The sequence below is a fragment of the Pseudonaja textilis genome, chromosome 5 (genome assembly GCF_049901715.1).
Source record: "Pseudonaja textilis isolate UNSWEBS1 chromosome 5, rPseTex1.2, whole genome shotgun sequence".
Lineage (NCBI taxonomy): Eukaryota > Metazoa > Chordata > Lepidosauria > Squamata > Elapidae > Pseudonaja > Pseudonaja textilis.
In genome coordinates, this window is record NC_141994.1 from 38,467,257 (window position 1) to 38,539,345 (window position 72,089).

At 36.9% G+C, this 72,089-nt stretch overlaps 2 protein-coding genes across 4 annotated transcripts in view; one reads left to right on the forward strand and one right to left on the reverse strand.

Moving 5' to 3' along the window:
- Positions 1-5,111: 5,111 nt before the first annotated feature.
- RASSF9 (Ras association domain family member 9) lies at positions 5,112-40,457 on the reverse strand. The gene is made up of 2 exons (XM_026699042.2): positions 40,191-40,457; positions 5,112-10,025 (listed from the first exon to the last, which is right to left on the reverse strand). Exons 1-2 carry the CDS (start codon positions 40,235-40,237, stop codon positions 8,756-8,758), a joined length of 1,317 nt encoding a protein of 438 aa, XP_026554827.1. The 5' UTR covers positions 40,238-40,457; the 3' UTR covers positions 5,112-8,755.
- A 16,042-nt stretch (positions 40,458-56,499) lies between these two features.
- NTS (neurotensin) overlaps positions 56,500-72,089 on the forward strand; it is a 22,479-nt gene continuing 6,889 nt past the window's right edge. For 2 of the 3 annotated variants that reach the window (XM_026699067.2, XM_026699074.2), the window contains exons 1-3: positions 56,500-56,573; positions 58,142-58,522; positions 64,982-65,043. In XM_026699067.2, coding sequence (XP_026554852.1) covers positions 58,450-58,522; positions 64,982-65,043 — 135 coding nt within the window. In that variant the 5' untranslated portion in view covers positions 56,500-56,573; positions 58,142-58,449. Of the gene's footprint in view, positions 56,574-58,141; positions 58,523-59,297; positions 59,372-64,981; positions 65,044-72,089 lie in introns of those variants that run through there. The other variant, XM_087934522.1, reaches the window with a different exon arrangement.

The window sequence follows — 72,089 nt, forward strand, 5'->3', positions numbered from 1 at the left end:
GTTACTTTGGTGGAGCCTATGCAAAAATGATATGCAGGAATGTCACCCTGCTAATTCTCCTGGGCTCTTTACATCTTTCAGAACCATTGATCATGGTATCTGTCATCTGGTGCTGTTTGCACACTTACACAGTGATAACTAATTGATACAGCTAAGGCATGCGTGAACCTTCCCAAACTGATCAGACTTGAAAACAGTTATCCATGCCTTGTCCAATTCATCTTAATTACTGTAGTACACTTACATAGCTTAACTGTCCCAGAATTGCAATTCAAGCAAACAGGCCATGTCTGGTATAAACTATAGAAATCACTTGTTGCCTGAACTGATATATCTGCAATTCCTACAGACACAATTAAAATATAACTATTAAATTTTTAAAGTCCTAAATGACTTGTCTACCTAACAGAAGGCTTTCAAAATTCATGAATTATAGTGACTAATTTTATTTCAGTCATTTGAATTGTGCTCTAAGCAGATAGCAAAAGATACTCTTATTGCAGGATACTGGAGATCCTGTGGTATTCCTAGTACTCTCTGAGCTTGGTTACTGCTAGCAGATATCTCATTACCTAACTAGATACTGTAACATCTTAGTGGTGTTGAGTGTCAAGTTTGGTCCCTGTTTACATACAGTGGCTTGCCCTGTCAGTATTGTTGAGGATGTGGTTTTCTCCTTAGTAGTCCCTTGATTATTATTGTCTGCATGATTGTTTGTCTGTTGTTAATCCCTGCTTATCTGGGTGTTGGCTGCTGTAAAGGACGTGCTTGGGTGTTTCTGTTTAACTTTTGTATAGTATCATCTCTTTTGAATGATATGTAAATATGATATTTCTCTATGTCACTATGGATAACTAGTTTGTCTGAATCTCTAATTTCCAGGATTTCCTTATAGTTAAGTCTGTCCAAGTGTGGGGAAATTAACTTCCAACTGCTAGCTGGTGTTCATGGATGCGCTCTGATACTCTTCCACCCATTTGTCCTACTAAAGGACTGTTAGAGTAATTACACTGTATATTATAGATGACATTTATTTTTCTTGGCATATTTGGTTTTTTTGTTTATTTAAGATGTTTTGGAGGCACTTAAGTTAGTTTGTGTGCTACAGTGATGTGGTTATAATATCTGTTGATTGTTTTTGAGAAGTTTAGGATATTTGGTAGCATTATCTGTTGGTTGTTGAGTGATCAGGCACTTTGATAAAATCGTGTGTGTATCCATTTTGTTGGAAGATGTTGTACAGGCAATCTTTTTCCTTTTTCTAGTGTTCTGGTTTGCTGCAGTATATTTGTGCTCATTTGAATAATATTCTCTTGTGGGAAGTTTAGCTGTTAATTTGGCTAACAGAAGAAATTAGAAGATATAGATGATAACTATGTGAGCTTGAGAACTCTGGGATCAGGGTTGTTTTACTGGCTTCTTGTTTTGAAGATCTCTTACAGCCCATACAAAATATAATGAATCTATTTTAAGGGGGTAGGTGGGTGGGGGAGAGATGTTGGACAGTTGGAAAGAGGCTAATGTTACATTAATACTAAAGAAGTACAGAATTTGATTTTAGCAAGAAATTACCAACCAATATCATTACTGAATCTATATATATAAAAATGGATGTGTGGTTGTGGGTGTGGATGTTCCAGCATGACCCTGAAACACCTCAAGCAATTTCAACCAAACATGGTAAACAGATGACTTACCCTCTGGAAACAAATACTGTAAGAGTAAGATACCCCTAATACCCTTCAGGGTATGTATGTATGCCTTAAAATGGCTTTTACTGTACAGCACAGCGGAGTTGCCATGGTAATGGCTTCACAGTACTCCACAAGGGGGCTCCCTCTATTAAGGGGGATTGGTTCTTACAAAAAACAAGGCAGTTCCCTTTGGTAAGGGGCCCTCAGCTTCAAGCAAAGAGAGCAAGTTGTTGGGGGAGGTGCCTGCTAATGTAGACAATCACCTTAAAGGCTGTTCCCTGTAGAATTTTTCCAAGGCTGTTGGCCACAGCTATTAGATCTCTAATTCTCACCACAGTGGTTGAGGTAACCAGCCCAAGCCCAAGATATCTTCAAGGAAACATCAGATGATTGGCCAAGTGCAATCAAAGGCTACAAAAATGAAACACCAGCGTAGATGAGAAACTCCCAAGGAGAGGAGTAGAAAACTTGCAACGCTGCACAAGAGAAGAACTTCAGAGACAGTACAACAGTGTGAGGCCTGACTAAAAGATAACAGAAATAGAACTACTACAGTACAACAGCATGAGTACCGACTACAGGATAAGAGAGATAAAGCTGTTACATTTACAGCTTCCTTTATAATTTGTATACTCTACTTATACTTTTAAAACCCTGTAAATAAAGTTACTTTGATTTGACACTGTAGATATATTCTTCCTTGGCGTTTCATTTTTGTGATTTCATTTTTTGCAATGCCATGCCCAATGCCCTCAGTGGATACATGATCACCTTAACTGGGGAGATCACTTACACGGGCTCCAATGGTAACAAAGATGGCCTGATCGCCATTGTCAAAAAGAACCACCAAGCCCTGGTTGACAAACTCCCTGTCCTCACCAAAACCTCACAAAATTGAAAAGCAGGGGGTAAAACCCCATGCGAGAGAATGAAAGAGAATGGAAAGGTAGGAGGTTTCTGTGAGGACCAAAATTTTGCCACTGCACCATTCAGAGAAGACGATTGGAGCACAGGAAGGATGGGCTTCAGAGTCGAGCTTTTTCTTTCTTAAATTTTGAGATGGTTCTTGAGAAATCAAGAGATGGCTTTTTTGTCGGAAATGAAATCTCTGTATTTCTTTGTAATGTCAGTAATGACGTGGATCCGACTGATCTATTCTTTTTTTTTTTTGCATACTATATGATTTCCTCCCGATGGACAGTCTTAACTGAAGTAATGATTAGAAGAAACCCGAATTTTATGTTTACTTCAAAATGCAAACCGACAGCATGTGGAAGACGGTTACTCTCCCTCTCTCTCTCTGTGGGTTTTAATTATTTTTATGAGAACATTGCTTTGTTCCCTCATGTATCTTGCAAAAAATGGTGTGCCCCTATGCAGTTCCAATTACTGAATATTATTGCTGTGATAAACTCTTGTGTGGCCCAGAATTTTTTTCCCCGAGCTTCTGATGTAAGACACGCCTTTGATCTTTCTTCCAGCTCTTTAAGCAAAGGATCCTATGTTTGTGTGTGTGTGTATAATAATACATGAGTGGGATAAATAAATACCTGGGCAACACCAAGTTATCAGCTAGTAATGATTAAAAGTTGTTAAAAGGGTTTAAAATAATTTTGCAAGAACTTGATGAAAGTCAATCTGAATTTTATCTAAAAGATAATTAAGGGATAGTAGTAGAATTTTCTTGGACATTTTGAAATATTTGAAGCAACATGATGAAAAATAAGTGGCACTATTTTTCTTACATGCAACCAAGGCCTTTGATGATTTGAACTGAACTATCTTGTTTAAAGTTTTAGAAAATATGAAATTTGGAGATAATTTTTATGAAATGGGTGAGATCAATTGTATCTCATAGAAAGCAAAAGTAATTGTTAATAGAGAACTAACAGAATTTTGTGAGATACTGAAAGGAACACAAGGATATTTGCTCTCTCCTTAGCTGTTTATTTTAGTTCTTGAAATATTGAATAAAAAGACAGGATAGGAGAATTGTAGGAGTAGAGATCAAAAGGGAAATTTAAAGTTTGAGGCTCTTGTTGACGATGTGTGTTGGTTTTGGAAGATATATTAAAGGGAATATAAATATTAACAGGAATATTAAAAGAATTTGGTATGCCATAAGGTTTTAAGATAATAATATAAAATATATAATATTATATATGCATAAAAAAGAGAACTGAAGCTCTGAAAAATAAGACCTAGCAAAATCTCACAGAACTTCATGAAATCTCATGCATTTGTGTCATTGATGCAGAGAGATACGTTTGAGATCTAAGAATTCTTGCTAAAAGGAACTTTCCCAACTGCAGCTTATATTTAGAACAACAATAAAAGCTTAATTTGTGTTCATGATACTTTTCACCTGGCATGACTTTAAATCCAGAGTTTAAACAAGGAAGGAGTGGGGAATGCATTTGGTGCTTTCATCATACAAGATGGGTGAGTTTGTGGGTTGAATAAGGAAACATGTTCTTGAAAAGAATTAAGAATCTCCATCCCTGCTGACATTTGATTTCTTTTTACCACCAGGACCAGCAAAACAATCAATAACTTACAAGCTAAAAAGGGCTGTATCAATATTAACCTCCATGGCATCCTTTTCTGGGGCTTTTGACATTTGTTCTAAGTATATTGAAATGAACTTTTCTGACAAGTACCAAACAAATATTGTCCCATGTTACAATTAAACATTAGCTAGGTTCCTTTTGTGTCATTTTAAAGGTACAATTGAGATGTAAAGGTCCTTTTAAATATATAATTGAGATGTACTATGTGTGGGTGCAATAAGTCCTTTGCTAGTGCTACTATGCTGGTAGCATTGGGTCTGGTTCTGAACATTTGATTCAAGTTCAAGGCAAATGCTGGACTTAAGCAAAAAATAGCAAAGAATTGCAGTTGTCACAATTTTATCGAATTTATCACTTAAAATAAATTCATTTGTTAAACACCCAATTGATTGAACTCTTGTATTAGACCATAACTACAACCCTACCCCCCTCTGTTTTCATATATTGCAATGAGTTTATGTACTGGAGATTATCAGATAGAAAAGTATTCTTCTGGCTAACATGTCAGATTTCTACAAGTACATTTCTAGGTCAAGATGATACAACCAGAGGAAGCTATGAAGCATTCTGGCGTTTGATAATGATACTATTGATATTCCTTCATAAGTAAATTGAGGAAAGGGACAAAGTAAACAAGCAAACAAATAAAACAAAGACAATAAAGTAAATCTCTCATTTTTGAATGGAACAAAGATTTCATTTTTTTGATGGGACAAAAAAATCTTGGAGCAAGGGAAGTGGAGTGGAATATCTAAATGAATGTACGGCTAAATGGTGAAGAGGTGCACAGTTGCATGGGTCTGCACAATTCACTTGTCAGAATAAGGTAAGTCAGAAGAAACCTTAATTTGGTAGAGTTGTTTTATTTGGAACACACAGAGAACAATTATAAGTTTTGCCCATGGTCATCTCTATACAAATTAATATTAATTAAATTCTGCAACAGTTTCTTGATAGAAGTAACAGTGGTTGTTAGTTAATCTGTCAAGTTATAAATATTTTAATTTGAACATTGAAAAATGTTAATTTGAACATTTTTAATTTGGAAAAATATGATACTCAATAAGGAATGTTTTTCACAAATACCACAATACCAAATAAATGATTTATGACTCAGTTTCAGCCATTGGCCTGAAAATTTCTTGTTAATTACCACTCTAAACTAATAGGAAATTTATTAAAAGAATAAACCCCTACAGAGTTCAGTGGGACATAATAACAATTAGAATTAGATAATTAAAGCTGAGGTTTAGTGAAATAGTACACTAAATAGTTTTTGTAATTCTACCTCTCAGAGCAAGATCTTCCAAACTAATTTTTGCAAACCAAAATGAATTTGTTTGCAAAATTTCAAATGAATTATGCACCTAATCCTAAACAGTTTGACATTATATCCAACCATTATGATTTAGAATATTAAAATGTATTCAAGAAAATGAAATAGAATAATATAATAGTATATCTAAAATTTCAGTTGATTTTTCTCATGTTTTAGAAGGGTGCAATGCAGCTTGGATTTCCACCATAGTTAGGTCTAATTCTGATATATATCTTCTTGTCATGCTTTGTTTGGAACATCATTGTATACTTTTCTTCTGACCAAGAATTACATGGCCTCCATAGCTACACAAAGATGCCAATAATATAATATCAAATTAGAGGGTGGAACAAATTTTTCAGCACATTCCTGAGAGGCTACAAGTGAAATGGGTGTCCTAGGTCTTGTAAGGCACAATTTTTCCCTTTAAAATATCAAAACCAAAGTACAACCATTTTGAAACTGTAGTGTTGTGAAAGGGATGCTGGGGTAGAGATACTTTCAAGTGATTAAAGCAAACCATTTAGTGCAACATGAAATCTATCTGGGAAGTCAATGGTTACAAGGTCCACTCACTTGAAAATACAGTTACATTAGGAGTAAATCTTGAATATATTTCACAGTACTTAATTTAAAATAAATAGGTATAGGATTGAACTAGGCTTTTGCTTATCTTAATAGGCTCTGGTTATAACTGAAGCCATTTCATGCAGAAGTAAGGAAAAAAAACTTGAATCACACCTATTTCCTACACAATATCTTCCTCAACCTGTAGATTTTTGATATCTGTTAGATCCACTGAATCTTATGCTTCTCCCACTCCCACTTTGAACAAAAACCTAGATGCAATAATGGGCAAAGGACAACACACACACACAAACACACACAGCCATCATAACTCCACTATTGTTATTTCCAGGAAAATTTCAAAACAAATGTAATGGTTACTGATTTTCAGATAAGTACTGTAAGGTAGGTAGGTCTTGGTCTTCTATAGATTACCTTTCACCCAACATATATAGCTTAATATAAAAAGAATATGAATATCCATATGGGCTATAGAATGTAATGCAGCTGCTTGTTTTGTAAAAAAAATTCATAAGAAAAGGAAATATTGCACATTAGAATTAACCCAACTATGGGACTATGCAAGAAAAATAAATTCATACATGAATAGGAGCTGTGGAGGTATACCTCAGTCAATCCTACATCTTTAGAAGGAGTGTGTCTGGAAGAAGTCCTAACTGCTTGCATCCCATAAATTAGTAAACGTTGAATATACAATAAACAGACACTTTTTATATAAAGACACTTGAATATACAAGTTGAAGTGATGAATGGAAGGCAAAAGGTAGAAGTTAATTGAGTCTGAAGTGAATACTGAACTCCATTCAACATAAATTTAATCCCGATTCAAAACATAATGGCATTTAAAAGAATCAAGCAAACTGTTTTGTAATATTGCCAAAGATATGAATAATTATCTTTTTTATATGACATGAACTGCAAAAAGTTTTCAAATAATATAGATTAGCATATTTTCAATAACAGAGATTTGAAAATTACAGTGTTTGTGCGTTTGTATACATATGTATATCTACAGGTATCCTCGACTTATTATCACAATTGGGACCAGAATTTTTGCTGCTAAGGCAGTTCTTAAGTGAATCATGCCCAATTTTACTATTTTTCTGTAATATTTGTTAAGCAAATCACTACAATTGTTAACTGAATCATGCAGTCATTAAGTGAATCTGGTTTCCCCTATTGACTTTACTTGTTAGACACCAGTTGGGATGGTCACAAACAGTGATCCCATGGTGCCAGAATGCATGTTGGTTGCCAAATGCCTAAATTGTGATCACGTGACTATGGGGACGCTTCGTAAGTGCGAGGACCAGTCATAAGTCACTTTTTTCTGTGCCATTTTAACTTTCATTACTAAATGAATGGCTGTCAGTCAAGGGCTATCTGTATATATTTATAATATTAATAAGTTATTATAAAACTATAATGTAACTGCTATTTGTCTATATTTCCAGTAGGAACAAAATAGTTAACAGAACTCAAAAATATTCCCATGAAGGTATTCAGCACAATACCAAATGATTCAACCACTTTTTAAAACAAATAACAAAAAAATATTTAGGGAAAATCTCTTTATGATGTCCAGAGGTTTGGGGGTGGGGGGGAATCCAAAGAAGAGAATTGTCCCAGTCATTAAAAATAACAATAGGGTAGCTGATGTTTGCAAAAAGTGAAACATCAAGTCAGAATGTAAAAGAAAAAAAAAATAAACATAGAAATAATGCTTTCGTTGTCCATTTTAGAAAGTGGCCTTTTACTGTGGCCTTTCTCACTGTATTGCTACATTAGTCCAAGGTAAAAAGCATTCATATGCTGTAATCTGGGATTACTAGTTTCGTAGGCCTCATCTATAATATATCAAGCACTGTTTTCACTTGTTAAAGAGTTATCAGATTCTTATTTATATTATGGCACTGTAAAATTTATTTACTTCATTCTCTTATATTTATATTTAGGAAAACAACTGATTTTTAAAATCTGCACCTTATGCAACAGTAGCAAATGATATACTGAAAATTTGATAAAACATTGCTTATATGCAACTCTAGAAATTTGACTGGAATAGCAATTTTGTTAAACTTTGTTTTATGATTTAATAAAAGACAGCAGAAGAAATCTGCTGTACTGCTAGCTCTAATGCAGTGCATTTTCCACAAATATCATAGACATTCAAAGATTAGACTTTGCAGCGCAAAATATCCACATTGTCATTGCATTGAATTGGCAGTGAATCAGTATATAAAAACAAAAGACAATATTCCCCATAGAATTCTATGGACTGATAATGCATACAAAGGAGAACTTCTGACCATCTCTCCCAAGTCTGGTTAATTAGTCTGTATCTACACAATCGATTAACAGTTGAATTTGCTATATTATCTGAAAAAAAGGGAATATAATTTTACTGTATATTCCTTTCTGTTTATAAGATTTGGCTCTATGATTTGCCTGATTTATTTCTATGAAAAAAAAATCAGGGAAATGTATCCCATTAGAACTAGATTGAATTTTTAAAAGTGGCACATTTCCTATGTGATTTTTAAAGGGTGCAAATATTACATTTGCCTCAGTTAAAATAATTGTTTTCAACTATGTGGACAAAGCAATGTGTCTCCTATAGCAGTCTCTGAGTCTTGGCTGTGAGTAGAACTGATCCCAGTGTCAGAGTCTGTATCATTTAGATCTAAATTTGTCATTTTTTGAAGAAGGTCTGGTCCTGGAAAGTTTTTTGTACAGGTTCCAGTTTCATTGTCCTTCATTTCCTCTTCACTGGTTGGATATCTGAATACATTTTTATCTTTAGCATGCAAACCACTAAGTTCTTCTACAAGTAGTTCATATTCTTTTTCCTTCCTTTGAAGCATCAAGTCGCAATATTTTAGTTCTTGCTCTATGCAATTCAACTGAGAATGAATCCTTAGAGCATCTTTCATACTTCTCTCCAGCTCATTCTTAACACTTTCTAGATCAGTGTTTTCCACTTCACCTTTAGATGCTTCTTCTCTCTGTATGTTTCCATTTTTTTCACTTTCCTTAACCTCTTGTTCAATTTCAGCACAGAGCTTTTCAATCATTAACTTGTAGTGCCTTAGTCCTTCTTCCACTTGTAAAATCCCATCATATTTGTTTGAACTTTCCTGCTGATGGTTGTAAGGCATTTCCATTAGCTGTTCAGAGCTGCTACAAGAAGACATTAAATAAGACTCTTGGACATAATTTTCTCCATCACTTTCAAGCTGATTTAGATGGAATTTGGCTTCACACTCTTCAATTTCCATATCTAGTTCCTTCATTCTGTTAATCTGTTGGTGAATAGTATGGTCTTGAGAAAGGATGAGATGGATTAGTGTTTCTATATTGTCCCTCTCCTGCAGAACTCCTTCCTGTTTAATTTTTGCCAGTTTCTTAAAGGTTTTTCTAAGAATTCTCTTTTGCTTGTCCAGTGACAACATCTTCATATAATTTGCTGGACTCAGATCCATGTGCATTTCTAGGTTTGGAACTATCTTGGCTTCAGATGTCCTCCACAAAGGCAACGGAAGGAAAGCATCTGCCTTGACCAAGACAAAGTGCAAATTAGGTTGCTCTTCCCCCCAGGCTTTCCAGAGTCTGAGCATTTTTGTGAGAGGTGGAAGAACCCGCTCAGAACCTCTCCATTTTTCTATAATGCAATAATCTTTACATTCCCCAAAGAGAAATCTCTTCTCTGCCAATGTCGTCTGATGTTCTTCCAGCAAAGCTTCAACTACTTCCATGCAAGTTGTGTGTTTAGTGAGTCCGCTGACAATCTTCTCTTCCTGGCAAACCCAGACTATGATTTCTTGTTGACTGGAGCCCATTTCTTTCACAGACGATCTGTAGTTAAAGAAATAAAATATTTTATAAGACAAATTGTAGCTTTGGGTAAATTCTAGATTATAATAAAATATCATCATCATGCATTGGAACTATCATGTGAATATTTATACACATTCACACACGTCTTTGAGAAGTGTTTCACAAACACAAGAAGTGTTTGTGTGTTTGCTCCTTTGCCTTTCTTCTTCCTTTGAAAAAATATTTTTTGTTCTGTTCTGTTCTGTTCAATTATAAAATATGCCCCCTGCAAACCCCCCAAACCATGGAATTTTAAAATAACTTGGAAGATTATGTAGAAAAGGTAGCAAAGAATCTCAGGAGAAATTAACTGTGTGTGTGTGTGTGTGTGTGTGTGTGTGCATGCGCATGTACACACACATACCAGTGGTGGGATTCAAATTTCTTTACTACTGGTTCTGTGGGCTTGGCTAGGTGGTCATGTGACTGGATGGGCATGGCCAATTTAGCAGTCCATTTTGCCAATTTAGCAGTCCATTAAACAATACACAGCAGTCCCGTTTTTTATTCTTTTTCATACTGCATGAAGTTTTTGCACCAAAATAACCAAGATTATATAAGGTCTCCTGCTGGAGCAGGGGATTGGACTAGATGATCTCCAAGGTCCCTTCCAGCCCTGGATTGCTGTCCTGTTTCAAAGCATCCTCTGAAGCTGTGTCTAATGCCAGGACTTGTGATCCTTCCTTCCTCTCCTTTTTCTCTCCCACCCTCCCTCCCTCCCTCCCCCCATATCTCATTCACTTATCCTTCCCTTCCCTTCCCCTTCCCCTTCCCCTTCCCCTTCTCCTTCCTTCCTTCCTTCCTTCCTTCCTTCCTTCCTTCCTTCCTTCCTTCCTTCCTTCCTTCCTTCCTCTTTCCCCTTCTTTCTTTCCTTCTTTTCTTCCTTCCTTCTTTCCCTCCCTCCCTTGAAGGCTTACCTTCTCCCTTGAAGGGCCCCCTGTACCCCGTTTTGAGCCTAGTAAGACTCCCTGCAGCATCCTGGGAGCAAAAATTGGCCATGGAGGGCCGCACCGCACCCTCCCACCCTGTGCCCAATTTGGAGCCTATTAAGCCTCCCTGCAGCTCCTTGGGAACAAAAATGGGGCATGTGGGGACTCCTGGAAGGGGTGGGGCGGGGCATGCCAGAGGTGGTGTTTGCCAGTTCTACAAACCAGTCAAAATTTCCATTATAGGTATGCCAGAATCAGTCCGAACCAGCTGAATACCATCTCTGACATACACACACACACACGCATACATAGAGTTACAAAAACTATGAATGCTCAATCTTTAATCATACACCTTATATGCATTACAGTAATTCTCATGGAACTTAATGGGATATGTTTTTGCATATACTTGTACAGGACTGTATTGCAAATTTAATTTAGTTTCACTAAAGCTTACAAAGACTGGATGTTACTCTATACCAATTACATAGAATATAACACAGAGGCAACTTAAGGAATTGGTTATAATTATTGGAGTTGGCCTGAATAAACCTAGGTTCATGGTTCAATTTACTGGGTGACTTTCCCCTCCTTCCCCCCAACCCCCCCTAGTGTTTTGCAGAAGAAAATGAGGTGCTGGAAGAGCACCAACCTGTAATATTCAATCAGCATTGAGCTAATTGAAAAAATACAAGATATAAATGAAATGAAATCAATCAGTGAATGTATTTATGAATCAGTACATCAATGAAGCAAGCAAGCAAACAATTCTGTGCTGTTTTCCACCAGTTGAACTATAAATAATTTACATAAATTAATCAGAATGAGAAAATGCAATAAATCTATACTTTTGCGTTGCATTTCATTTGTTATTTTTTGCACTATGATTTCCCTAAATTGCATGTTTTCTTCTATGCACATGCTATCTTTTTGTTTGCTTGTTTTGAAATAGGCTTCCTTTTTTCTATTTACATACCTGTGTGGACTCCTTTATAGAAACACTGAACTATATAGAAGATATGTTTGCTGAAATGTACAGAAATGAAGGGCATTCATAAGACATTATGTACAAACAGATATTAGACATGGTTGTTTGACAGATGTCTACTTAGAGATGAAAAACAAAACAGGGAAGTCAGGAAAAGCAAGGAAATGCATTTGTGAGAAACCAGTAATCATACAGTAAAAAGCAAACTCATTAAGGTGACATTGCATAGAAACCACCTAAGATCATTAGGAAGGCTTATTTCATCTACCTACTTCCCCTTCTGCATGCTACATTAATTAAACAAGAATATGGGATCAAACAGTCTGCTTGAATTGGTTGCAGTATTCGAACCATATGTCATGTTAAAATTGGCTCTTGCACAGGCACTTCTGTCTAGGTTTTACCCAGTAACTGCATTTGCCAAAGATACCTTGCTATCAGTAGCAATTTTTCACGGAATAAATAAAATATATGTGAGAGGTGAGCATTCACAGATCTATAAAGAAGGCACCTCAGTGAGAACTGAACATCTTCAGAGTATATACTGATATGCTGGCTCCTGGAGGAAAAAAATAGAAAACTGAGGGGGGTTGGAATGGAATACAGTTTCTTGAAAAATAGCATGATCAAACACATCTAATGTTCAACAGGAATGTCCCAGACTGCAAATTTGAAGAGAGACTTCCCAGCCTACAATGAATGTTTGAATCTTAATTAAATCACTGGCATGGGATCTCTTTTCAGTCAAAGCATATGTGTAAAAGGAAGGTTGTGTGAAGCTTGTGGTGCAGGAGTATGGTTTTGCTTTCTTTTTGTCCTTTCTCCATCAGCATGGAAAGCAACATTTAAAGATTATAATATACATCATCTTGAGGGACTGCCTTCTCCCATTGCATTTGCCTGGACAAATCAATCTTACAAGATTGGCATGTTCCAGGTTCTTTAATTAAGCAATGTCATCTATGAGCCTTCCAAAGTGTGCTTCCTCTGTAGCAGTGCCTGCCTTCTGGACTGAGGTTCTCCCAGTGATCCAGATGTCCTCCACTCTGCTGGTATTCAGAAGAGCTATGAAGAGACTGCTTTTCACTGATGTGGGAAGTGAGACTTCACACTTCATTCCATTTGATCTGCTGCACTTGCCATCTTTTATCAACTTTATTGTAGTATTTTGTTTGATTATTGTGAGCCATCCACAGTTGTTAGAAGGCAGGTGGCGGACAGATTATTATTATTATTCTCTGTTCACAACAATGTGAAGTTATAACTCTCAGTTCTTCATCTAGTGTTGCTTTCGTGTCCATCAGTTTCTTCCTAATAGCCTAGGATATTGTAATGTATCAGTATTAGTTTATGTGTGGCTCCAAGCAATGGGCTCTTTTGCAACTGACAGATGGAAAGTTTGTCAAAGGCATATTTTCTAAGTGCTGTCCAAGAGTTTTTGGTATAGAACCCAGCATGTTGATAACCATTAGCAGTTTATGCCATTATCTCTGAACTTTGATTTATAAATCTTCCCCAATACTCTGTCTTCTATTCTACTATCTCCTAGTATTGACATATCAATTATCCACACTATCTTGTTTTTAACCACTGTAGCATCAGGTATGTAAGCCAAGACTTGATAGCAGTGTCCCAATATCTAAGGAGCTGCCACAAAGAAGAGGGAGTCAACCTATTCTCCAAAGCACCTGAAGGCAGGACAAGAAGCAAAGGATGGAAACTAATCAAGGAGAGAACCAACCTAATAAATTTCCTAACAGAACAATAAACCAGTAGAACTACTTGTCTCCAGAAGTTGTGGGTGCTCAAAAATGGGAGGTTTTAAAGAAGAGATTGGACAACAATTTGTCTGAAATGGTATAAGGTTTCCTACTTGAGCAAGGGATTGGACTAGAACAGTAGTTGCCAACTAGTGGGCCATGGCCCACCGGTGGGCTGCAAGAAAATTTTGATGGTCCGCAGAGAAATGTCCCCCCCCCAGAGCACCCCCCAAAGCAATTAATCCAGGCTGTGCAGGAACACAAGGCTGCACCGCCCACATGGCCCACGGGAACCTTCCCTACCCACTCACTCTTTACCCGGCAAACTTGCCTGCCAAGTTGCTATTTTTCCTCCCCCACCCCCCCAACCATCAGCTATTCTGCTGTGCTGGGAGATTTAGATTAGCTAGAAAGCAGGAAATCGTTGGATTTCTTGCTTTCTAGCTAATCTTTAGACCTTCAGCTCTTCTTTTAAGCAGAGTCAAGTCTTCCTTAGGACTGAAATTTCTATTATTCAGTGCATATTCACGGCAAACAAATTTTAGGTGACAGACTCAGGTAGCTGATGGCAGATAGATAGATCTGAAAGATTCTGTGAGCAACTTAATCTGCCTGCCTGCTTTGCCTGATTTTGGGTAAAAGTTGCTCTTTTTTAATAATAAAAAAAATCAATATTTACATACACGGTGTATTGTGAGTTAATTTTGTAAGTTTGCTTGCTAGCAAATTTTGAGTTTGCTTGCAAGCAAATTTTATGTGACAGACTCAGGTAGCCGATTGCAGATAGATAGTTCTCTGAATGATTCTGTGAGGAACTCAATCTGCCTGCCTACTTTTGGGTAAAAGTTGCTCTTTTTTATAAAAAATTCAATATTTACATAAATATTTATAATATGTACATACAAGCCATGCCCAGCCAGTCACATGACCACCAAGCCACACCCACAAATTAGGCCATGCGCACAGAACCAGTTGTTAAGAAATTTGAATACCACCCCTGCCTTTGTGTGTTTCTCTGTGTGTGTCAGAGAGAGAGAGGGGTAAGGGAAGAGAGACAGAGGTTAGATCAGATCTCTCCCTCTCTCTCATACACACACCAACATCAGCAAGCCACCATCAGTCAAAATTCATGTTAATGGCCCCTGGGATTTAAAATTATGAGTTTGGTGGTCCCTGAGGTCCAAAAGGTTGGTGACCCCTGGACTAGAAGACCTCCAAGGTCCTTCCCAACTCTGTTATTCTATTATCTGACTTTATCAGTCTGTATTTGGAAATTCTACAATATTTCAATTTGTTCATTTTCAACTACTTTTTTGACTCTCTGTTCCCACCAATTATTCATTACTGCACATGATAATTTTTATTGACTAGACAATTTACGTGGTCATCTTCTATCCTTACAATTTTATGGTATCATAAATTGCCCTGTCCTAAATAAAACAGGATTTCCTTTTTTTTTTTACCTTCAGTTGTCATTTCAACATCCCTCAGGCTCTCTAGAATTTTAAGAAGTAACAACATTACCCATTTCATAAAGCTGGATAATATGCTGCTGGTGCTTCCATTGAAACATAATTTTAAAATATAAATTAGACAAATGCCATTTTGCAGATATTCTGGCTAGTTCTAAACTTCTCACTATCTGAGGCTATCTCTGTCTGAAATAGAGGCAATACTGAGGCAATATTAAAATGATTGTGGTTTTCAATTATAAATTGAATTATGCAATCTGGAGGAAACTAGGGATAAAGATATTTAGTTAATAAAGTCTGACATTCTAAGAAGGAGATTGGTTGTTTTAATCACTGAGCTTGTCAAAGTAAAAAATTATAGCAGCATGATGGAAGAAATGGTTAATTATTTGGAGAAGAGAGAGCAACCTTATGGATATTTCAGATTCGGTCTTTAAGAATTCTAATATGGAATTATTAGATCTTTACCTTAATGACTATGTAGGCAGGACATTTTTTTCTTGTTGAAAAAAAAACTAATTAATTGATAATGGGCTGATAAATGAAGACTAGGGAAATGATATGACCAGAAATAAGAATGAGTCACCCATTTTATACACTACTTAATATTTCATACAGAGCCTGTGTATATGTGTATTATCCACAAGAAGGTAGAATAGACTAATTTGAATAGAAGCCTAATGGGCAAAAGCAATATCCATTAACAGGTTCTGAAGAGATAGAAGGAAGAGAATAAGAGGTAAACTTGGCTTTTATCTTGATGGTTATACATATCTGGAACTGCTTTACAACATTGATAATATATGTACCAATGTTTTAAGATAAATAACAATAATCAAAGAGAGAAGCAACCCAGAAACTAAGGAGAAATTATCTGACAGAACAATTAATTAGTGGAACAACTTGCTTCCAGAAGCTGTGGGTGCTCCAACGCAGGATGTTTTTATGAAGAGATTGGACTATTTGTCTGAAGTGGTTGGACTAGAAGACCTCCAAGGTCCCTTTCACCTCTGTTATTCTGTTATTAATTTCAAATTTTAATTTGTAGAGAATATGGGGATGTATCGATTTAGCTTGAATTCAACATTAATTCTAAATGGTTAATCATGATAATTGTCCTCATTTTATCTTGTAAACTTTGAAGCACAATCTCTCTGCACTAGTTTAGTGGGTGAGCAGGATTTTAATGCAATGGAATTGTTATGCTAACCAGCAATAGTCAATAGCGTAGCCATTTGGCATTAAGGTGATATAACTGCAGATATTCATAACTATTGAAAACCCCTTCATCTTTATAGTTGAGTGAGAGACTCTGCAATCCTGCATGACATACAGCTTAGAGTAAATCTTTCTAATTCAGTCCACTAGACTATTCATACTGGGAAGAGAGGAAAAAAAAGGGGAGACGTGCTGAAAAGCAGGACAACACTGAACTCTCAGTTTACAAAATGTAGATGCCTCTGTTGAATAACTAACCTTAGAAGCAAACATACACAAACTTCATGATGGGAGTCTGTATTATACAGATTATCAAGTGATCTCCTCTGCCTATCCTAATATGACACAAGGAGGCAAGACTCAGATAGCAACAACAGCTCTTTATTGTGACTTCAGATCTGAGCAACTAACCCCAGCCGCAGCAGCCCCTTATATAGGGCTGGCTGCGGCTAGGCAGCCAATGAAAGCGATTTGAGTTTGCTGCTCTTGGCAGGGCCAATCGCGGCAGCCCATTTACTGGCCAATCGCATCAGTCTATGGCGACCAATCACGATCGGCTTTCAGTGGGCCAATCAGATTTGCAGGCTACGAGACTGCTAGTCCAGAACACCCCTCCTCTCGGTTCCGCTTAAGGGGTGGAGTAATATAGTCTCACAGGTAGGCAGGTCTTCGCACCTGTCTGCCTGACTTACGAAGTTCTGCTTGACCCTGTTCAAACCAGGATTCAGATGGACTGCTTGCTGGATCAAACAGGAACGGTGAACCGGTGTCATGGTTAGGGCTCTCCTCTGGTGCCCCTGGGGTGATGGAGTCCTAAGCCTCGCTGTTACTACCATGGCTCCCGGGGCTCGCTGAACCTGCCTGGTTGCTGCTTCTTGGCGAAGCGTTCGACTGTCCAGTCTCAACTGCAGCTGGTGAGTGTTGCCAACCATGGTGCGGTGATCTTGGTGTTAGCTCGGAATAAACAGGTGTTGGTTCTAATTCTGAGTTCGCTGCTTCCCCTCCCCCCCTAGTGTCAAAGTTAGGGTCAGGGTTGGAGGATGTGGTTAGTCTGGAGCGCAGTTGGTCAATATGGCGTTTCCATGGTTTGCCATCAGTGGTGAGTAGACGGTAGGAGCGGGGCCCGTAACTTGAGTTACCTGGGCAGGAATCCAAAGGGGATCCGCAGAAATTTTTTTTGCGAAAACAAGGTCTCCTACCTTGAAAACACGGTGCTTGCTGCTGGAACCCAGGGGCTTTTCCGGGGTGTAGGCAGGGTGCAAACGATCTAGAGGCAATCTGAGTTTCCTGGCCATCAGGAGTTCAGCTGGGCTCTTGTTGGTCATGCTGTTTGGTGTGATGTGTTGTAGGAGCAGCATTCTAGTGACTTTGTCGTGGATGTTGCCTTGTTCCATTTTCTGCAGGGTTTTCTTTGTAAACTGAACCATTCGTTTAGCCCGGCCATTTGCCGCAGGATGAGCCGGCGATGTGAGTGCGTGTCGGATGCCCCGTTCCGCTAAATACTGTTCAAAGGCTAAGGCAGTAAATTGGGGCCCACTGTCAGAGACCAGGACATCTGGTAACCCATGTGTGGTGAAGAGTCTGTTCAGTTTTTTAATGACCGCCTCAGTAGTGGTTGCTTTCATTTTGTTGACCTCAAGCCAGTTTGAGTAGGCATCTACAGTTATTAAGAAGGTGTGGCCTCTCGTAGGTCCCACAAAGTCAATATGAATGTGAGACCAAGGACCCCTGGGTGCTTCCCATTCTGCTGGTGGGGCTTTAGGTGGAGCTGAGTGGTTTTCCTGGCATTTGTTACATGAGGCGACCCAGGTTTCGATTTGTTTGTCCATACCTGGCCACCAGGCGTAACTTCTTGCCAGCGCTTTCATACGCACGATGCCCGGGTGTCCATCATGTAGCATTTGCAAGACCCTTTTTTGTAACTTAGTTGGTACAACAACTCGGTCTCCCCACAAAACGCACCCCTTTTGTGAAAAAAGTTCTGTTTGTCTGTTTTTAAACGGCTTAAACATTTCCTTAGTGTCGTAATCTGGCCATCCCCTCTCCACCCAGCCAAGAACTCGTGCCAAACAAGAGTCTCTTTTGGTTTCAAAGACGATGTCTTGAGCCGTTAGTGGAGGCGATGGCATTGTCTCTATTTGAAGTACCGGGAGTGTGGGAGCTGGGTCTTCCTGTGGCTCGGGTAGTGGTGAGCGGCTCAATGCATCTGTGTGGGGAATAAATTTCCCCGGGCGATACTTTAATTGATAGTCATAGGCAGCGAGAAATTCTGACCATCGCGTCATTCTGGCCCTTTTATCGAGTAGTCTATGAAGGGGCTCAGCAATAGTCACCTTCTGGGGTAGGAAGATGTTATAAAAGTTAATAAGTCCCAGGAAGGCTTGGAAGTCGGTTTTGTTTTTGGGTCTTGGGGCGTTTTTGATAGCTGCCAATTTTTTTCTGTGGGGTGGATTCCTTGCTTGTCAAGGAGGTAGCCAAGAAACTCCACCCTTTCCGTGCAAAGCTGGCACTTTTCCTTCTTAAACCTGAGGCCAGCGTTTTTGAACCTCTGTAGGACTGTTCTGAGGCATTTTTCTAATTGGTTTTTTGTGGGTGCTGCTATTAATATGTCATCAAATTAGGGCACGACCCCTTTTATCCCTTGTAATAGTCTCTCCATCAGGCTTTGAAAGATGCCTGGGGCTACGCTTACACCAAACTGGAGCCTGTTGCATTTGAATGCACCACGATGTGTGAGTATAGTTTGGGCTTCTGCAGTCTCGGGATCCACTGGCAGCTGTTGATACGCTTGGGCCAGATCTAATTTTGCGAATATTTTGCCACCCCCAAGTGAATGCAGGAGATGTTGAACAACTGGTACTGGGTAGGCGCTCTGCTGTAGCGCGTGATTGAGGGTGGCTTTGTAGTCACCGCAGATTCTTATGGACCTGTCAGCCTTTATGGGGGTGACAATTGGTGTCTCCCATCGGGCGTGGTCAATAGGTTCTAACATGCCTTGCACAATTAATTTGTCCAGTTGCTCGTCAATTTTGGATTTAAGAGCAAAGGGAACTCGGCGTGGCTTTAGGCGAATGGGTGCTATGTCGGGGCGAAGATTAAATGAAATAGGGGACCCCTTGTACTTGCCTAGGCTTTCGTTGAACACTTCTCGGAAGTCGTGGACAAGAGCCGCCTCCCAGTCATTGTCTTCAGTATGATGGATGCCAGCCATTCTGATTCCTAATGGTGCGAACCACTGAAGACCCAATAGACTTGGCTGGTCTCGGTCTATGACGGTGAGTGGTAGAATTGCCTTATGTCCCTTGAACGAGACCTGCACATGGCGGGTACCTGCGACTGGAATCCGGTTGCCTTGATAGTCTTTCAGTATGAGTCTCTGACTGCTGAGGTCCTGGCGTCGGATGTTGGGGATTAGCTGTTTGAGTGTTCTCCAGGATACCATGGATAGTGATGACCCAGAGTCGACTTCCATGTTGCAAGGTTTGTTTTCAATCGTAACCTCTACTCGGATCTTTTTAGCGTCAAGTGATGAAGCGTGGCCGATGGTGATGGTTTGATGAGCTTCCTCTCGTCTGGGGGTGTTGTTAAACCTTCGGGGTCTGCTGTACCGGTTCCACTGGTTGCTAGGGCGGTCCCTCTGCATGGTGGCATTGCCATCATTTCTCATTGGGCTGCTCCCTCTCCGTCTGGACCTGGAATTTCTCTTGTTTCTGCATACCTTCGCGATGTGTCCCCGTTTCTCGCAAAAACAGCATATGGAGTCTAAGAATCTGCATTCGGATCGGGGATGGTTTCCCCCGCATCCGGTGCATTGGTAGTTGGATTTGCGGCCCCGCTGGTCCCGTTGCTCACGTTCTGACCGGAGCCTGTGGACTTCTTCTTCCTCGCTGTCTGAGGATGACTCGACGTCTTCGTGATGGGTGGTTGATGTGTACTTGTCTGAAGGTTTCCCAGCATCGTTGGTGGGTTGGCGGTTGGTCCCGCTGGTTCGACGCATTCGTGCTGCCGATTTATGAGTGGCTTCGGCTGCTGTGGTGTCTGCTATGGCATCTGTGAGCAAGATGTCTCCCTTGGCCATAATCTTGCTCTGGACGGTTGGGTCTCTGAGGCCAAGGACGATGCGATCTCTCATGGCTTCTTCGAGGTTGGCGAAGCCACACAAACCATCCAGGTTCCTCAGGTCTGCCACAAAATCCCCAACGCTCTCACCTTCACGTTGGTCCCTCTGGTAGAACTCATGCCTGCGAATGAGAGTTGGCACGGCTGGGGCGTAATGGTTGTGCAGGATGGGAGCAAGGGTGTCCCAATCCATGGTTTTAACTTTGGCTGGCTTGGCTAAGGCTTTAGCCATCTTAAAAATGGCTGGTCCACAATGGGTTAGAAAAACGGTTCATTTCTTGCTGGACGTGGCATCTTTGAGGTTGTTGGACTCCAGGAACATTTGAAATCTGTCCATGTATGAGTCCCAATCTTCGCTAGCTGGATCGAATGGTGTGGGTGGTATAGCGCTGCTGGCCATGTCGCCGTTGTTGCATTCTGTCAGCCACGTGTTCTTTCGGCTAGCTCAATTCAATAGCTTCTGTTGCCTCCACATCCCATCCTTGTCGCCAGTGTTAGATCTGGGAGGACGGTTCAAGAACGGAGGCAAGACTCAGATAGCAACAACAGCTCTTTATTGTGACTTCAGATCTGAGCAACTAACCCCAGCCGCAGCAGCCCCTTATATAGGGCTGGCTGCGGCTAGGCAGCCAATGAAGGCAATTTGAGTTTGCTGCTCTTGGCAGGGCCAATCGCGGCAGCCTGTTTACTGGCCAATCGCATCAGTCTATGGTGACCAATCACGATCGGCTTTCAGCAGGCCAATCAGATTTGCAGGCTACGAGCCTGCTAGTCCGGAACAGTATTAGAACCAAGAGTCCTGCACTGAGTCATAATTCAGAGAAAGTAAAAGAGGATTTAGAAATTATTTTATTCAACCACTGAGTTATAGGCTATGGTGCTAATCAGTATGTACTTTAAACCTTTTAGCTAAATTTACTATTTCCTTCATCTCTAGGCAGTTATTAATACCAAATGTATCAAGTAGCATCATAAAACTGCAAAATCTAAAGCATCTGTTCTTTGTCAACTCATATTTCATAAGGTTAAATCAATAAGATTTAATATCATATGGTCCTCTCTGGCAAATTATATCATAATTCTTTAATTATAGATAATCCTGGTAATACTCAGCAAAGATACTCTGACTTCTGCTTTTGCTTGTCAGTAACAATTTCACATCATAAACATTTTTGCTCTACCACACAAATAGAAGTTGATATAATTAATATTTATTGTCAAGGAAATACTTCATGGCATACTTCTTATGAAGAAATAAATTGTGTCCATTACCATCTGACACTGTTTTACTGATTATTTTATCAAGAAAGGGCTTATGACAGCTCTCTGTCTCTAGTCTAACCATAGAAACAACCCTTCTCATTAACATCTTCAATGTGCAGACTACTGTCCCAACCCTATTGGTATTTCAGAGACAAAAGCTGTTCCAATGTCCATTTGTTCTTAGTTTTATTAATTGTATTGCTTTAGTTTTACTAATTTATTGTGGGTGCTATGTACCAGATATCATATTTCTGTTTTTGGACTTTATCCCACTGAGGGTTTTCTACATTTAAGGCAGGCTAACCATATTGGAAAATTTATTTATTTATTCTATTGATTTATTTTGCCATTACCTTGCAAATAAATAAATAAAGTGTGTTCTGAAAATACAGTGCAATTTATATTTTTCCTGCATTGTACATGTCTATATAATATTCTTATAGCTAGAAAGTTGATGTATATCACCAAATAAAATATTTTTTCCTCCAGGATTTCTATGCAGAAAAATGTATTATCAGGAAGAGAGGCCAAATGGGAAGTAGAATTCAGCTGATCAGCTGCAGATCTGGGACATACTGGTCAAGAACCAAATGCACTCTAGAATACCCAAGTTTCTGGGTTTTCTGATCCCTCTTTCCAGTATGGTTTACTTTTCTGGTATTTTCTCTTTCTGATCTTTCCTTCTCCCTTTGTTTTTTCTTACCTAGAAGGGGAAAAAATATGCTTGCTTTATTTTTATGACAAGTGTGGAATTCAATTTGGAAATTTGCAATTTGCAGAGAAAAGCAGCGAAGATGAATAGGGGACTGGTCATGGCTAGTCTAGTGAAGAGAAGAACCAGGGAGACATGATATTCCAATATTTGAGGGGCTGCCACAGAGAGGAAGGGGTCAACCTATTTTCCAAAGCACCTGAAGGCCAGACAAAGAATAATGGATGGAAACTGAACAAGGAGAGATTCAACCTGGAAATAAGGAGAAATTTTCTGACAGTGAGAGCAATCAGTGAGAAGAATAGCTTGCCTTCAGAGGTTGTGGGTGCTTTATCACTTGAAGCTTTCAAGAAGGGACTGGACTGCCATTTGTCAGAAATGGTGTAGGGTCTCTTGCATGGACAGGGGGTTGGAATAGATGACCTATCAGGTCCCTTCCAACCACTGGTGGGATTCAATTTTTTTTTACTACCGGTTCTGTGGGGGTGGCTTTGTGGGCGTGGCAGGGAAGGATACTGAAAAATATCCAGTCAGAGGTGGTATTTGTCCATTCTCTGAACTACACAAAATTTCCACGACTGGTTCTCCAGAACTGGTCAGAACCTGCTGAATACCACCTCTGCTTCAAACTCTGTTAATCTGTTAAAACTTTCATTTTGGCATAGAGAGAGAGAGAAAGGGAGAGGGAGGGAGGGAGGGAGAGAGGGAGGGAGAGAGAGAGAGAGAGAGAGAGATGAAAAAAGGAGCCATCTTTGCTAAGGAGCCACAGATAGTCCAGCTTCAATGCTTTCCTACTGTAATCCATAATCAGACATTGCACTTGCGACTATTTAAAACCAAATGTCCAAGAACAGATTTCTATCATTTCTGCAAAAATCAAAATAGTATTCATGCCAGGCTTTCATTTAGAGTTTTCCCATTTTTAATATATTTTAAGCAGTAAACAAATAAGTATTTGTTAAAGCTTTCATGGTAGGAGTATTCAAGTTACAACTGTATTTCATTTGAAATTGAAAGCTTTCCACGCTCTGTGCTCATGGAACACTGAATCCTAGGTATGCTAGTTATTTCTTTTGTAATTTTTCAAAGACTCTTTCATGGTAGAAGTAAAATAGCACAACTGATAGATCTAATGAAACTGTATGTAAATGTATATACTGTATTTATTGTACATATGCCTTCTTTTTGGCTTATAGCCTTCAATCATTAAATCCTGTTGAGATATTGCTTAAAAGGATATGACATCTCTCTCTCTCTCTCTCTCTCTCTCTCACACACACACACACACACACACACACACACTTTTCAAGATTCCTTATGTGGAAATGTTGGCTAAATGAATTAGTACATCTTCTATGGCAATTTGGATCAGGCACAAGGCACATAACTTGTAGTTTTCTATGTTTCACTAAGCCATGATGAATGTTCAACCCAGAGACAAATTTAAGAAGGAAGCTCAGCTGACTAAACTAGAACACAGGAAACTGATATCCTTAGTATAATCATTTATCCATCTAGTCCAGAATGCTTCACATTGACTGTCAGCAACCCTACTACCATAACCAAAAGATCAGATGGGAATTTTGCAGTTGTGTCTGCAATCTTGTACTTGCAAATGAAACTGTTTCTCTGTATTCTGCCTTTGTTATGTTTGCAAATAACTCCAGGCATTGAACATACTTAGTACTCCTTCCTTCTTCTATTTTCCCCACAACAACAATCCTGTGAGGTGAGTTGGACTGAGTGAGAGTGACTGGTCCAAAATTACCCACCTGGCTTTCATGGCTAAGGGGGGACTGGAACTCAGGGTCTCTTGCTTTCTAGCCTGTGCCTTAACCACTTGATCAAACTGGCTCTATTCAATATCAGCCTGTCCACAGAAATAACATGGTGTAATTGAACCAAATCTGAATTGGGGGACAACAATAATAAAAAGAATAAATAAATGGTAAGTCAATCCACCTTTATTATAATTTATCCTAGATGACAGTTATCCAGTTCACCTCATAGAAATGAGTTTTCTTAAACCAAGAAATAAAAGCATTCTTAGTGACTTAGCCCTGACACTTTTCATCAGCACACTCTAACTTCATTATTAATACTTTTTACAACTTAGCTTTTCTCTGAATTAAATTGCTTTCTTTAAATTAACTCTTCCTCTCTGTTATTTCTTAGTACTTTAGATTTATTTCACAGGTCTCATCTGTTCACTGTTGCTAGTGAACCATCTATTGTCATCACATAACCAAAAGACAGCACAAACAAGCAACTGAACCTGTGGTATAAAGTGGCCTTATTTATCATTATCTATTGGAACTCTATGACAACCAAGTAATGAACAAATAAGAAGTACAGTGCAAAACAGAATCAGGTTCCTGTCACCTGAGCTCTCAAGATGCAGTTATACTCAATTTACAATGAACTTGGACTAAAGCCTGAATAAACCAATCACTTCTGGAAACAGCAAGTCTGAACAAAACACTGACATTTAAATGAGATATGTTTCATTTTAGTTTCATCATCTGGATAGTCAACTTAGAAATCTGACATGCTTGTATTTTATAATTTCAGTATGTCTTGTCTTGAACCAGGTTCATTTAGAAGAAGAAGAAGAGAGAGAGAGAGAGAGAGAGAGAGAGAGAGTATGTATCTATGGAGTTGGTATAAAGCAGAGGTGTCAAACGTCACAGTGGTGTCACGTAATGTATCTGGACTTTTTTCCCCTTTGCTAAATTGGATTTGGGCGTAGCCAGTGTATGATGCATCCAGCCCACAGGCTGGGAGTTTGTCAGCCCTGGTCTAAAGTATTTGAGCCACCTGATATCATGGAATAGGATTCCAAAGTGGAGTTTAGAAATTGAGTTGCAAGCAAGAGAAAGGGAATCCATTACCTAGACTGAAATGCATCATGGATCCCTGTGAACAAGCAAGATAAAGTTAATAAATCCCAGGTTTAAATCATATTTGGGATAACTAAGCAGTGACAATACTGCATAACTTGCATGGGAGAAATCACTTTCAATTTCCATGGCTCCAAAGTCTGACAGGAAGAAAACTACTCCAGAGGAAGAGGGCCATAACATAAAATTTCACCATTGGATCCCTCTTTGTTAAAAATCTCAAGGGGGAGATTTTTGTTTATTGGCAGATGTTCCATTATTCAACTAGGATGTTACCTAGCTCAGAGAACACTGAGGACTCCACAGTTATAATTTCAAAGTGCCTTTCACCATCTTCTTACCTCTGTTTGTTCCTCCAACAACTTTACCCACTCTGAAAGACACTCTGATGTCTTTCAAATGTGCAGGATTTATTTTTAAAAGAAACCTCCAATTTACAATAAAAAAACCCTGCTCAAGCAGAAAACTGGCTTAGAGGTGGAGCTCTCACCTCACAATCAGGAGGCTGTGAGTTCGATCCTAGGTAGAGGCTATTATATGGAATAGACTCTCCTGCTTGAGCAGGGGGTTGGACTAAATGACCTCCAAAGTCCCTTCCAACTCTGTTATTCTATGATACCTACTACTTCTAGCTTCTGAAATCATGATTCTTTCTTTCTATAGATATTGATAAGAAATTGAATAAGCCATTCCATTACAAATGGCAATAGTATCCAGAAAGCAAATATCAATATTTGTTTGTGAATATTAGTGCCATTTCACTTTTGCTACATCCCACATTTTAACTTGATCAATTTTGTCCATTTTCCATATCAATTTTAAATTGGGAAGAAAGATCAACATAGAAATTTGCATGTTCAACACATTCAACTTAAGTTATTGAAATGTACTGGTTGTAATCCATCCTTAGTGGGTTACTGAGTTATTAGCTAAGACTTAAGTAAGGAATCTTTAAAAGTCCAGGTTGTGAAGAAGACAACATTTGGTGGAAGTTAGACTTATTTTTCTGCACTGATTTTCACAGCACAATAAAATAATTGAGAATATCTTTAAAATTATTTAAAACACTAACTCAAAGGGCTTTAATACTCTGTTATTAATTTTTGACGGTCCCATTTTTAAGATGCCACAAGAGTCTGTATTGTTTCCAAGATAGAATTAAATCTTTTTGGTTAATGTGACATATTTTCATTTTGGCACATATATGAATACTGAAGTTTTCCTTCAATATGTATTCAAACTGATACTTAAAAAAATATTGAATTGATGTTGCATCAGTCCAGTTGCTCTACATGGCTTACAATACAGTAAACAATATAAAAAACAATATAATAAAGAACAAAGAATTGGATAAAGAAAAAGAACAAGTTGGCATCCTACCAACAACTGATATGTGGTGGAGGGAGCATCAACTATCGTAGCTTCCTGAGAGAACAGCCAAGTCTTATGCCACCAATTGGTGCAAACACTAATATTTATAAAACTGAATATGGCTGGGGCAATGTTCACTTTAAAAGAATCTGATGAGATCTTAAAAGGGCTTAAGGAACATCACAAATAGGAATATCTGAAACACTGTTTGGACCGATCTGCTGTTTTACTTGAAAACAGCAGCTTTCCTCCATTTCTGTGCAGTTTCCTACATTGATCCCATTGTAAGTCTTTGTCTATGGATTGATAGTACCTATAAAGTTAAAAAGTGACAGTACAGTAGTTGAAGGAAAAGCTTTATTTTATTTCACATTATATGCTCACTATATGCATTCATCAATTCATCAGTACAAAACTATCGGTATCAAACCTCACAGCTATTTTTTGAATATAATTGTCTGTATATTCATTATGACCCACCTCCTACATTTCATTTTATTTCCACTTTTCCTACAAATGGATATATCTGTTGCTCTCTTAAGATAATATTCCATGCATCTCATGAATCAGATTTAGCTCCAGATTTAGTTTATGCTGTAATAAAGCACAAAGAGTCCATTGTTGCTACTGGAGCTCTTACACCTACACTCTTAATTTTTTTATGCCATTATGTTCTTTAGTTACATACCTGCTATGCAGAATGGTTAGGTATGCAGACCTTGTTAAGTATTTAATATGATTGCTCGTTGGTTTTAATTAGAGTAAACTGTAAATTTGCAACCACCAGAAACTCTGGATTCAACCAAATGCAATTGCAGCTTCAGATTCTAATCACAAAAATGGTTAGACATGACACAAACTTTCTGTGGAAGATTAACATAACAGTGTGCATAAATAATGAAATAAAATCCAGAATATTAACATAATAATAGAAGAGAACAGCTGACAAAAATACCACAGCTGGAAACATAGGAAATGTTGACCTGAGGATTGTCTGCAGCTTTCTGAAAACAAGTACTTCCTTTTATGCAGTTCCTAATGCCACCCATCAAATGGCAATATAGAGCTAGAGATATCTTTTCTTTTTATTGATTTACTGATTAGTGAAGAACATCAGAAACTGTTCTAGCTCATTCACACACCCCAAAATCCTGTCTTATGAAGCTTCTTTTTAGCAAGTCTCCTTAAAAGGTGGAGAGCCAGCAAATTGGACAGCCAGTTTGGTGTAATCGATTAAGGTCCTGTCCTAGAAGCCAGACGACTCTTCTATTACCGGATTATGCACAAAAGCCAGCTGGGTGACTTTCAACAAGTCACTTTCTCTCAGTCCAACTCATCTCACAGGATTGTTGTGAGGAAAGTAGGAGGAGAAAGGAATATTAGATATGCTTGCCACCCTGAGTTATTTGGATATTCATTGACATACCCTTTCCAACAATTGTAATGAAGACATACTTGCATTAAAGGTTTTTAGATGGGGTCCTAAATGATCAGTCCTGCTGAAATCATTACCAGCAATCATGTGTAACTTCTTTTCACACCCAGTGAATCATTAAACATCAGGGGATGGCTATTTTACATCTGTAAAATCTGTGTGGCAGCACTTGGCAATTAGGCCTAGCCAGTTATTATGTTAAGACTACAAGACTGGGATCTGCTGAGATGAAAACTGTCTCCAAAATCTGTCTCCAAAAACTCAAATTATTTTAGGCACTCTAACATACACTACTTTGTGGATGGTTTTTTTTTTTTTTTTCATATCTCAAGGCATCTTACTACTTTGACTCAGTTTCTTTCCCCCCCTCCCCCAAGTCTTACATTCTTTCTTATGTTTTTTTTTTGGCAACTATCCTGTAATCTACTTTTAGTGTTTTTCATCAAGGCAACCTCATAGTAGCTATTGTATTTCATTCAGATTTGCTTGAAATTAAATTTTACTGAGTTGGAAGATGCATTTTTAACATTTCAGTAATGATGTCAAAGAGGAATTGTGTTACCTTCCAACAGTCTTATAGTGATGATTAAAAAAAAGAAAAAGATTGGTTGGGAAACTGCTCTTCATCCTTGTAGAAAATTCCTAATGTGTAATTATCATAAGCATAGGAGAAAAAGAGGTGTGGTTTACCATCAAGAAACGTAATAATAAACAATAATTAACAGAAAATTTATTTTCACAATCTCTTGTTTGAAATGCTATATTAATTGTCTTTTTAAAAAAACTTTCTACCGTGTTGATTTGTGGGAAAATGTCCAAGGCCGAGGACTTCTTTTTTATATACAACTTTAAAGCCTGTCTATGAATTTTAAAGTATACCCGAAACATCTGACAGCGCAAGTAAGTGTGAATCAGACAGCAGCCAAGTACTTTTTAACATATGCATCACTTACCTTCTCTACAACTATGGGAAAAAAACCACTTCTTAGTGCTTACAGGCAGTTAAGGGATTGCTGTTCAACTTAATATAGTTGGCATCTAATTAAGCACACACAAATACCAGTAAAGCAATAAATAATTCAGTCTAATTTGTGGTAAGCAAATCTGAATTTATCTTACTTGAACTATCACAGGATAACTGCATACGGTTGACATAACTGGAAAAGTTCTTGGCTTTGGCAATATCAGCAAAATGGAACAAAGATAGCAAGAGGTGAAGCACAGCTCTAATATTCCACAAATTATGAAGGATATGAGCATATCAAGTGAACCAATTCCATTAGTGCAAAACTGTTTACACAGACACAATCTCATACTGAGGATCTTTCTGAATATTTCCTTATTCCTTATATCCATGTGTGTGGGAAAAGATCCTTCTATCTTTCTTATGCAGAGAAAGTGATACGTTTGCTACCAGACCATTTTTTATGAATTTGTTAATTAGATTTATATATTACCTTTTGTCATGTTTCCTGGATCTCTTTATATCTGACATTCAGTCATGCATTTATCAATTCCCTCATTTAACATGGCAAATCTTCTGTATTAACACTTTGAAGTTTAATTTGTCTGTTTTACATTTTGCTTTATGTAAAACTCATATAATGGCTTAATAAACTTTATATGCACTTAATAAACTTGATGACAAACCCTATTCCTTCATGCTTTTTGTTATTTATTTGTAAACCATCCCATTTATACATCTTCTAAGCTTTGTACAAGTAAGAAAAATATTTGAAAGCAACAGAACAGAACATAAAGAGATCTATGGCTCACACCTTAATAAGGTTTAGGAAGACATTAAAAGCCTGGCTACATTCCCAGGCTTTGAGACAGGGTGGGAGTTGAACCTGTATCAGGTGGGCATTTTGCTTATTATATGAATGTTTGACTATTACCTTTGATTTTACAGTTTGTGTGTTTCATATTTTTTCTTACTTTTTAAATTGTAAACTATTTGGAATCTCTGGGAGTTGGACAATCTGCAAATTGTGGGAGTAAGTTGTAGAAATAATAAAAAAGGTAATAGCATTGACAGCTATTATTGTTTGCTGCTATTACAGTGAATATGTGAAAGCTTTAAGCAAATTATACATTGTTCATAAAATTCTGGGTTATACAGGTATAGTTACAAAATCACAGTAACAAAAATGTCTCAGTACTGTTCTTGAAAGGAAAATGTCATTTACTAAGTTTATCAACATTTAAACTTTCCTCCATATAAAAATAGTTCCTGAACCTAATCATAACACTCTGGATGAGTCCTCCATCCTTTAACCTAAGCCCCTCTAAGGCAACAGTGCTAAAGGTGTCTTAGCTCTTCCAGGAACCACAAACAATTAGGCCTGATACAAGAACCTATCAAGTCCCCAAGATCACAAAGATACAAAATTCAAAGCTAGAAGACTACAAAGTAACTGGGATATTGCAAGAGAAAACCCAAGGCTCATAAGTCAGTACAAAGTAAATCCCCATGCAGTCCCTCTGACCAGTTTTGGTTGAGCACAGAATTGGATCAATGCCCACTTCAGCTGAGATTTCTTTTTTACCCTGGATTACCCAGCTGCTGTCCCTTTGTCACCTTCCTTTTGTATCTGGTATAAAACACAACTAGTTGAGCTAAATCTACTTTATTGTAAAGTTACATTAGCTTTATTGTAAAGCTGCTTAACAGAATACACTACTGAAAATACAAATTTCCCACTCTTCACCTTTAACTGCTTGCTCCATTATAAGGGTCGCCAACCTTTTGGACTTCAGAGACCACCAAACTCATAATTTTAAATCCTAGGGACCACTAACCGGTTCTGTGGGTGTGGCCTAATTTGTGGGTGTGGCTTGGTCATGTGACTGGCTGGGCATGGCTTGTATGTAAATATTATAAATATTTATATAAATATTGAATTTTTTATTTAAAAATGAGCAACTTTTACCAAAAATCAGGCAAAGCAGGCAGGCAGATTGAGCTGCTCACAGAATCACAGATTCATTCAGAGATCTATCTTTCTGCCATTGGCTAGCTCAGTCTGTCACATAAAATTTGCTTGCAAGCAAACTCAGAAAATTAACTCAAAACATACCATGTATGTAAATATTGAATTTTTTATTTAAAAAAGAGCAACTTTTACCCAAAATCAGGCAAAGCAGGCAGGCAGATTGAGTTGCTCACAGAATCATTCAGTGATCTATCTATCTGCCATCGGCTAGCTCAGTCTCTCAAATTTGCTTGCTGTGAATCTGCACTGAATAACCTTCAGTCCTAAGGGAGGTTTGGCTGTGCTTAAAAGCAGAGCCAGTCTTAAGATTAGCTAGAACCATTTCCTACTTTCTAGCTAATCTAAATCTCCCAGCACAGCAGAACAGATGATGGTTGGAAAAAGGAAAAATAGTAATTTAGCAGGCAAGTTTGCCGGGTAAGGAGTGAGTGGATGGTGAGGGTTCCTGTGGGCCATGTGGACGATGCAGCCTTGTGTTTCTGCGCAGACTGGATTAATTGCTTTGGGGGTGCTCTGGGGGAAAGATTTCTCTGTGGCCCACCAAAATTTTATCACAGCCCACTGGTTGGTGACCACTGCTACATTAGGATGGGTCTTTCCTTGGTTTCTTTATCTGACCATGAAGTGACTGCAGGCTCCTGCCCCTGATTGTTTCCTAGTCAGCACCTCTTCTATTCTTCAAAGTCACCCATACATTCACCTTCTTCAGACTCATCCTTTCCTTCTGAGTTCTCAGGGAAAATAGGTTATGGGCTATGAAAACAAAAAGCAGTTCTGTCCCTCTCCTCTTCTCCAAGCAACTCCTTTTAAGCCCATAAAGTATCTATAAATCGGGGGGTAGGCAGCCCTTTCTTGGGAATCTTCTGATTCTCCTCTCTTGTATCTTGTGTACCTGATGTGGAAGAAGCTGAATCATTTCTCCCTAATTGTTCTCTTGGTTCATACAATGAACACAGGAGCAGTTGCTTTATCTTGCCCTGCTCAGTTGTGTACTCTTTTAGGAAATATAGAAAATTCCAAAGGAAGAGATATAGACTCTCATTTTAATGTATGATCAATATAAAATACTTTATTGGCCAAGTGTGATTAGACACACAGATGCATAAGTTCTCAGTGTGCATGCAAACTAATGATACTTTGATATTATAATTATTAATTGATATTATTGATAATAATGTCAAGCATGGAAAATCAGGAAGCATATGCTTTCTACCAGAATTTGAACTTCTAATGGTCAAAGAAAATAGGAGGTAGATAAGAGTCAATGGAATTCAAGGTGAGCTGGATTTAGATCTCTTGTGGGTATGACATCCTCGACCTTTCCCTCAGGCTCAGCCTGGTCATCTCCTACATAACTTGTAACTAATAAGAGTCCATTTCTGTTTCTTTGCTATAAGGTCATGAGAACAAAGTCATAAAAATTAACAAAATCAAAGTTCTTTGTCAAGGTATAAAAGCGGTCAGGTGTTTGTATCTCCCCATTATCTCCTGAGGATCTCTTTGAATTAAAGATGTAACTTTTTTCAGAATGAACTATATTTACGGAATTGCAATAACAATAGTGCTTAGACTTATATATACCACTTCACAATGCTTTACAGTCCTCTCTAAGCAGTTTACAGAGTCAGCATATTGCCCTCAACAATCTTAGTCCTCTTTTTACCAACCTCGGAAGGATGGAAGGCTGAGTCCACCTTGAGCCTTAATTCGAACTGCCAAATTGCAGGCAACAGAAATACCCCACAGAACTGCATTCTAACCACTGCATCACCGAAGATCTTGTCTGTCTCCCTGTATCCAACCTTTATAATATATGAGCTGGAAACAATTGCCCTACATGGCAAACTCTGGAAATTTTAGTACAAGTCAATTTATCAAGTGCTGTAAATGGCTGTTTGATGATTTAAAAACCCAGCTCTTTATATATCTCCTCCATGATGCATCTCTGCACTACATCAGTTATCCTCAATGAAACATTCAATTAAATTTAATTTGTTTTTCAAGAATGAGAGTAATGTCTTAAATATTTATTCTGATACCATAATTAGACTCTTAGACTAGAAATGCAGTCTGCATCTAAGATAGTTTATCTAACAACAAAACACTGTGAATCAGGAAACTTTGAATCTAAATTTGAATCCTAGTTGAATAGAATGTACTGACTTGTCCTTATTTATAATTCCCATTTCTATGGCTGTTCACTGGTAAATAACCAGGGGTGGGCTTCAAAAATTTTAGCAAAGGGTTCTCTGCCCAGTTGCTGAGTGGGTGTGGCCATGGTAGGCATAGCCTAGTCAGCCTCCTGCACCATGGCGGGGGGGGAGCATTTTTTGCCCTCCCTGAGCTCTGGAGGTTTTCCTTGAACCTCCAGGAGGGTAAAAACGGCTTCCCTGAACTCCGGAGGTTCTCTGAAAGCCGTTTCTGGCCTTCCCGAACTTCTGGGAGGCCTGTTTTTCACCCTCGAGCCTTCATGCACACCCTGCACTTACCCACATTCAAAAGGACTGTGTCAGGACTCCTGGGAGAGGCGGAGCTGGGTGGGTGGGGCGAATCAGGAGAGGAATTTGGGGATTCTCCAAACTGCCCAGAATCTTAGCTAGGGGTTCTCCAAACCCCTGCAACCCCCAGCAGCCCACCCTATACATAACTTTGTTCAACACTTTGGCTTCAAACTAGTTCTTAAACATTCTCATAAATCTGGTGAAGTAATATATGGCCAATGAATACAGAATTCCACCCTTGGTGTTCTATCTACATGAAACAGCCTTAAAAGATAACCTGAGATTAATTGATGGTTGCCTCTCTAATTCATAAGGAAGCAGTGGGAATTGATGTTTGCATTATGTTTGTAATTACAGTGTTTGCATATTATGATGGTTAAGATAATGTCTGTAAAATATACCTTTAAGTATTTATTATTCTTATGTGTTCGAGGAACTTTTGTCCCCTGATGTAAGTAAATAATAATTTTCTGAATATATTTAGCTACTTAATGCCTAAAGGAGCTACTGTCTTTTAACCTGTGCTCCCATGTTTAAAAACTAGAACAGATTCATGCAGAAGTATACTTTGCTACTGATTCAGTTTTTCAATATTCACCCTATAGTACAGAGAAACACACACACACAGGTGTTTCTCACATACCTTGTAAATGGCCTCTTAGTGACCATTCAAAGTTATGACACACTCCCCCAAAGGTGCTTACAACCTGATTTTAAAGTTTCAAGGGTCACACCTCCCTCTATGGTCATGCAATAGCATATTGGGTACTTGGCACCTGGCTCACCTTTATTCATTTACAGTTACCTGCAGTCATGTGACCATGAGTTTTGACATTTTTGCTGGTTTTCAGTATTTACTTACAGTTTCCAACAATAACAAAAAAATCAATTGGACAAGACAGATTTGCTTAATGACCACTATGTTGGCTGAATGACCATTGTGTTCGCTTAACAACCACCACAGAATAAGTTGTAAAATTGGATGCAGTCATATGGGTATCCACTTAACTACCAGAATGAGTTACAACTATAATTCTGGGATCAATTACAGCCATTAGCCAAGGATAGCTATTATTTCCTCCTAATATGGAAGTTTAGGCTATTTTTATTATATGGATGATCTACTCAAGTACTGTAGAGTTAATCATTCTTTGGCATATCATCTAGAAGGATTTTGATTCTTAGTTGGTCTGGTTTGTTTTAACAATGGATTTACAATCCAACTATATGTAATTTACAATCTTATTATTATGATCCAATGCACTAGATCGTAAATTTTGTAGCTCTTATAGACAAATAGTTTAGATTCAGAATGAAATATCTCAGGGCCTACAGTCCATTTATCACATGCTAAAGAATATGAAGCAAGTAGACCTTGATGTGTTCATTAAGACCACACAGAAGAAAACAGGAGTAATGAACTCTGACCTATTTTTCCAGGTCATTGTGACAATTTAAGGCATCTACACTGATTTCTACAATTTAATATATATTGTACTAATAATGGTCAGATGGGAACATATGAAGGACAGAAGTATATTAGTAGCTGTTCTTGAGCTCTTTTGCACATAATTTGTAAAGAAAGATATGACTTCCCTTTGATGAAAAACAAAGAATGTGTGATTCAATAAAATTTATCTTGTTTTACTGATTGCATTCATAACATAGTGTTCCAGTTAGTTTATCACTCTTTTAAAAAATCTACAGTAGTTTAACTGTTCACAGGCCTTTCTAACACATAACTTTTAAAATAAAACTTTCTTGATCTGTTAGTTTCCACAATACATAACTTTAAAGAGTTAATAACAAAAACAACAACACTCTTTGGATCTTTGTTCTGTAAGTATCTCCAGAAATGCACTATTTGCTTCTTTTTATGGAAATACATTCATTTGGGTTACATTATTCACAAATGAATTAATGTAATTGGTTTTATGAACAATCGGACCTAGTGAATTCTGCCTAGGGTTTCAGTGATCTCCAATTTTAGAGAGTATGGCCTTTTGAAATAAAAGAGCCATTGTTGACTTATCTTAAAGAGAAACATTCATGTTTCTCTATAGAAGACATGCTTACTGCTTCCTCATTTAAAACTTTCAAATGAGTCAATTCCATTTGTGATCAGCCTTTTTTGTTGTTGTTAAGTATTTATTTCTGACTATATTGCCTGTAAAAGCTGTAAACATTTTCATGTCCTGCTTTTTCTATCTGTTCTCAATAAGAAGCATTTTCATTTAGGGCCTACTTTTGGTACCACAGGTATAAGAAAATAAATTCACAGTTCAATTCATTTATATATAAGTATTTTATTCACAAATCATTAAGATGATTCTTACTCTTTCTCTGAATTACGTAAGCTTATCCACAAGTCCATGTAATTTTCTCTACTGGAATGAAATCATTTCCTATCTTCTTCAAATAGTAGATAATACAGCAAAATATCTTCCTGAAGCTTAAATTAGTTCACTTCCATATATTACTAAAAATGCTTGCCAGTTTCATCATCAGAAATCAGTCATACTAAGATTTAACTAATGGGAAAATGTTTTTTTAAAAGTTGCTCATTTCTTTGAATGCCATTTTTACATTAAATACAGTGTGTAAGAGAAGAGAGTAAAACTCTCTGTCTGCTCTACCTCTCTACTTGGAGATGGTTTTTCCTGGTACCTCTCAGCCTAGCTCTAATACTTGGATTTGCATATTAATAAGCAAGAAGCAGACTCATTCCCCGCCTCCATTGGACTGTTCCAATTCAGTATTCTAGTCAGTCAGTCATGCTCCATTCTAAGATCCTGTTTCATTCTGGGTCCCACCCCACTTCAGCATTTTTTTAATTCTTTTCCACCACAGGCATTCAGTATTCAATGGCTATGAGCAAGTACAGCCATTCATTTGGCAGCATCAGAAGGATTGTTCCTTTGGGTTTTAGCAGGAAATGAAAAGTTGATTTATTTCTGTGTACATCATGTGTTTCCATGATATGCATGTTCAAACTTAACTATTTTTTGACCTGGCCTCCTATAATTTACATGTATGTCAGAATTCAGTGGCTCAGCATGCTAATAGAGGGAGTAATATGGCATTCATGCTAAGACAAGTCATATATTTCATGTTTGTTTTCAACTTATCTCTTTTTCAAGTGCTGTTGAAAACAAACACAACAAACTATAGTTGATTGCTCGTATTACATTTCATCTCCTACATGATTTGCTTCCTTTATCTGAAAAAAAGCTTTACTGTTGTAGCACTGAGAGTCAGATAAGGATAATTTTCTACTTCAAGTCTCTCATGTAGGGCATCCTTCTCAAAAATCAACCCTCTTAATAAAATAGTCCAGTAGAAAGAAGACTATTAATAACTCTAAATTATGGCATGTCCCATAGAGAGAGCCAGGCAGTAAGTATCACATTCAAGATAAGTGATATTTGTACAAAGACGTGTTAGATTGATCATGCTGGCTATGCCACATGCTTCTGGAGAAAGTGAACTGAGAAAACATATTCTGTTTGATGCAATGAATAGTTATCATGATTGGTTGTTTCAACATTTTCACTACACAATTTATGGAATACGTTAACATTCTTCAGATAGTTTGTGAAGAAATGACAGCATGATTGGGGAGTTTTTTTGGAAAGCCACATTATTACTTAACCAGAAAACAACTAAGTGATAATGTTGCTTTCCAAAAGTATCGCCATTCACGCCTTCATATCTTCACAAACCATCTAAAGAATGCTAAGGTATCCTATAAATTGTATAGTCAAAATGTGAAAAACCACAATTGTTTTAGAACCAGACTGACAACCATTGCTAAAATCATTTTTAAAAAAAATAATAAATAGCTGGATCAGTGTTTAGTTCTCATTCCTCAGATGTCCTCAGGTGCTGGTTATTAAGATAAAAGAAACATAACAGTCTAGCCATATAATGCAAATTATAATACAATAAAACTAAAAAGAATAGAATAGAATGGAATGGAATAGAATAGAATAGAATAGAATAGAATAGAATAGAATAGAATAGAATAACAGAGTTGGAAGGGACCTTGGAGGTCTTCTAGTCCAACTCCCTGCTTAGGGAGGAAACCCTACACCACTTCAGACAAATGGTTATCCAAGTATTCAATATATGACAAGGAAAGGGTGCCCCCTTTCTAGGTTTCATAGAAACATTTGGCTATTCAGTACTGAAACCCGCAGAATGGATGCAGACCACTCTCTGAACTGACCTAGGTGGTGTCTGCTTATGTTGATATAATCTCAGACATGTGTTGAGGAATGAACACAACAATATTTACTGAAATCAATTAGAATGTATAGATGCTTTGACTTCACTTGAGGCATCTGGTAAAAAAAAGAATTTATACACCAACCTGTAAGATGATTTATAAACAAGAATCATAATGGTTTGGTTAATGCATTTCTTGCTACAGTTTTTTAAATTTGATATATTGATATGTCAATAATTGATATAGTATTTCAAATTTATGTTTAAGACAGTTTCACGAACGTTATTCTGAATTCATGAAAGTTTGCTGAGCTCCCCGCTCTTAGATACATGACTCATAGGATTCTCAGTTTCCAAAAAACATCTGTAATGTTACAGATGTAGCACTGTCCATGCATCACTTGTGTTTAAGCCCTAGAACTATGCATCAGGAAATCCAAAAGCTCCATTTCAGGGTGATTCTCTACATTCCAACAACAATGAATAGGTAAATCCTGCTCGTAGCCAATTAAGTTACAGTGTGGCAAAAACAAGATAATGGTGATCTCATTACCCTTCCAGCATTAAAATATCAATTTTCTATCTCTCTTGGCAGCTCTTGAATGACCAGGCACAGATTTGGAGCAGGAGTAAACTCTTGCCAAATTTGTTACAGTATAGTGGCTCACTGAAGGATGCTTCTGTCTACTTCATGCCCTTCATTACAGTGCTGGTTTAATGAAATAAATGTGATCAAGGAGAATAAGTTAAATGCAGGCCAGATTCTTTGAGCTTTAAAAACAATTTCTTTCCCAGGAAAACCAAGGTTAGAATTAGTCCCAGTCTCATTTCAAATAATCCAAAATAATTCTAGCCAAGTGTAAGTCTTTAGACCCTGCTGTAGTTACTACTCAGAAGTAATTTCCAATGTGCATAACAATTATGTGGATTCATTCTTGTATAAATTTATACATAATTACAACCTAAATCAATTCTTATGGCCAGAATAAGGTTCAAAATAAAACAGAAAACACATCTCAAAATATTGTTTAGTCTACAGCTCTTAGTAACATTGGAATACACCTATCTTCTTACTACTTATGAATGCCAGCACAATGCTGAAGAAAAGTCAAGGTACAAACAGGTACTGACTGAGAAAGATCAGAATACATTAATTAGGGAGAACAGGAAATTTTTTATTATGAAGGATACTTTTCAACAGAATCAAAATAGAAACAAAGTTCTAATCAGGATTACAAAAACCAGAAGACAGACTAAGTTAACACATTAACCTTGCCCTCCCCTTTTGTCAAGGTTAGGGTTGAATCACTCTCACATCAATTGCACAGGATGGTATTCCTTCCAACACACCACAAGATATAAAGCACACCAGCAGCTAAAAATAATAACAAAATTCCAGAGCATGCAATTTGGGTTTTTTTTTTGGGGGGTCGGAGAAAGAAGCACGATGGGAAGACGGGGGAGGGAGCAGAGAAAAAGTAACAGAAGCCCCCTGAGATATGAGGGGACTAGTATCTCTTTGGTTCCCCTTTCCCACATATCATCCCAATGTCATACACTCCAGACATCTTAAACTTTAACCGCTCTTTGGAAAACGACTCCTCCTTCCGGGAGCGCTCAGGCAAACTTTGAAAAAAGTTTGGTAGCCAGCAAGTTTTTCTTTTTAAAACCCTAATGGCACGCGTCTTCGCCGTTTGCAGCGGGACCAACAGTCACCCCATTCCCCTCCCCGCCCCATTTTAAAATAACAGCGCTTTGACGTTTGTTGTGAACTTTCGTTCCAACCTGGGATATTCTGCAATCATCCTTTCATCCAGGACGACATTTTAGAAGTAATCATCTCTTCCAAGGCTCAATTCGCAGGCTAGGTTAATAAGGCGATTGTGCTGCTAGGTACACAGACCGATTTTATATTCTGCTCTTTTTCTTTTTTTCTTTTATTTCCCTTTTGAAAAGAGCAGGCGTAGGAGAGAAACTTTGGAAAGTTTTTAAATTCCTTTGGGAGAGACTCACTTCTACCAGGCAATGGCGGAGCAGAGGTAAAGTGGGTAGCGGAAGGTATACATCCCCTCCCATCACAATCACCTCATAAGCATCTGTTTCCAAAAACGTCTGTTAATCTTTGGAGTACGCGGAGATCTGGGATAAAACTGGGACAAGCTGACATTTGGCGGAAAAAGAGACGAGCAGGTCCTCCGACGAAAACAAACCCGCGCACTCGGACCCAGAGCTGAGTTTCACTCCTCGCCTTACCTGTTTTTGTGGCGGGTTTTTAAGAGATTCCTTCCAAAGGGAGACATGGTGAGCCCCCAAAGCAGCAGGAGAACATCAAACTCGGGGACAGTGGATAAGCCGTTTCCCTGCGCGCTTTCTGTTGCTGCTGCTGCTACCGCAGCCGCCGTTCCAGCTTGTTAATAGTCACCCGGCGTAGAAGTTGTGCAATCCGTTGCTAACTTTGAACTCCTGCCTCTTGTTGTTGCTGCTGCTCTTTTGGAGCCCTGCCCAGTTGCGAGCTGGAAGGAGGCATTTAGGATAGGGAGAAGGGAATGACAACAAGAACAAAGGGAGGGGAGGGAAGAAGTGGGGGGGGGACCCTAATTAGATGCTCTTTCTGACTTCACTAATGAAACACCCATAGCTTGGCAAAGACTCAAGACTCGCAGTGGGCAGGAAAGAACTTCTCTGAAAATGCACAGCAAGGTCATGGCAAACTTAACCAGGGACGCTGCCGCTTTCCCCCTTCTAAGCCAAGGATGACTTTGTCTCTCATAGTTCAGGTGATGTTCCTCTTGTCCAGATGAACTTATCGAAAATCCAACCTGATTAGCAAACTGTTGAGCTTCACTGAATTCAGCAAAAGAGGAAAAAGGGAAAATCAGCTGGGAACAAAAAAAGGAAGCTCAGGTGAAATTGCAGAAGATTCAGATATAATTCCTATAGGTTGTTAGTTGCAATAGGATTTCAGTTTACACACCACAGTGGCTTGCTTCACTGTGGTTTGTTTGAGTAAAGCAAGTCATTGATGTATAAACTCTAGTTTATGTCTTAGTATGCATGTGAACACAATCATTGTGGTATATTTTAAAAAAAAAAAACTTCGGGCAAGCCATTTATGGCATATCACAGCATGCTAGATCAATCAAAGAGGTCGTAATAGAGAAAAAGAAAAATTTGCTTGTCCTTAAATTAGCAGAATTATGAATGAATTTTATTCCAAAGCTAAGTAATATTGCAGAGTATACTTTCCCATTAAATAGCATTTCCCCTTTTCATTCCTTGGAAAAATGACTGAGGGGACTATGAGAAGTTGAGATAGTGACCAGAAAAATATCTTTCCCAGCTTTAGTGATTTGGACTTTTATGTAATACCATATTTTTCCCACTAACCAACTGGAGAATATGAGATCACAGGTTTTCCACTGCTATTGTCAATAGAAAAAAAAAAATTCCCAGGGACTGTGCTATACAGTAGGAAAAAGTGGCTGGGCCTTCCTGACACTTTCATGCACTGTAATTTTTCAAACAACATCTAGAAGACTATCAGCATGTTATTGTTATATGATTATTTATCATTTATTTTCTTGGGTTGGGTACTTTTAATCTTGTTTTCATAGGATTAAATGAAATAGATAGATAGATAGATAGATAGATAGATAGATAGATAGATAGATAGATAGATAGAGATAGATAGATAGATAGATAGATAGATAGACACATGCTTCATGTCATTGTTGACTCTAGTGACTGCCTGAACAAGTCCCTAAGTTTTCTTAGCAAAATTTCAGAAGTGGTTTGTCATTACCTGGTTTTTTTCTAGGCTGAGAGAAAGAGACTGGTCCAAAGTAACCCAGCTGGCTTTAGACATTAGTAGGACTAGAACTCGGAGTTTCTTAGTTTCTAGCCTGGTGCCTTAACCACTGTACCAAATTGGTTCTATGGTACTTATATAAGTTGATATCAAGTAATAAATACATATGGTTGGGAAGTCATGGAGATATGATAGGATCATAGGACCCTCCAAACAATTCAGGGAAAAGGAAACTACCCAGAGTAATTTCAAAACCTGACTCTCTTGCTTTGAATATTTGATCCCAAATAATTAATTTAAATTACTGGAAAGTTAATTCTAGCTGAATGTTAAATTCTGTAACAGTTAAGTCACAGACAGTAGAAACATTTACCCAGAGAGCTAGTGGCTTCATTGGTCTCCTGTCAAGAATGCTTTAATTTGGACTCCTGGAATCAGGAGAACAATAGAATCAAGGACCCAAATGTTCACTTCCAAGATGGTGACTAAAATATTTTTGCACTTTGTAAGACAGATAGAAAGAGCACATCCTGTAGCAATATAAATCTTGTATTTTGGAAAAACATCTGTGGTGCTTTGCATACTCACTAATTAAGAGATACACTTCAGGACTCAATGGACATAGTAGGATTATGGACATTAAACTTAATGCAGGAAGTATGAATGGGAACATGTGCATGTTATTTAAGAGGTTACAGATCATGTAGACCCTCTGGGAAAGGTGTAGAAGTCTTTACTTTGAAAGTTAATTATATACATGACTCAAGGAATCACAAGTTATTTACCCTTCCTGTGTTTATTTACCTATATGATTAGAGTGCAAAGCTGCTTTTAGGGCCCATTCCATTGCCAGAATGCCATGTGAGCATAACTCAGTATGAGTCTTTACCATTCTGTTCCACCAATGGGGTATACTTAAAATGGGAGCATATCCAGGAACCTTGGTAATACCATATTATCTTCCTGTAGTACTCGAGATAATTTTTTTTTCTTGATATATTTCCCAGTTTGGGTACATGGATTTCAACTTATAATCCTTCTGTTTCATTATAAATTATTATGCTATCCCCAAGCTTGAAATATGAACTTTTTACTATATTATCTGTCAAGTAACTTGAGTACATTAATGCTTTGAATAATAATGCTTTGAATAATTTAATAATGCTTTGAAGCAGAATTTCCAAGCCTTCCTGCATTTGGATAGCAATAGGATTTAGACTTATATATCACTTCATAGTGATTTACAACACTCTCTAAGTACTTTACAGAATCAGCATCTTGCCCCCAACAATGTATGTCCCCATTTTACTGAACTGGTCAGGATCAAACTCCTGGCAGTGGGCAGAGTTAACCTGCAATACTGCATTCTAACCACTGTGCTACCACTACTTAACCCTCAATTACTTCCAGCAATTAGGCACTTCTCAACCACTGTGCCACCATGGTTCCTATCCTGGGATGCTACTGTTGCTTCTGCTTCCCATTCCAGGAATTCCATCACCAAATATACTACTGTTTTGGCATGCCAGTTACAGAGAAGAATGCAGACAGATCTCTCAATTTTCCTTATGCCACATAATTTCTGGATGAATTGGCAGAGGATGGGAAATCTAGAACATCAACCGAATAGATAGGAAGTTTGCAGTGCCACTGGAGAGAAAAGAAGAGTTGTGTGAGGTTTCTTTCCATTAAAAATTAAAAAAGTTTTACTTTACCCCCTTTTCAGTTAACTATTTTGCTTCTTATGAAAATGGTTCAATTTGCTAGACATCATTCTTATTTGAATCATCAAGAGTTTAGTATCCCAATTCTTCTTATGATGTTCTTATAATGGTCAGTTTCGGATTTTCTTTATTCTACTAGCACAGTCATAGAAAACCTACCTGGGGAAATTGGCAGAATTTTTTTTCAACAGTGAAAATCTTAAAAGGGAAAATTTTTGATCAGGGCAAAAAATTGTGAAGTATAGCAGAAAAATAGAAGAATCCCTCTATTTTCTGAGGTGCTGAATATGTAGAATAATCTCATTTTACCTTTTATGCTGAAATTAATTTAATATGAATAAAAAGATCACTAAAAGAAAAAGAAAATGGAAATCTGGCAGCTGAATGTAGATGTTGTTGTCTCTAAGCCATTTTATTGTAAGCATTTTTTAAAATAACCCCGTTAATCTGCATGGGATGATGTTAACATCTATTCCATGGATCACCTATTAGTAGCAGAAGTGCCCTGCATCCTTCAAGTTAATCTATTTCAAATTTAGGTCATGTCACTAAAATTCTTGAGCTGTGGCTACATGAAGAAGGAGCAGAGCTGGGTAATAAAACTGAGAAAAAAGAGCAAGGAGAAAAAGAAGCAGCAACTAAATCCTATAAACTTGGCAATTGATCAGATGGTCCAAATTTATATACCCACAGAAAGTTTTCTTTTCATACAGCTAAGCTGGAGCTGAGTTCAATCATGGGGAATTTCCTCACTATTCAATAGTGACAAATATTTCCTAACCACCTGAAATGTTTCCCAGTCTTTCTTGGCAGAGAAACTTCATTCCACAGCTGGGAATTTTTCCAATACACATTAACTCCCCTCTTCTCCACCCAACCTTCCTTTCTCTTTGTCTGACTTTAAATATTATGGTCAGATTATTTCAGCAGGCAGTTTTACATTATGACACTTTCTCTTATTACAAAGATAAACAATAATATAAAGGTTCAAAGTATCATTAGCTGAGCTCAAGTCATTCTCTTGATATCCCAATTTAATAAATACATGTCTGGCCTTTCTTACAATGAAATGTTCTTCTTTTTCTAACAACTCAACACATCCAAACAGAAAATTGGAAGTATAGAAGCTTTTCCCTTTTTCTTGCTGTGGAGGGGGAAAGTGATCTGTTCATCAACAAGCTGAAAACAGCTGGGTTACACTTAGGCTGAATTGAGGTCCATGTACTGCAGTTGGAAGCCAATAGAAGAGAAATGGCAAATACAGATAAATGGGACATACTGAAAATTATCAAGTGGAATTCAAAATGAAATCAGCAATATAGTTGTCAATGGATCTCCCATTTATCTGATGAAAAAATCAATGATAGAGCAGACTAAATCAGAATTATCTCAATAGATGACCAGAGCAGCAAGATTTTCACAAAGATGGAAAGACTTAATGCTACCCACTATGGAGGAATGGTAATAGTAAACTTGAAGTTTTGTCCTTTTTACCACCAACATGTAAAGTTACTGCATTTTCTTCAAACAACAGATAAGCATTGGTTCAAGTTGTGCAAGATTGTTGGGTGCCCAATTTAGGCTTTCTCTTCTCCATGCTTTCTTTGCTTTTTAAGAGAATGTGGGAGCATAATATCCATATCATCGTCATCTTCCTAATGCAGGGGTGTCACACTTAAGGCTTGGGGGCCAGATCCGGCCTGCGGGATGCTTAGATCTGACCCATGGGGCCTCCTGGAAACAGCAAAGGACAGACCAGTGGTGTCTCTACCAGTGAAGCCCTCCAGAGTTCAGTTTTTGTTGGTAGAGGGTTGCTGGAGGCCACTGCAGCCAAAAACAGAGCTCGGGAATCTGTTTTTGCTGGCAGAACACTCGGGTCCCCACGGGTGCCCCCACAAGAATGATGTCGATGAAGTATCTTCTATTTTATTTTCACTAAAGAAGAAGGCCAATTCTTTTTCCATCCATTGTGTGAAGTCTTTTTCCTTTAAAATAGTATTATTTAATGTCCATCTAGATCTTCTTTTTTGTCCTTTCCATTTAATTGTCATTGGATTATGGTCTGCCCATGTACTTGTTTCAATATTTATTTCTTGAATATTAGATATTAATTCTGTTGAGATCCAGATCATATCTATTCTGGACCATGATAAATGTCTATTTGAATAAAAAGTATATTGTTGAGTTTTAGCATTTCTTTCTCTTCATATCTTTTAAATGTAATTCATCTATCATTTTGAAAAAGGATTTAGGGAGAGTCTTTCTATTTTGTCTTGATGCTGTTGCTGTATAGTCCAGTTTATTATCTACAATTCCATTAAAATCTCCCATCATAACTATGTTAATATAGTCTAGTCCCATTGTTTTCATATGAAATTTTTTATAAAATTCTTCTTGTTTATCATTCGGGGCATAAATTGCAACAGGAGTGTTTTTGTATTGTTATCCACTATTTCAACCATTAATACTCTTCCGTCTTCATCAGTATAAATCAGTTTTGCGGGAATAGATTCTTTAATGTACAAGACCACTCCTCTTTTCTTACAGTGAGTCAGAAAAGTAAACATTTTCCCTAGTTTTGGTTGTACCAATAATTGTTGATGTTGTTTTTTAATGTGTACTTCTTGTAAGCAAATTATGTCAAATTTTGACTTCTCTAATTTGTGAACAATTTTTCTTCTTTTGGTAGCTGAGTTCAGTCCATTTATATTCATAGAGATCAATTTTTTTTCCTCCATGATTATATTTTGTATTTAGGTCTAACAGCTCTTGTAGATCTTACTTCACGTTGTTCTTTGGTCTCCACTTGTCCACCTACTGCACCTTCTTTTCCCATCCCCATTTGGTCCTCTTGAGGTTCAGTTGAGATGGTCTCTTTTTCTGTCTCTATTTCTCTTCTTTCGATAAATTCATTGTAGAATATTTCTGCTTTCTCAAGCTGAGTCAATTCTGTGTCTCTGTTCTTGCCATGTAAACATTAATCCTTCTGGAATCAGCCATCTGTAATTCACCTCTTTTTTCAATAACATTTTAGTCAGGAATCGATATTCTCTTCTCATCTCTCTCACTTTTCTGGGTACTTGTTTTAAGACCACAATCTCTTTGTCTTTATATTTCAATGCCTTCTCTCTTGCCACTTGTAATATTTGTGTTTTAATAGTTTTTTTGGTAAATCTGACATGGACCTCTCTTGGTAGATTGTTCCTCATCGCATATCTTGTGAAGACTCGGTATATCTCATCTACTCCATCCATCATCTTTTCCTCTGTTATTCCCAGAGCTCCAGCCAGGATTTCTATCATTACTGCAGCCAAATTTTGTCCTTTTTCTTCCTCTATATTTTGAAATCTGAGATAGAATTCTGACCTGTCCATCTCCCACTTCAACATCCCACCTTTGTCTTGTTCAATCATTGTTAATCTGCTATCGATATTTCCAATTGTCTCGTCTCTTTGTTTGTCTTTCTCTTCAATTTTTTGGAGTCTCTCATCGTATTTCACCATCATTTGTTGAATATTTTCAATTTTTTCATCAGTCTTCCCAATTCTTTGTTCAGTACTCTCCATTCTTTGTTCAATACTCATTTTAAGTTCTTGAATCCCTTGCATAATCATCGTTAAATCCACTTGTGCTTTATCTTGCTTCGCCATTGTTAAAAGTCATCCTCCAGCTGATGGGGAGGCAGGAGCAGAAGTTGAAATGCCAGAAGGTAAGATTTTCTTACTCATTTGGGTAGCTCAGGGTCTTCAAGCTCTTTTAATCCAGTTAGTAGAGTGGCCAATTATAATCCAATTAGGAAAGAGGAAAACATAAGAAAAAGCCAATAAAAAATAAAAAGCCCAAAATTAAAAAGAAAAGAAAATTAAAAAGAAAAAAGAGGAGATTCTTCAGGTTCTTCTAGACCTTAATCCTATTGTGGGATAGTCAGTTATGATTCAAATATAAAAAATAAAAAATAAAGAGAAAAAGAATAAAACCCAATAATATTAAAAAGTAATAAGAAAAGAAAAAGAAAAAGGAATTCTTCAGGTTCTTCACACCTTAATCCAATTGAAAGGTCTCAAAAAAATAAAAATAAAAAATAGCCATAAAAGTGAATCAAAAATGAAAATGGAAAAGACAAAAGTCCCAATAAGAAAAAGAAAAAGATATTCTGAGGCTTTCCCTTTTAAAAAAAATAAAAATAAAATAAAAAAATAAATATACAAATATTGCAAGATACTGTGGGATTGGAGGGATAAGACAGTTAAGAGAAATTAAAAAAAGGAGCACACTGCATTTTATTTAATTATCCAAGGCTCTTATTATGGCTTCTCCACAAATTTCAAAGCCAAGCTTCAAATGTTCAATTGATAGTAGAAGTCCCAAAGAACACCTGTAAAAACATTCTCCAGTGTTCTTCCCTCTATCTTATCAAGTTCCAGTGTCCCTGAGAAAGAATTTTTCACAGTCCTCTCAGCTTCAAATAAAGTATTTTCAAGCCTCTAGTTGGCAGTGTTACAAAGTCCCCCAAGGTCAAACACAACCCTGATGTGACCCTCAATGAAATTGGGTTTGATACCTCTGTCCTACTGTTATTTCTGCAGGTGCAGGGTTTACATTTTGGATTGACAAACACCTTCTTACATGATCAAACACAGCATATGGTACATTGTCTGCATTTTGATGGAAATTGCTGTAGATTGATTGGTTGCTACAAAAACAGAAACAAAACCCTGACTGACTGACTGGTTTATCACCTGGTCCTGACATTGGTTTGGTCTGTGTTTGGCTCAGCATACCCTGGTAGGTGGGCAGAATCCAGCAGCACAACTAGCAAGAACAACTCACAGCTAATATCCATTTATACAGTAATATATATGCACCTGTATATGTCAAATATGACAGTAACATGAACTAGGAGAGTGATGCCTGCTCAGGCATTGCCCAAGTTAACAAAGTCCACATCAGATGTTGGGAAACTAGAATAATCTGATGATAAGTGGGCTACTGGAACAAACCATACATGGATGAGATGAGAGATCCTGTAATTGATGGTACACAAGTAAAATCAAAGTCCAGATACATGCAGACATAACTCCATTCGTTCCCTAATGCATTCTGACAGGTACTATATCTCCCTATAATGACATTGCCTACAACAAACTGAAGTGTTACAGATGATATAACTGGAAAAAGTGTACTTCAAAAGTGGATTAGAGAGATTTGCCCTGGGGCTAATTCTAAGATGAGTGGGACATGGCAGAGGGTGAAATTGTCTGTCTTGCCCATTCTGGTAATAGGGCAACTAGGGAGACAAGATAAATAGCCATTCTGGTTCAGCATGAGCCAAGGAGTATTCAGTTGTTGGTTTCAAAGAAAAAAATTAAAAGGCCAGAAAAAAATAACATATACAGATAAACTGAATTGCTTCAAAAGGCTACTGAATGATGTGGCTGAAAGAATGTCACGGACTATTTGATTCAGGAAAGATTAGATAGATAGATAGATAGATAGATAGATAGATAGATAGATAGATAGATAGATGATAGAGATAGATATGTATATAATCTGTTAGAGGCAGAAACACATTTCTAGTATCCAGAAACAAGTATGGACTCTTGTACATGAAATAGATCACGCCCCCCACCTTCAAATGATAGTCAAGCCTAAGATTTATGAGAGATTTTAATATATATATATATATATATAATTATAAGGTAGAAAAACCCCAAGTATAGAAGATTAGGAGTTAGCATAATTAATGGCCAGAGAATGCTGACTGTAGGAGGTAAAAATGAAATCTGGATAGAAAAGAAAAGAGCTGTTTCACAATGTATGGAGTGGTGAGTGCAGCATCTCTTTAAAGCAGATGCATCTTTTTCTGGTTTCTGTGTGAACTTGATAAGAGCTCATACGGTGTTCATATGGTGCAAGTGTTACATCTGCTTGTTGACTTGCTTCATTTATGAGATATCAATAACTTTTAAAACATGGAATGTTGTCAGTAGTACTAATCAATTTTCAAACATGTATAGAATTAATTTCTTCTTTATTTCTATTTTTATAAGTGATCATATCCATGATCACCTTCAAAGAAATAGCAAAACGTTTCTGAAATAACTATTTTCTATTCACTCCATTACAAATACCAAGTCTTCCTCAGAACAAAACAAAATTAAACAAATCAGAAAAAAACTATTTTTAAAAATAGAAGCCATGTTGCTTTTTAAATGAGTACTTAGAATGGTACTGCATGAAACAGCAGCAACAAGTTTTGATTCAAAGCAAAAATGTAAATCAGTCATCACTGAGTTGGGGTGAAACAGAAGCATTCCACTTATTTATTAACTGACTACACATGTCATTTCCTGAGTTAAATAGTGTTTATGTACTTCTAATAGGCATATTTCAGGAAAATGTTCACCAGGTGCATATCTAGAACCAGACAAACATGTTGCTTTCATTAAATTTTTAAAGGTATAGAGCAATGTTCAAGGCAGGTGTTAGCAGTCCTAGCTAACAATTATGACTGACCTTCCTTTGAAAGATGTAATATTTTCTGGACATAAAGTTTTACTCCAGGTGGTTTACAAAATGAAAATTATAATACAGTTAAGATAAAAATATAGGCATATGCATTTAGTAGCCAGCAATGATAACCAGAGCACATTCCCAGATGCTTAAATCATGGGAGGAATGGAAGAAATTGTCCCTGGTGCCTAAAATTAGACATTGGTACCATGGAAACTCTATTAGAAGGGGTTTGTAGTTGAAGATGCTTTTTATTTCACCTCTAACAAAAAGGGACCAGAGCCTAAACCATTTTGCCTAATTGCAAGAGGCTGAGAGCTATAATTTCTAACCAGATTATTTAATCCTGCATGTTAGATTGAGTTGAGTTTTGTGAGTTGAGTTCAGTAGGACTTCACTTTCACAAATAGGATGGTAGTCACAAAACAGAGATATATCTAATCCCACAGCACCTGCTTACTATGTCAAGAGTTGTGATCATACCACCTTTAAATCCTTGTCAAAAAGTTATAGGTCTATAGCATTTGCAGTCTGGATGTTAAAAATATATTACTCTCTCACATAAACTTTTCAGTTAAATTTGGAAGAGAAATTCCATGTTGGAAATGCATGTGTATATATCATGCCTGGCCAATAAATTTTGTATATGTTGTCTACTAAAAGTGAACTTTTGGTTTTACATGCTTCTTCCTGGTATTTAATCCTTGTTTTCCTGTCCTTGTAGGTCATGAAAATATGAATATTCCCCAATATAGTCCATTACTAGTTGTAATGAAGCATGCGATGGGGCAAGGGATATGAAAGATCCATTTTAAGACAATTTTTATTTATCTCTTTCTCTTGTCCCACTTTGATTTAATTGATTTTATATTCACTGAATCAATCAAAGTCATTCTGTGAAGAGACAAAATTAACTGGGAATGAAATCTTAGCAAGAATACAATTTAGTGTGTTTTGTTTGTATGAAAGATCTAAAGTTTGGGTGAATAAAAATGAAATCCTTGCCTGAAGACCAGTTGGTTTTGCAAAGACGATACAAGAATGCTATTGAGGACCTGGCTCTGTGCTCTACAGCTTCATAGTAATTATTTTACTTATTTTACTATAACCAGCAAAAATGTCATGTTTTAACCTATGCACACATCTTTTTTATGAAAAGTATATCTTGAATTAAAAGAGAAAGATTTAGTTTTGTAATGGTTACTGTTTATGTTTTCTATAATTTTCTATTAAAGCATACATATATTTTTGATATGTCTATCCATCATTTCTTTTGTGAAATCTGTAGAAAAATGGGTATTTCATAAACTACCTTGCAAGCGAACAGTAATGAGCTGTGCTCAGATGGGAATGAATGATCCATCTAACCTATGTTTTAGACAAGCTGGAATGATTCTTAACTTTATCTGGTATTATGTAATACAGTAATCAGTATTTGAAGGATCCAGTATTTGTCTGGCTATTTCAATCAGGGTACAATTCAAGAAGTTCAGTAATACTGATCCATTTTAGTTAACTATAATTATCTTATTTTAAGGCAAATATTCTATACATACTTATCTAGACCTAAGTCTCAATGAACCTAGTGGGCCATGCTTCTAGATGAGCATAGTATTACATTGTACATGCTAAAAACTACAGTTAATAGATCTAATCAAAAATGTTCAAGAAATGACATGTGGATTCTATGACTAATCACTCTTCCTGACTGCAAGTAATGAAATAATAAATCACAATTTTGTAAAAACATTACTGAACGAACAAGCCTTGATTTTCAGCAACTTATAAACAAGTATTATCAATTACTGGATGATTCACTTGGGATTTGTATGACGTTTGAAAAATTAACTCATGAAATTAATACTCTGATCTTCAAACTGTCCTGCCAAAGCAAATCTTACTCATTGTAGGCAGTGCCAGGTATTTTGGATCCCCAGGCAAAGATACCTTGGCTGCTCCAATTTCACCATCTCTACCTGGTATTTTGGACCCTAGTAAGGCTGCCAATCTTAATTTCATATATTTCATACTTTCTACTAAATAACTGTGAGGTGCACAGGTACTTGATTCCAGGACTGTTGCTTGTATTTAAGGGTTGTGCCATACATTTGTTTTTTCAGGTTGCTCTGTTTTTATTCAAATGACATTGAATCAGTAATGGGTGTAGAAATAGTTCCAAGACTTGGCTTTCCTCCATATACAACTTCACAAAGATGATTCATTTTTATTCTTTAGTGTGTTTACTTGGAAATACTTTCATTCTTTCAGTGGTGCTTATTTGCTGTTTGGACTTGTACTGTTAATCATTTATTTTTTCCTCTACAACCCTATTCTCCGAAAAATTTCAGTGGGCATTTTTAAACAATTGGGTCAGCTTTCAGCTAAAGTATCCTTAGATGTTGCAAATCATTCCATTTTATACTTCAGAAAAAATAACTAATCCCATTTCAACATTAATGTATAGAGTTTTCTGTGGGAACAGTAAAATTGGAAATGAACAGAAGCTTTGCAAGGCAGCATACTGATTGCCTTGATTTTGTGTTAAATGTATTAATTTGCATTGATCTTTTAAGAGTCCCATTGAAGTCTTTTATTAAACGGACTCTGTAGATTTGGATTATTATCTCACAACCCATCCTACAACAGGAGAATATGGGAAGGAAATGTTTTGTTAGGTTGTCTTGAAGTTCTGGAGGAAAGGTGGTTATAACTCTAATAAATCTCAGGTTCTCTATGCCAGAATACAGGATGGAATGGAACATAATGTAATATTATTTGGACTGAAGAAAGTTGCATATTTGTATTTTGACTAAATTTCAACTGTGAATGCCCTAACATGTATCAGAGCAGAGGGAAAAAAGCTTTTATAATTATAACTACGTAAGTTATATTATCACAAGATATGAAAAATGTCACTGTCAGTTACATCTTTTGATACACATATTTCCATCCATAATATCACTAGTGTGCTATAAATATGATCTTATGTTTTGTGTAAAAAAATAACAAAATGATTCACAAACTAAACATCTAACCAAATTACCACAATATTCCTTGTTTGGTTTATTTTATTGAAATAAATTCTGTAGTTCATTCTGATTTAATTCTTAAATAAACATGTCTCACACTTCAGAACTTCCACCTTCCTTTAATTTTAAAAATATCTAACATGCTTACAATGGCACGTGATTCTTTGAAAAGTAAAGGATTCGTTCTGTCAATTCTGAAAATATCACATGACACCCAGTCAAATGAATATTATAGGTAGCTCAAGCACAACAAAAAACAAACACAAAAAACTTTACTTGGCAAAGATGAAAGAATCTGGATTTTGTCTCAGAACAGATGAAATGTTATCTCGGGGTGGTGGGAATTAATATCTATGCTTCTAACATTCAGATTACTCTCTGTTGCTATGGATCTTTGCAGTCACAATAGCCTTTAGGGGGAGGAGGGTCTATTTAGTCAATTAGAAATCTAATGGCTCAATTTGATACTTTAGGTCCTGATGGGCACCTCTACCAAGGCTTTAGTCAGTCACTGGAATACAATCTCTTACTAAAATAGCATGATTCAGGGAAGATCCTTGTTTACTGAAGAGCTATGGAAGCAGAAAAAAGAGCAATCCTGGCAAAAAATAAAAAGTAAATCATATCTAACTCAAGCAGGAACTCAGAGGCAGCAAGAGCATCAAAACAGCAATACTTTTCTGTTTTTATTACATTTGTGAATTGCTGCTTGGTGCTTCTTTTCAAAGTACTCTTGTAGGTAGGGATGAACCAGAAGAGAATTTATTCTATAAGAAGTATATTTGGCATTTGGAGAATCAAATCATTCATTTAGTCAGAACTGGATGCCAGAGAGACTACACATTTTGAGATTATATGGGATGACTTTCAGCTTGTTGATCCTGAGGAACTAGACTGCTGTCAGCCTTATGAGGTAGACCAGACAGGAAGCATGACTGATGAGCTGCTTTATTATAAGGCTACGTTAATTTGAATGTCTCCTCTCCTGTCACCCTTACAGCCCAAGAAACTTAGGGAGGGTCCCTTCTTATATGTTTACAATGTTCATATTCCCTTTGCAAGCTGAGCTGCCTCATGTCTGACTGTTCTCTTGACTCTTTGTGGCTTTTCACCCTGTTTCCCAAGGTTATTCTTGTACAGTAATACAGCAACTTCCTTAATGATATTAATTTTATCACCTGTGAATTGGATTCTTGCTCTTAGCACCTAGTAGAAATTCAGCAAGAAGATGGATCAGAGTGGTAGTGAATGTATCCTTGGGATAGGGGATGGTGCCTCCAGCCTTAAAACAGGCAATGGTACATGCTTCCATAAAGTCCCATCACTTGAACCACCTATTATAGTTCCATGTTGACCTACTTTGAAGGAAGATTGTTGAGAAGGTAGTGATCCGGTAGTTATAGAACACACTAGAGATGATTTAGACTATATTCAATCTTGTTTTAGACCTGGCTATGAATCTGAAGTGGTATTGTTCTTACAGATGAGCTGTGGTGGGCCTGGGACAGGACTGGTGTGACCTTCTTGCTTGATCTGTCAACTACCCTCAACATTTCAACTACATTCAATAACTACCTTTTAGAACATCTTTGGAGATTTAGGGCTATTGTAGTTTTCCTCTTCATGGATAACTCCAGTTGGCAGCAGAGAGATTTCATTACAAAGAAGCACCGGACTCATCCTTCATAAAATCTACAGGAAGCCTCTGGAGGAGAATATTTTGGTATGGACTCAGGTATCATCTATATGTGAATAATATTTAGTTTTGCATTTGACTCTAGACTAGTTGGGAGATGTGGGTCAGCCTATGTGTTGATGCATGGAAAATGTTAGGTCCCAGATGGGAAGCAATGGACCCAGGATCAATCCCAGCTTGACTGAGTGGTTGTGGGTTCAGAAACCAAGTGAAATAAGTATTCTCCATTTTTTTGTTCAGGAAAAGTCATGAATAACTATCATGCTGAACCAATACATAATCTCAGGTAGCTGTAATTAGAGACATAGGGCTTTTATACAGCTCCATCTTGTGTGAATTTCATTTTTACCTTTTTCTGAGTCAGGAGGCCCTTTTATAGTCACTTAGTTCTTGGTCACCATTCACAACTATTTCAGTGCCTTTTACTTGGAGCTGCTCATGAAAACTTCATGAAAGCTGCAGCAATAAGTAGTTACAGATTGGTATGACACCATTTCTCGTAATTACATTTGATTGTTAGCTATTCTTCTCCCAAATAAGGGCACTTTTAGCCCTTGTTATCTCTTTAATGTATCATCAGAGCAGTATAATTTCTCAATGAGGCTTTTATGCAGCAATCATCTTATCTTTTTTATTTGACAAGAACAAGAACAGGAAGTATATAGATCATTGATGGATGCTACCACAAGCCTTCCCTTATGGGTGCAATCTTATCTTTTTTTCCTCATTGGCCTTCTCACATTCATGCAACATTCTAAGCATGTGATAATTTTCATGTGAACGTGCAGATGCCATCCCACGTCTTTAAAGAAAAAACTAAATAGACCACAGAATGGCAACCTGTGGCTCAAGAGATGACTTTTCCCAGCACCACAACTGCACCTCGGAAACATTCTCAAGAGTATGCCAAGAAAACATTCTGGTAGAGAGAAGGTCCCTGAGGACAGGGCTCCAGCACGAGTCCAAAAGCTTGAAAGACTAAACTTCTGGTCCAGATGACCAACCCAGATTCGATCCTGCAACATTTTCCTGGGACACGTTTGTCTTTATTCCTATTAAAATACTATATTTTGTACAGGGCGTTGTGGTCCATAGCTGTTTTAAGTATGGTAATGAGAACACAAGGCTTCCATGCTGCCATTCCTACCTTTAATCCCAGATTCAAAATTAAAGGAACATTTGCCAGGTTTGACCCCATCCCTTTCGGCAATATAGTATCACTGAAGGCTTCTTGCTGCTCCCAGAAGATAAATTGCAAGCCCTATTCCAACAGACGTTATCTGTACTGGTTTTGATGTCCTGTATCACTCCCTCCTTTTTCTTTATGCCTTTTGTAGAAATAGTATTATCTTCAAAGGATAATCAGGTTCTTTTCCTGCTTTAAGATTAGCTGGATCTTCTTGAAGATAATCTCTTACATAATGTGATTCTCTATAATACCTTTACAACACAATCCATCCTTACAAATCTATTCAGAGATTACGTCCACTGAGTTCAAGAACCTTTAATCTCTGTTCTATCTCCAGATTCTTTGAGGTGGGGAGGTAGGAAAATTCTATTACAAAGTATCATTCTGTTTAATCTTAATAAATCATATTTTCTGGTCATGTTTTTCCTGAAATTTAAATCATGAATGTTTCTCATGTATCAATTATATTTGAATGTTACATGGAATTTAAAAACCTGTAGACTATCAGAAATATAGAAATAGAAATGAAAAACTTTTCATCAGTACGTGTTACAGAATAAAATTATCATAAACCAAAGTCACTGCTTTTTGTTTCCCATGTAGGTTCAACAGCAAACTATTTCCATTCTGCCCCCTAATGGAAGAAAAATAGAAAATGAAGGAACTCTATTTATAAAGTAAGGAAACACTTCTTTATTACAGTATCTGTCTACCAAGGGTATGCTTAATTACCATTGCAGGCTATCAAATATTAATAAACTATTCATTAAATTCTTTTTTTAATGAAGCTATTTGGCTCTTACGTAATTTCTACTTACTTCACAATGAGGAACACATATATAGTTCTTTATTGCCTGTTTTGTAGACCAAAATTTAAATCTTATTTAAAGCATACAGAAATTTCAGTCCTTGCCCGAAGGACTATTCCATTAAATGCCATACAAAGACATATATAGGGTTTATATTTAAAATGGAACAGCATACATTATCTCTCCATCAAATACAGTTCTTAAAACTGATCTATATGGTTCTGCATTTTAGGACACAAAAAACATTCAACTTTCAATGGTTATGCCATTTCTGAAAGATAACTACTGATTCTATTTTAAGTGTGATTGCTCAGTATTGCCATGTATGGCAAATTTATATTCAAAGGAAGACCTAAAAGTGTTTTATAATGTGCATATATACCCTTGTAAGTAAAGTGTGCTTCTCTTTTCAAACTAATTATGATTTAATTAATCAACTCTTTACATCTAGCTTTTTAACCTATCAAATATCTAAGCATAGTTCCAATCTAAAATCAAGTATAAACAATTAAAAGCTGATTTAAAACAATGAAATTATTAGCAAAGAATCTAAACAGCATGAAGAGGAAGATCAATTTCTGTTCAGAAAACAGAGTATGAGCTGAACCCATCCAGCACTTTTCACTTTAGAGCATCAGTATGACACATCCAGGATGTGGAGTTGCATCTTCAAAGATACACATTTGAGTTTGAGCTATCTTTCCACCAATAATCTGAATTATTAAATCCTGTGTTTTGCAGATGATTTTTGTCAATGTTTACTGGAATATAGTCTTAGAAAATAAAAATAAGTTATATCTATAAGTAGGAATCAGCAAAATACTTCTGGGTATCTAGGGAGAAAAAGGAGGAGGAGAAGGAAGCTCATTTTCAGCATGCCAAGTTTATCTTCCCTAATCTGATAGTTTCCAAATGGAATAGGAACCTCATAGCCTCTGGCTATGAATTCTTAAGAATGCAGTCCCAACATTTCTTCTAAATGTCATTTTGATTTGGTCTCTTGCATAGGTTGAAATAAGTAAAGAATGGGTGACATAAGAATATATTGCAAAATATTTATTTTAGTTAAACAAATACTATATTTCTCAAGTTTTTGTTAAATTCTTTTCCTGATTTACATGAATCATAGAAACAGCTAAGTGACTTATACAGGTGACCTGTGATGGGCACACAAATGCAAAGGTGACATTTAACTCATTCTCATTAGATTCTTTATACTAACTAGCCTTTTTCCAGCCACACATCCGTCAATTGTGCTGGGCTGCAACTTCCATCACCAAGCTACACTGCCTGCTATATGGCTGCAGGTAAGGGGGGGAAATAATCACAAATCCCGCGTTCCCATTTGGAGACTTGGTTTTAAAATTGGGCGCAACTGGTAAGAGTGTCTTTTTTGCGCTGTCTGCTTCAAACAGACCCTTTTCTTTCTGCTTCAGGAAGTGTGAAGCGCAGCGCAACTAATGGGGGAATCGCGTCAGTTTCGCTCTGAAGAAGAGGAGGGGACGGAGCAGGCGGGCGGATGCTTGGCGAAAAGAGAGCGGCTGCTGCGCGTTCGTGACATCACCCCTCCCTGCTTGCTTATATACTTAGGGGACATCCGGAGCTCCCTTTAGGGTCCAGTTCTTTAAAAATCAGCCCAAGGCAGCAGCTCTTTTTTTTTCTGCGCGACTCTCTCTCTCTCTCCCAGATAGCTTGCCCCTTTGTATATGGACTTTACTTTATAGAGGGAAAAGGGAGAGAGTGGATGGCAAGAATGGTGAAGATGCAGTTGGTGTGCGCGCTGCTGCTGGCGTCCTCTTGCTGGAGCCTGGCCACAGGTAAGCTCCGAGTGCGCTCTCTCTCTCTCTCTCTCTCTCTCTGGCTCTGGCACGGCTTCCCTTCCGATTGGGAGAAGGATTTGGGCTAATCCGGCGGTGCTGCTACTATGGGAGGAGTTTGTGTTGTCCAATGCAGGGAGGCTAATGCCTGGTCACCTTCAAAAAAGTTAGCTTCAAATATAAAATAGTTTTTTATTATAATAATTGCTTTGAGAGAGAATCTGCTGGATTAAAATGTGAGGGACAAATTCAAGTTTCTGAAAAATGTTTTTAATTGGTTCATTTATCAGTTTGACACCCCTCCCCCCCAAAAAAATAGGTTAATTATATCTAAGCAGCTACATACTCTCTTTCTGAAGAGGTTCTTTGAGGAGAATCATGCTGGGACAGGGACCATGTTTACGGGCTTATTGAAATGCACCTGTAAGTTAGTACAGGGAAGAGGAAATTCCATGCTTCCAGACTCCAGGGTTTGGGATTCTGTAATGGACTGTAGAAACAATCTTGAGGAGCAGGAGGAAGAGCTGCAACAAAAACAACCATCAAATAAAAAGAGGCAGAAATTTAAGTATCTCAGACTTGACCCTCCTCAGTTCTCTACAAGATAAAGCGGGCATTAAGACATTCAGACTTGCATTTTTCTGTTCCTGTTATTTTATAATAAAATTAGCATTAGCATTTATGACTGTGGACTGCATGGACTGGTCTAGCTATAGGGAGTTACAGTTTCCTACTCCCATCTTTGATTTTTTTTCAGCTGGAGTCTGTGGAATAGAGGCTCACAGTTCATCATAGATTCTCATGGATCAGTTTTTCCTAGCATGTTGGACCTACAGATTGTAGCATTCTGTGAGTTGTAGCCCAGCAAATATGAAATGCATTGCATGGCAGAAGACTGATAAACATAATCCAGATCTTGGGAGATGTGTGTCTGCAAGGTTCATTACACATCTATATCATGACAAGATGAATTAAATGTCACAAGTGTCTAGATTGAGGTTTGTAGGGTTAATATTGTTGTAAATCAAAACTCAAAGGTTTGCCATTCATACCAATAATAAATTAGTGAGGGAGAGAGATGGAGTGAATATTGCCCCCATGTGTATAATACAAAACCTACTATAGATCTGGAATCTTGATACAAAGGAACAAGACTTGTGCCAAGGCAATCAATCTTCATATTTTCAGGTTTAAAAATGCATACAATTTTGTGCAATGTTTAGGGAAAATCATATATTTTTTGAATTTCCCACTAATAAAATAGTTATGACAGTGATCTATACAGAGATAATCATGATAACAAATACAGTATAACTGCAAAGACTTTTTTAAAAAGTAGGGATGTTTTAAAACAAAAAACAAAAAAACCTACCTGGCCCCAAATTGCAGCTTTTCCATATATTTATTGCAGAATCTTGAAATCCATCAAGAATAGTGTTAAAAATAAAAAAGGTTGAACTTTAGGTGTCATTAAAGTAGGAGATATTTCTACATAATGATATATGGGCAAATATTTATTGCAATATAACTAAGCTCATTTCTCCTTAAAATTGTTCTTTATATACCAATAATTATTGGACTGTGTATTTGCTTTTAAATAAATTATTTTTTATTTATACAAAAATGGTACAATAAAATATATGTACTTCTAGTAGTCTGTAACATGTATCCATACCTTCCCTGCAAGCATATACTTTCACATACATGCATCAAGGGAATAGGATGATAGGATAGGATAGGATAGGATAGGATAGGATAGAGGATAGAATTCTTTATTGGCCAAGTGTGACTGCACACACAAGAAATTTGTGTCTGGTGCATAAGCTCTCAGTGTATATGCAAAAAACAAAGTGATAAGTTATTGGTTGTAAATCATAAGATACAACCATAACCATAAGATACAAACAAGTGATAAATCATAAGAAGTCAATAGTAGTAGAAAAGATGAGAAGACAAGAAAGCTGAGAAGTTGACCAGGATAATAACAACACAGCTGATTTACATGGGTAAATATTAAAAAATATAGTTTTCTTTATAATTTGTTTCACAAATCATTCAAAGTAAAATCATAGATTAAAATATAAACTTTTCCAAGTGCAATATAAAATCTATAAATAAGTTTACACAATACTATTGAGATTCATATGTTTTTTTTTAGATTATATTTTACCCTTTATCTCTGAAAAAAACCTGTTTATTAGCATCTTATTTTAAGCCTTTATAACTTCCCTTCACTTTTTCCCTTCCTTCCTTGTCAAATCTAGCCTTTTTACCCCCCACTTCTCAATCTCCAGCCTTTTAGGCTCCCCTCTCTATTGTATTCCTCTTTTCTGTTGCTTTCTAACATTATATCAATTTTTCACCTTATTTTTCCCTTTCTTGGTCGTTTTTTTAGAACTTAAATTCTCCATTTTCTTTTCCTTTTTACCCTTTTCTTTCTCATTTAAAATCATATATCCATTAAAGATAGCTTCTTCTTCATCATCTCAGCCTTCTTCTTGTTGCATTTCCTGTTAAGTAGAAATCGCCATTTCTAAGAAGCGAAAAATAGATCCAAAGGAGCCCTTGCCTTCTTCTTCCTCTTCTTTTAACTTTTCAAATTGCATTTTCAGTTCTTCAACAGATACCATTGTGAAAAATTTTTTTAAACAATCCAAATGTTTTCTTAATTGTTCAAAAGATAGTTCACAAAAGTCCCAAAGTCATCAAGCAATCAAAGTCAGCACAATCAGCACAGTCTGTTTCATTTAGCACTTTCTTCTACTTTCTCTTCCTGGGGTAGAATTCAATTACACAATTCCAAGGTATTTTTTTGGAAGTTTTATTGCAATTTAATCTCTGATCTTAAAAAACTCCAAGCAATCTCCTTCAACAAACCTTGGTATAAATCATTTATCTCTCTTCCTTCCCACTTAAAGCAAAAAGATTTTAATTTTTAAATGTCAGTGTTTAGAAATCTAATGTCCCCTTAGCTTTAATTTTCATAGTTAGTACCTTCTGCTGCCAAAGTGGGTATTTCCGATTTCCATCTGCTATCTCCGTAGGAAAGGAGAGTGAGGAGAAAAAAAAAGCTTTCACTTTCACTTTCCACCGCAGCTTTACGATCTTCTGGGAAACAATATATCACTTAAAGAGCCAAAGTTCCAGGGTATTCAGATGTTGATCGTCATCCCAGTTCAGCCAAAAGCTTCCACTTTCTTCACTTCCTCCTGCACAAAACTTGTCCGGCTGAGAGGTTCTTTGTGGCGGCCATTGCTGACCGCCACCACCACCTTTGGAAAAGGCAGTTAAGCTGGCTGGGGAAGAGGGGTGCGATATTCCCAGACCCCTGCCCAGATCTCCCCTCTCTTCAGTTATCCCTACAGGATAACTATAGCCTCCCAATCCAATTGGATCGAAGGCACTCTGGCAGCGAGTGCAGCAGGGATCGCGCACAAACGCGATTCCTGCCGCCTCTGAAGCCTGACAAGCCTGCAGAGATTCTGCAAAAGTACATAAGATTGTATTGTAGTATTTGTATTTGAAATAGAGTTAGAAAATTGGAATAACATATGTGTTAATAGAATATTGTAGGGAATGTGTAAAATGTCTAAGATTTAATTAATAGAGTTTAATTAATTAATTTGTTATGGAACATTTTTAATGTACTATAAGCTCATTATGTTTTATATTTTAAAACGTTATGTAGAATGTACTAAGCAGAATCAGAATAGAAACTATGTATTATTTTAAGTGTTAAATTTGGGGGAAAGATAGAAAGGTGTCATACTTCAACCAGTGATTATAGGAAAAAGTTTGTGTTAAAGAGAAAAGATAAATAGATAATTGAAAAAGAACAGAGAAAAGATACAAGTATAATGATTTAAATTGAAATTAAATAAATAAAATAGAATTAAAAGAGAGATTCATATGTTTATGCCATATACCCTCATTTTTGTTTATTTGGGCATCTTAAGAATGAAAATCATAATTTAATGTAATGAATCTATTAAATATTTTATAAATCAATCAGACTTCAGATGTGTATATTTGTACTAAGTGATTCTTGCTAAATTTTGTTTCTAGAGCATATTTTAGAATTAAATATAACTTTTTTTTCCTGCAGATTGATTTATTCCAATCTAATATATTAAATAATTCTACTTTAAAATTTAAATTTAGCTGTAACTCATTACTAAACTTCTGTGCAGTTTCAAATATTTGGGCATCATAACAGTCTAAATCAATAAGCAAAGTAATAGTACTTAATCTTTGTTTTGATAGACAAACAATGCTTATGTTTGGGGGCAATGTACCTATTTTAGCTTTTTTAATTTCTATGCTTTATTTTAATCTGTTCTAATTACAAACCTGAGGATTAATGTAGTCATATAAAAATATAAGTACATGACCACAGTTATGAGCTATGAGCTATGTTCTTCATTGGAAAAACATTTCATTTTTTCTTTTTGTTTGTAAATAGGGACAAAAAAAATATTAGTATAAATCAATGATATATATTACAGAATATTATGATTCCTTGAGTTGGATCATAATGGAGACAATTCAGGCACAAATTCCTTCAAAATTTATTGATTCAAATTAAGTGAATATCAATAAAACCATCATCTTTCTTTTCTTAAACATATCATCTTTCTTTTATTGCAAAATTAATTGCAATAATAATGCTAACAACTTTTCTATGATCCCTGAATATCTGAGGAGCAATGATCTTACTGAGCTTCTGAGAAGCCCTGATTTTGATGACATTTATTATAAGAATTAGTCAATGAATGAACTGTAAAACACTCTGATGAAAATGTTTAGCTTTTTCTCAGTAGTATTACTTTTATGTATGTAATTTTCACTTCACTCTGATGAGATATATTTCCATAATATCATTTCTGAATCCTGTCCAGATAACTTTCTCTAATCCCCATGTCCTATTTCCTGAGCTCATATGTTCTGAATTCTTTGTCATTAGCATTTGAAGGATGTGTTTTACTATAAGGACTATACAGTAATTTGGATTCAAAGGGGAAAATTTGTTTCAGAGCATGCATGGACAATGCATTACACCTGTTGGTGACTCCTTAAAGAGTCTCATTTTTTTCTGGGCTCATGCATGGTCCTTGGAGGAAGGGTGATGGACTTGATTTAAGACAGTGCCTATTGGTTCAGTATGTGCATGCTCATATGTTCCATATCATAGTTTCTTTTTTCAAATCTGGAACACTGCATAGCCGTGAAAAATAGACACATAATGCATATTATTTCTCATTCATCTTCCACTCTTATAGATGCTTTTTAAAATGACATCACCTACTGGTACCTCTTGATTTATTTCTTTTATTTTTTTGGTTCCCTACTATCTTGCCAACATTTTATTTTTTAATAAAATATATTGTTTTATGCTTTTTGTGGACCATTTGTACTATAGGGCATATAAAGTGCATTGATTTTTTTTTTTAAAGAGATAGATTTTACTACTGGTTTCCATGAGACAGAGTAACCCTATTTTATAACATTGTTTTACTTTGCAGTACTGTAGTGAGGGTGTAAACTTGAGAAGCAAGACAAGCAATATATTAGTCATATTGTATACATTTATGAGCTTGTACCATTTGCTATTTTTCAATTAGGAATGTAGAGTTTATTACTTTAGTTGGAGCCCATCCAATTAAAGTTACTAAAGACTTGGGTCTATTGAAATACATGGAACAGCAGCAGCAGCAACAACAAATCACAAGAGTACAGCTATTTATATAAATTCGACTTATTTTCAATCTGCCTAGGACTGTTATTTCATCACTCACAATTACACGCAACTATAGAGTTTAGATGATAATGATATGATGATAATGATTAGATAAAAACAGGTTCCCTTTTAACATATCATCTTTCTTTTATTAAGACATTCTTCAAGTCCTTCTAACATTGAACATGGAAATGGCCAGGAATTTCAATTAAACTCACTGAAACTTTAAATCTCTTTTCATGCTATATATACAGTATCCTTGTTAGTAATATAGTAATGTAAACTATATGAATATGTCTGTAGCTTATATATTCCCCATAGAAGGTTAATTGGCTTCCATTGAAAGGATGTTTGAAATTATTCAATCTATAAGAAATAAGAGCTTCTTTTAAATATATACAGTACATGCTGTCAGTGCAAAAATATCTTAATTTAGAAATTAAATCTAATTTCATATACTAATACTTTCACTATTGGTGATCAGATCTTTAAATGTTTCAGTTGACCAATAATAAGCTGTTTTCATTATTTTCATTATTTTTTTTCCAATGAAATGGTATAATTTAACAAGCATATATTAAAGAAAGGAACACTTGCCAAACATTTATTTTATTCTTAACCCTAAATTGTCTTTAAGGGATATTTCTAAATTCTATATGTGAAATCCAAATGCTAGTGGTTTATAATGCAACAATAAACATATATTTCCCTTTAACTTGCAGATTCAGAAGAGGAAATGAAAGCCCTAGAAGCTGATTTGTTGACCAATATGTATACATCAAAGGTAACACTTTTCTGTCCCCTCCACCCTCTTTTAGGTTCAGGAATACTCATACCAAACATATATGTTTAAATGTATAATAATACTACACATAAATGTTGAGTATAAGAAATAAGAAAAAAAAGGCCCTTACATCAAATACAATAAATAAGAACAAGTGTGGGTAAAGTGACAGTGCCAAATAATATTTTATTCTTTGTATTATGGATACATTACTTAACTAGCATTAACACATTCCCACCAGCAGGCAGTTACAGGAGAATGTCAAGTTATTGGCAGAGGTTATGTTTCTAGACAGAATTTGCTTGATAAAAGCTATGTTAACCTCAAGTCACGTAGCAACATTAGCTTTTCTTGTAATACTAATTGAGAACAATCAAACTCTTACAAGGAGTTATTAAGTGGGGTACCCCAAGGTTCTATCGTAGGCCCAGTACAGGTATTCCTTGATTTACAACAGTTCATTTAGTGACCGTTCAAAATTACAACGGCACTTAAAAAATGATTATGACCATTTTTCACACTGATGACCATTGTAGCATCCCTGTTGTCATGTGATGAAAATTCGGATGCTTGCCAACTGACTCATACTTATGACAGTTGCAGTGTCCCAGGGTCATGTAATCACCTTTTGCAAACTTCTGTCAAGAATGGGGGAACTAAATTCACTTAACAACCATGTTGCTAACTTAACAATGATTCACTTAACAACTGTGGCAAGAAAGTGGGGCAAATTTACTTAACCACTGTCTCACTTAACAACATAAATTTTGTGCTCAATTGTGATCATACGGTGAAGACTATCTGTACTCTTCAACATCTTCATAAACAATTTAGATGTGGGGATAGGAGAGGAACTCATTATGTTTGCAAATGACACTGAGCTGGGGGAAATAGCCAAAATTTTAGAAGATTTGAACACAGGGCCTCTTCCAACAAAATGCAATTCAGTGGTGAGAAAAGGCACTTAGGCAAGAAAGACCAAATGCACAAGTATAGAATAGGTGGTACCTGGCTCAACAGCAGAAACTGTGAGAGGATCTAACAGACAACCACTTAGGTATCAGCTAACAGTGTGCTACAGCTGCCAAAAGAGCCAATGCAGTTTTAGGCTGCATCAACAGAGGGATATTATCAAGATCACATGAAATATTAATACCACTTTATACTGCTTGGTAAGACCACACTTGGAATACAGCATCTAGTTTTGATCACCACAATACGAAAAAGATGTTGAGAGTCTAGAAAAAAATCCAGAGAAAAGCAACAAAGATGATTGGGAGGCTGGAGGGCTAAAACATATGATGGGGGGGAACAAGATAGCAGTCTTCTAATATTTCAGGGGCTGCCATAGAGAAGATGGGGTCAACTTGTAACCAAGGAGAGATCTAACCTAAAATTAAGGGGAAATTTCATGGCAATGAGAACAATTCTCAATGGAATGGCTTGCCTCCAGAAGTTGTGGTGCTCCATCACTGGAGATTTTAAAGAAGAGATTGGACATCCATTTGTCTGGAACAGTACAGGGTCTCCTGCTTGAGCAAGAGGGTTCAACCTCCAAAACCTCTTCCAACTCTGTTATACTGTTAACACAATACATGTGTGTGCAACAGAATTTTGATGTCCCTCATATTTGATTAAATCATCTCAGGATCTCATAGATTCAAAATGTACTACATATGCTTTGACAGGCATATAATTCCCCATTTCCCAAATCATCTAAATACACTTTAATCTGTGATTTGAGAATGTAAGCAAATTTTCAATATTTTGCTGTTAAAAATGTATTGCATAAACATGAAATTCTGTTATGCAGCTGGTTATATTTTTCCAGGAATAAAAAAGAAAAAAAAGGACGCATTTCCTGTAAATGTTGATAAGCTGAAAATTCAGATGACCATTATTTATAACCTTTCTAGTTCATTGCATATTTCTGTAATATCATAGTCTGCATCCCGTAATGGCACTAGTTATGCTAGAATCTACTATTACTCCTCTTGTTCTAAATTGAATAAATGCCATCTCTTTCTCTCTAAGTTTATTACAAAATAAGATTTTTTTTTCTGGAAAACATAAAGCATTCACTAAATTCACTGGATTAGTAAGAAATAAAATCTCAGTTTCAAGCCCATAATACTGAAATCCAGATAATGGGCAGGGCAATTGATAAATCAATCAAGTTGTTCTCTTGCAAACCATCAACTAAAAATCAAATTACCCCCTCCATCTTCATAGTTTCATATTAACACAATATTGTAGATTAGGAAATAACATTCTTTCAAATAAGAAATATGTACAAAGTGCTAAGAAACCAAATGTGATATGTGGTTAGATTTATACAAAATTTAAAACAAAGAAACAACAACAGCAAAACCTTAAACCCATAAAAATACACAAACACCATGTTTTGAAGGGCAACAAAAAGCACCAAAAGATAGCAAGAATTTGTCTTTCAAGATAAAAAAGTTGATCAGGCTGATTTTTTTAAGGTTTCACAATCTATGTTCTCAGGCACTTACTCATTATTTTGGAGAGCTCCACCATTTTGTAAATGAGTGCATGGTAAATTGGGTATTTAAGTAATATGTGATCCATCTGTACAGAATTGATTTAAATTTCACATTATTGAAATCCATATTTTGAAATTAAGAACATAAATAATTCAATGAAAGCATAGTTTCCTGGATTCTACATAAACTCATAAATCTGAACTCTGCACATTTTCAGAGTCTCCAATAGGAAGAATGATACACACACAGTAATGCATACATACATAGACACAGGAACTAAACAAATACTTAAATAGATTCTTCACTTCAGTGAGAATTCACCGAAAAGCAACACTTTGAAGCTGCTTCACAAATGACACTACCCCTCCCAATTCTAAACAACAGAGCAGAGTGGCTTCATTGGAGAAAAGAGAAGAAAATGAACTGCAGTTGTAGATAATAGCCCAAAGTTGGGTTGCAGTTCTCTGAACTTTTCATTTTTGCTCTCTGTTTAGGCAATATTTTCAAATGCTATGATCTTAGAGAAAATTGATTCTCCAATCAATCTCTGATTTCTTGCAGATCAAATCACTGAAGATTTTGCCTAGGCAGGCAATAATCTATCTGAAAATGAAAATTGATGTGATTTGCTTTAAGAGGTGCTTAATAAAGAGAAGCATGTTGCTTTCATGCTTTGATGAGGTGGAGCACACATCCCATCAAACAGCCTTTATGTACAATAAAACACACACATAAGAACTGCAGCATTTATTTCACATATTAAATTTTAAGTCAACTTTTATGTTTATATAATAAATAGACTGTGCAAGATTTGGGGAGCTGCATTTTGTCCAAACTTGTTCAACTTCTCCATCTGCCAAAAATCAATATTAATAAACAAATGTTCTGAAAATAAGTAATTGTTCAATAGTTTATATGAAACTGACATGGAAAATTTCAATTTCATGTACAAAACAGACGTGTGTGTGTGTGTATGTGTGTGGTGATGGAATCTGAAGAGGTCAATTAGCAATAGCACTTAGACTTATATACTGCTTCACAATGCTTTACAGCCCTCTTTAAGTGGTTTACAGAGTCAGCATATTATCCCATATAATCTGAGTTTTCATTTTACTGACCTCAGAAGAATGGAAGGCTGAGTGAACCTTGAGCCAGAGGGACTCCAACTGCCAAACTGCTGGCAGCTGGCAGTCAGCAGAAGTAGCCTGCAGTGCTGTTGTAAATCTGAATGGTTACGAAATGAACTGTTGTAGTCAAAGACTACCTGTTCTGAAATATACAAGGCATGATATATAGGGATAGGATTCAAAAATCCCCACAACTGGTTCTCTGCTAGTTGCTGGGTGGGCATGGCCTTTTGGAACTTTTAGAGGGGCATTTTTTGCCTTCCCCAGAGTCCCTCAGGCCTCTGGGAGGGCAAAAATGCCCCCCCCCGTTCCAGAGGTCCCCTGGAAACTGGAACAGGCCCATTTCCAGACTTCTGGAATTTCTAGGAGGGCCATTTTTTGTCTTCTCCAGAGTCTGGAGGCTTCCCTCGGGTCTCTGTGAGGGCAAAAACAGCCTCCCCAGGCTTCAGAGGCCCACTGGAAGCCAGAAAAAGGCTAATTTCTGGAACATCCAGAAGGGCCATTTTTTTGCCCTCCCACAGTCTCCATGCGGACCCTGCACTTAAAAATGTTCCATGTGGAGACTCCTGGGAGGGAAGGGGCAGAGTGAGCAGGGCATCAGTCAGTTCAACTACCAGTTTGGTGAACCGGATGTAAATTTAACATCAAGTTCACCTGAAATGGCCCGAACCGGCTGAATCCCACCCCTGATGATATATGAGTTTGTGTTTATCTGTATTTTCCTTTCTATTTATGTGGCCCAAGAGAAATATAGAAAGAGATATGGCAAAGAAAACATTCCTATTAGATACATATGTCCTACTTTAAGTAAAGTGAGTTACTTACCTTTAGTTACCTCTAAATTGTTCCCCTAGGTTCTTTTCCTCTAGCTGTTCTCTTCTTGTGAAAGATAGAGAGCTATGTGTATCATGCAGCTTGAACTGCATCCATTAAACACATCTGCTGCCTTCTATCCTATTGCTTGCATTGAAGTTAGTTTTAACTGCTACGGTTGCACAGCATGTGGTCTTCCAGATATTGTTGAACTAAAACATACAGTAAACCCAGCAGAGTGGCCAACACAATGGTCTCTTCAGTGCCAGATTTTAAAAGTAAAATTTTGTTTATTCAAAAAAAAAAGAAAAATTTTCCTCATGCCCAAGTTCTTAATGGGGAAGACTCTTTCTCATTCAGATAAAATATTGATTGTTAGCATATCAAACCCAGTTAATGGCATTATGAAGTAACTGTTTTACATTGGCATATATATTTCCTTAGGGAGATTGAATTTTTTGGGTTAGCTACCAAGTACTGCAGTTTTCTGAAACTGCACAGCATAAAATGCCAAATTCTATTATCCTTTGTCTGAAAACAACAACATGGCAGATACATGGTGAGAGAGAGAAAAAAGTGTCAAGTAAACCATGGAACAAGACAAATTTCACTCTAGTTAAAAATTCAGTCTGGAACAATTAAATATTGTAAGAAATTAAATATGATTTATAGGAGGATAATCGGGTTAATAAAAAAGAAGGCATTTTAATTTAAGAGGGAGGAGTTTGAGGTTGAAAAAACTGAAACACCTCAAACACCTTGGAATTTCTTTGTGGCAATAACCATCATGTTTAATAGTAAACATTTAATGCTATAGTGGATGTTTTTAAAATAGGGTACAATTGCTCACTTTTCATAGGAAAATTTCTGTGAAAAGTGAGTAATTGTACCCTGTTAAAAATCCACTATAGTGTTAAATGTTTACTATTAAACATGATGGTTATCGCCACAAAGAAATTCCAAGGTGTTTTGATGATCTTTTAGAAAGCAACCAACTGTTGGATAGCAGTGAATGGAGGATTGTAACCAACTAAGCTTATGTTTCTGTCTTTACCTTAAACATTTTGTATACATAATAAGCAAAGAAAATGAAAGTGGGGAGAGGAATCAAAGTTCTTACATATCTGCACAAATTGTTTCAGCGGTTTGCCACAAGACTCTGTGAACCATAATATCTCTCAGCCTTTGGGTGATATGAACCTGTGTGCTTAACTTTTAATCATATCTGTATTGTTTGTATTTTGGCTGACCCTCATTAAAATGTAACTGGATCATTTTATCTCTCTACTTCCTTGGGCATTATTTGTGAATCCTTCACTTGAAAAAAGAGATGTGTTTGGAAAAAATGTGAGTGTAAAAATTATTTGGATATTTAATGTGGAAGCATTTTATCTGAAGAGCTTCTAAGCAAAGAGGAAAGTGATCTTGATTCAAGCAGTTGTCAACTTATGCAGTTACAAAAAGCTTGGAATAAAAGGGTCCTGATTCAGGGGTGGGATGCTACCGGTTCGGCCTGGTTCTATAGAACCTGTAGCTGCGAAGAGCAGCTGACACTGAACCAGTCGGTGTTTGGCCCACCCACCTGCCCAGGCTCTAGGCTATCCTTTATTCCCTGCTTTTCCCTTCTCAGCTGCTTTGCATGGCACAGCTGAAGTTGCACACACGATTGTCCCCAGTTTGGAGAACTGGCAAATCACTCCACTGGCTGGCCCTTCCCCTCCCCGCCCACTCACTCCTTTCCTGGTTTGGTAAGTTGCTATTTTTCCTTTTTTTCCCCCCGACCATCAGCTATTCTGCTCTGCCAGGAGATTTAGATTAGCTAGAAAGCAGGAAATTCTTGGATTTCTTGCTTTCTAGCTAATCTAAAAGCAGAGCCAAACCTTCCTTAGGACTGAAGCTTTTCAATGCAGACTCAGGTAGCCAATTGCAGATAGATAGATCTCTAAGTGAATCTGTGATTCTGTGAGCAATTCAATCTGCCTGCCTGCTTTGCCTGCTTTTGGGTAAAAGTTGCTCTTTTTTTATTAAAAAAAAACAATATTTACATAAATATTTATAATATTTACATACAAACCATGCCCACCCAGTCACAGTACCACCAAGCCTTGCCCAGTCAGTAAGTCACACCCACCCAGTCACATGACCACCAAGCCCAAATTAGGCCACACCCACAGAACCGGTTGTTAAGAAACTTGAATCCCACCCCTGTCCTAATTTTAAGGCTTTCATTACTCACCTTTGAAATCTGGTAAGTCTCACTTTAATTCCTAACAATGTCACTGGAAATCAAACATTGTCTCTTCCTCTCATATTTAAAATTATAATTTGATGTAGTCTCTCTTTATAGGGCAGAGTCCACTTTTAGACCTTAGTTTTATTTATGCAACTTTCAGCATTTGTATAGTAATGATAAAGCAACGATAAATATATGGAACATAAAAAGAATTTGTTTTGGAAATTTCCCATAGTCTTCTTCACTGTAGCTATCTGAATCTGCTAAAGCTCTTCTGTAAAAGAAAGGGAAGATTGAAAAAAGATGAAGCAAGATGAGTAAGGTTGGGATGGCCAAGGGAAACCATGCAAAATCAGGCTTGCCTTT

Coding starts and splice junctions, on each gene's coding strand:
- RASSF9 (XM_026699042.2), bottom strand. CDS start 40,237: ATGTCTCCCTTTGGAAGGAATCTCTTAAAAACCCGCCACAAAAACAG. Junction 10,026..40,190: donor AAAACCCGCCACAAAAACAG/GTAAGGCGAGGA, acceptor CTTTAACTACAG/ATCGTCTGTGAAAGAAATGG.